Below are 72,089 nucleotides of genomic sequence, written 5' to 3' on the forward strand. Positions count from 1 at the left end.
TTTGAAAGATCAAAAATACTCTGTGAGTATTTATTTCCCCCTTAGGGAACTTCATGTTTATGAGTAATCAATAGTCGATAATCACAGATTTTTAGCATGCTTTTTCAGGTTATTTACACATACATGTTTTGTACATGAAATACTGTGAACACAAACAAGATCGGAGGCTAGTACGTAATAAGGAAATACAGAGGGACTCTTAAATTATGGTATGACTTTAGCTTCCTTTAAAGATTTTGGCATAATGCCCAGATATAATGAAGCAAAACCAAATGTCAACGAGTTGACAAATTAACCGTGCAGCTTTATGCCCTGCACAGTTAATTTGTTTATTACTTAGTCTTTCTGGGTGATGATGGACTGGTAGCACTACAAAAACTCATAAAATTATTATGTGATTCAGTTAATTTATTGTGATGTCATGTATTTTCAAATCTTTCAAGTCAGACTGTGTGTAAGGCATACATAATCTAGCGTCAGTTAGTTTTAGAAACCATAAAGTTAGTTTGTTGCCATATTAAGAATCTTAATTCTGCTGCAGATGTAAGAAAGTTGTGTTGTAATATAACACAAATTTCTGAATTCAACTGCTAATATGCACATGAAAGGAAATGTCTTAAGTTTTCTTTGTGAAACTGATAGCTGCACGTCAAGAATGCAACACTGTGCAAAAGATAGTAAAGTAGTAAAGAACCCCACAAGCAACGACATGATCATGCAGGTTTGGGATAAAGCAACGGGTCAACTGAACTTAAAAGAGAATACTTGATGCAAACATCAATCATTTTGCAGACGCTTTCACTTTTGATTTCAGTAATTATCATCTGTCAGATTTCTACTGATGTCAAAAGCAGACTGGTATTTAAAACGGCATATACCAACGCCACAGGTTATCTCCATGACTTCATATAAGAAACATGAACTGCATTAATACTTGAGGTTTCAGCATTTTTATTTATTTTTCTGCTCTCTGTTTATTTCCAGGTCAACGACTTCCCAGCTTTTAGCTTGTACCACATAATATGTATTAAATGTGTTGAAAGTACATGTAAAACAGCTTTACACTCATTATAATTATCTGTAAGTCTTAATTAGTTTTTTTCTTTTTGGCAATACAAGCTTGGAGCTGTCAGCAGGTTAACCTGTACCACAGGTTTTAATATGTGGTTTTACAGTGGTTGCAATCACTGGTATAAGGAAGTATCTCTGTTATCTATTTATCTCTGCTACAAACATTCTCTTTGCTGTTTCTGCTCTGCTCTGTTTTCGTTGTTTAGTCTGTTATTCCCACCCTCCCTAATAACTACCCTGTGCAAGCCCGAGGGAATGAGGGCCCTTCCCTTTATATTTGAATGTTAAAAGTGGGTGTGTGAGCAGTTTCGCTGTCTCTGTTTGAATGTCAAATAGCCTTGGGATGTACTAGTCATCACTGGGTGGCAATTCTGCCTCTTGAAGAAATGACAAAATACTTTCAGCTATGGCGCTGACTACCTTGGGGCCTGTCCAAACACAATTATGATTTACTGGGTTAGAGAGTTAATATTCAGGACCCTGATAAACAACTGATGTAAGTTTTCCTCTAGTGTTTTATTTATTTATATTTATTTATTTATTTTTTGCCAGTATGTGTTTGCAGTATGCATCTGGATACATGTGCATATAAATAAATTTGTGTGTCAGCAAACGTGTGCATGACTACAAACAAAAAGGGTAATCTGATGGTTCTTTCTTGTCTTACGCTAAACAATAATCTAAAGGAAGGAAATATTTGGTTAACATTGATTGATTCTTTGGTCCAGGCCACCTTAAAACAAGTAAGACAAACTGAGATCATTAGATATAGATATAATTAGATCATTAGATATTATATTTGTAATTTCGCTCAACATAAAGCACACACATCACAACATGCATTTAGTTTGTTTAGTGACAAACAGCGAGAGCAAAGCTCCTGCTGTGAAACGGTTGGTGTATACTGAGATCAGGTGATAAAGTGAACTGAAGTTAGGTTTCTGTTTGCTGTCTGCCTGCTCTTTCCCTGTAGACCTCACTGCTGGAAACACTGAACTAGTTAAAGAAAGCTTGAATTACTTACTTTTTTAAAACATTCTTGCAGTTTTTCCTTGGTTGAGATTTTTTAATCTTTTGTTTTGAAGACAGTTTTTTGACTAAAACATCACATCAGCAGCACTTTTTATTTCTCTTTGTGTGAACACACAAAATAAATGTCTTTTTTTGCAGTAGTAATAAAAAACATGATGAAACAAATGTGATTATTAACACTGCGATATATATTTAATACAGTGAACATTTAATAGATACAATGTGGCTATTGACCAGTGGGTTAAACACAAGGTCCAAAATTCCCTTTTTCTTTAGCATTTTTCAAGAAACAGCAACACTGAGCTTAAAAATGGTTTAACAATTCTCCAAGCAGATTAGGATGCCTACTGCATGCTTGCAGAGGATTGGCCAAACAAGCACAGACTCGAACAATGCAGAAAGACAGATTATCTATCCATAGTGGCACTTGGCTGCCACAGCTACAGATTTTCTTCCTCTTATTTCCACAAGCGTGCAGCCACTCACAAACAACCATGAAGCAACTCCTTTCAGATATGTGGCACAAGCGAACATAAAGACACGCCTATAGCACACACCAATACCCGAGCACTTGAGCCCGATCACCTGGTGTTTCTTTCTTCTGTATGAACAGAGGTCAAATTACATTCAACAATAAAAAATAATTGTATAAGCATGCACAGTTAATTCAATGTTTGTTTTCACATGTGAGATAATTGGCTTCATTCATTCCAAGGGAAATGCAAGTCTTGGGTTTCGACAGTGCTCTCTGGAGAGTCTGTTTTCTTTTTCATTTCATACATTTTCCACAAACACATGTTAGAGCTTTGCAGAGACCCTGTTCCATTCATCTGCACATGCAGAGAACAGGTAAAAGCAACAGCAAATAGGGGTAATATACATCTCAGAGAATGGAGAGCCAGCGGCACTTATTCAAGTCACAACATCTGTGGATCAAATGTATGCTGGTCTATTGCACCTGCACTCACTGGAGAGTTATATACAGCATGAATTCTCTGTTTCACTGTTGAGTACATGGAGAGAAACTGGCAGAACACAAGCAAATGACAAAATGGGCTCAGGAGCGGAAGATAAATTAACTTCAGAATGTTTTAAGGATATTTAACATTTATATTTTCAGTGGATAAACATGTGTCCTTTTACGCTCAACTACTAAATCCTTGTTTTTTGCTTTTAATGCAACAAAAGTGCACACAATACATACAGAAAACCGATGAATGTATTTCTCAGTAACTGCTGTTAGAAGATGACAGGATCACTTTTTGTTTAAGGGATTATGCCACCAATGCTCTTTACTGTTATAAACTACTTACTATAAAAAGAAATATCATAACAAAGGAAACTAAGCAGTGATAAAAAATAAGTCATGAAAATAATAAATGTTTAAAACACAGTCATGGGAGATTTGTATGTACCAAAGCTATAAGAAGTCTCAGTAACAGTTGTGGTGTAGAAACTCTGCATCATGTAATGTAGACAACCTGAATTCAGTGTCCTCTGTGACAATCACTGATACATGACTGATATGGAGGCAAACGCTCCTTTCCTATCTGCAAACGCAGAGCTCATGGTTCCTCTTCATTATACCCAAGAACATTGTGTCCAAACAGAGTTATAATGCAACTGTTTCCTATGAGAATATAAAACTGGAATCTGCTCTTGAATAGATTGTGCAACTAAACATCTATCGATAGCAAAGGGTTTATACAAGTCATACATACATACATACACACACACACACAAAGACTGGTGGTGCTGCGTTGGTAAAACTCTATCTGTATGACCACATTGAGCAGGTCTGATCCAGTCTTAAGGCTTGGAATCCCGCAGGGCCAACGAGGGTCTCAGGGCCCCAGTGGTTGAGAATAGCTAGGTGATCTATATTCATTGGCCAGCTTTGGTGAGGCCTGCTGTCATGGCCTCCCCACCCCCCATGACAAGCCAAACCAGGGACCTGTGTGTGTACGTGCTCCTCATGGTGCTAATGCAGTCTGACAGAGATGAATGGACCTGGACCACACGGTTTTCAGCAACGAGTGTTCCAGAGTGAGGGGAGTTATCTGCATGAAGCAAAAAGTGGGAAGGAATGGAGAACGCGTAGGTGAGGACAGAAGAAAGGGAGAAAAAGGAGAGACTGCAAGGGTGGGAGGAGGGAAGAGAAGAAGAAAGATAACATCAGGTGAATAAAGGACTGAAAGGGGGAGGATGCAGGTGTTGGACTCAGTCTAGACTAGGCTGGTTGCACCCCCACCTTGTGTAACCAGTTCCTAATTGGCACTGCATCTCCACTGGAGGTGAGGATGGAAGAGATCATTTAGGTAAGAGAGTGGTGAATACAAGAGAATGACTAAAGATAGACAGAAATACTTCAGAGGTATAGCAAAAGGAGAATCAATGGACAAGGACCATGAAGGGAGAGTTGATAGTGATGAGCAGGAGAGGGTTTTGCAGAGGAGGAAGAAGGAAAAAAGGGGGAAAGGGCAAGCAGAGAAATGGGGGCTGGTCCTATTAATGTTAATCAAAACAGTTCTGACAGGTCCTAATGAAGGTTTCATAAGAAAGGTTATTCATGATTTCTCCTCATGTGCTCGGTGTCACATATCCATGTCAGAGAGGTAAGAACCAAAGTATTCATCTTTGGTGCCCTCGGTTAATTTTTGCAATTGAAGGATTATTATTTTTTTTTTAAATAAGAAAGCAGGATCAGTTTTGTTGCTAGCTGGGCTGCTGGTAAATGTAGCCTTTACTACCACATGAGATGGAAAAAAATCAAATGTAAGTAATGTTGATAACCTTAAAAAAAAACAAGCAAAAAGGCGTAAAAACACCTTTCCACATGTTCTGAGATCTTTGTCTCTCTGACTAACAGTGCCTGGTTTTTTTTTCATCTATCAATTTAAAGCAATAATTATTGGCATTAGACGTCTCTAAAATGTAGAGTGCTAAAAAAAATGCAATGCCTTGTAATATTACAATTTGGATTCAGGGTTTTGTAACGATAAAAACAGCCGAGCTAAATGCACAAAGTCTGTGTGATGCGCAGATAGTGCAATTAATATCGCAGTGTTTGGAAAACTTGAGTTTTGTGCTGCCTCCTTCGTGCTCTACACGATCTTCCTTACCTTAAACCACATGGAATATTTCCAGTGGTGTGAATGCATTTGAAGTGTGCATTTGAAGTATGCAGTGTATTTTGCAGTACTGAATTAATTACACTTTTCTGTAATTTACACGATCATTGTGCTAAATCCATAAATAAAAACTACATTTGCTGATTTCAGTATGTGTGGCGCAATGAGAAAAAGGTAGTGAAATGAACAGTTTTTGTGGAGCAGGAATATGGAAAATACTTTTAATTTATTTCACAAATCGGCAAAATACAAGAAATGAAGTGCAAACGGTGCCCACGTCAGAAACAACTATTAACTGATGCTAACATAAAAGCAACTGAGAAGGCAGCATGCTAACACAGAGGTGGTAGCAAGGAACCCAGGATGATGTTAAACCTGCTCATCCACACCAAGTTGTGCTTGCAGCCTTTCCTTCTGTTGTTAAAGGGTCTACAGGCTGGTTTTCAGCCAGGCTTTGTGTTAATATTTTAATACTAGAAGCAAGCATTATGAGTTACAGACTGAGGACCCAAATACAAACTCCAAAATAAACCAAATAACAAAAAAGTGAGCCAACAAAAACACCACAGTTCAAAGTCAAATGGTAATAACTAGACCTCATATACAAGAACTAAAAGTTATAAAATACAATTGTGTAGAAAATTCAAAGCCACGAGGGGGAAAAAAAAGAAACAAAGAAAACAGACTCACAATGAAACCAAACGGAAAACATAATCAAAACATCAACTCATGACCCAAAATAATACACACGTATACACATGGACACTTGGGAGGTTAGAATAGTAAATGAAAAAAAAAAAACGTCTCTACATAGAACACAGAAACCAAAGTATTAAAAATAAAAGTAAACCATGAAAACAGGAATATACCAACACATAATCTAAATAAACTTCAAAACAAGATAAAAACCTGAGCATCATGACAGAAAGATCACGTGTGTGTTATTATTTGGAAAGTATTTTGTGTCACTGTGTGAGGCTGTAAAGTGAATTTTATACGTAACAAGTATAAAATATGTAACTAGAATGAACATTGTGTGGCTCTCTGATCACGATCATTTCATTAGCAAAGAAGCAGCCTGTCAGATGTTATTGTATAAGAAACAAGAACACGTTCACTTTTTTATATCAATAACATGATTAACATTTTATGCTTTTTAGAAAAAGGTCTAACTGGATCACAGTTTTCTGTGGAACTGGTGTCATCTTTGGCTTGACGCAGTTCTTACTGTGTTTGCTTTGTAAACACACAAAGCCACTCGTGACATAGTTAGCAAATAACATTTGGTAAAACACTCTAGGAGACAAATTTGTTTAGGAATAGTTGTGTAAAAAAAATAGTTGAGACAGAACGGCAACGGATGAAAGGTTTTTTATACAGAGTGGTAGCACTTCATGATCACAGTGATTTCTAATGTGATTATCCAGCAGGATTTAATAAGTACAGATGGATGAGCTGCAGAATAAAACACAACACTCAATAAAAATACACGTTCACTATAATGCACACTATGGCTGTTTGTCTGTGTGGGCACAGTGCTGATCATTGGTCTTCCTTCTCCGGATATCTGGTGGATCAGCTCTCAGTCATGTGTGTACCCAGTGCCTGTTATAGTCATTATAATGACTATTTTGCACTGGACGTGCACACAAACACTTTCTTGTTCCCTTTCTGTCGATCGTCTGAGGTGGCAGCATTGATGTGTTTATGTAGCATATGTACCACGCTGGTTCCCATTATGGACCTGGGGCTCTCTCATCTCCCTCCTCCGCTCGCCACTATTAACAACACTCTCCTGTCAGGCTAATGAACATGCGAGAAAGCAAAGAAGGAGAAAAGAGTGGGAGGAAAAACAGAGTGGGGGGTGGTCAAGAAAGATACAGAATAAGAGGAAGATTGCCAGATATGTGGATGGATATTAATAAAGGAATGAAAGGGGAAAATCTTGTATGGATCAGGTTTATTCTGACAGCTTGAAAAACAAATATTTACGCTGATAAGGGAGAGTCTTACCTTGATATAATATAGGAGAAAAGTTACATAAAATGAAGCCAAAAAAAGGAGGGGATTTACATTTCTGAAACAGTACAATGAGCAAATATAACTATGATTATACGTAATAAGTATATAACAGGTGGAATAAACCAAAAAACTAAACTACCGTACGTGATCAGGTTTATTCAGATAACAGTAACAGTGTTAAGTTTCTTTTTACAAAACAAAGAAGTTCTTCTGTGTGTCTGAAGCAAATCACTTCAAACTGCTACAAATTATCCACAATGCAATGGTTTTTCAGTAATTTGTTCCTGGTTTAATACGTAAAGGGACCTTGGAGCATTAAGATTAGCCTAATTTATATGCTGATATGGTGGTTTATCTGATGTTACTGGATAAACATAATGAAAATGAGGCATTAGGCTTAATTACTTTTGATCCTTCATGACTGTAACGACTCCAGGAAAAGAAAGAAAGCTGTGGCATAAGCATCACTTAAAAATATAGTACATCAATCACCTGTGTCATTTTCTGAGCAGTGACAAGCTGTTCAGACCTGATGACCAAATTTCCTCTAATCATACCAACAAACCCATAGAAACCCCCCCAAAAAACACTTACTTATATGAATACATAATAAACAGCTGCAGTAGTTGCCTTTTTTCCTCTAAAGCTGACCACGTACCACACAGACTGCACATTGCTGCAGTGAGTCTGGAGCGAGACAGTGATGACAAGATTATTAACTCTGACAACCCTGCAGATGTTCTGCTCCTTGATTCTGCGTGTTAAATGAAAGTGAGCCAAGGTAAGAGGATGATGATGACCTTTGTAAATGCCCAAGATGTAAATGGCTATTTGTACAGCAAATGTTTGCATGCACAGTGTCACATTTGAGGACTTTGAAATGTAACGTCCATGAATGATGATCAAAAATAATTCCATCAGCTTGTTAATAAATCATTTTCTGGCTCTTCCCTGTATCTGAACTAGATTAGAGGGAGAAATTCATAAAATGAGAAAGGGGGGTTGCTGTGGCAACACTAATGACACCCACCCCCACTGTCTTTGTGTGCGGACTCTTTCCTCAACATACATGTAACTGCAGCTATGCTGAGGTTGATAGTACAAAGCCCTATAAAACAAATAACTGGTTTAACCTGTCAAGTATGCGTGCCTATGTTTGATAAGGAATTTCCCCAATAAGACACAGCCACAGGCTTAAGATGACAGTGCCAAGACTTTGATATATTTGATTTAATTAGGTGTAACAACAGCATGGCTATTACAACATAAGCACAAAGAAAACAAAACACCAAAAGCCTTCAGATGGAACATGGTCTCATTATCTGACTGAAAGTATGTGCAGCTATAAAAGCAATTCAACCAGACTGAAATGCTAAAACAAACACACAATAAGGAAGTTTCTTACTTTTATCTAGGTTCCTTTAAAGGTTTGCTTATTTTATACAAACAAAAATGGATAATCAGTTGAAGAAATGTGTATTGTTATTGTTAGCTGTAATTTTCTGAGTACTTTATAAGTTTAAAAAGCGTCTTGTTTCAGGCTGTTTTAATGAGCTAAAAATGTGAAGGCGAAAGGAGCAGAGCGGCAGGGCTGTTTTTTTTCCACTGGTGTGCTTATGCCACGTGTATGCAAGTTTCATATTCAGTATTTACGTGTGCTTCATTTTTGTTTTTCTTTTGCCGAATGTGTGTTTACATTTGCATAAATATGCAGATGCATCTGGTGTCACACTGCAAACACTGTGCTGTCTGTTTTCTATGTTTATCTTGAGGGCAGAAAAGAAAACAACTGTCTTTAGTAGCTTGGAAATAAGTGTTTTTAAACCAGAAGAAAAAATCAGTAACCTGCGTGAAGAAAAGGCAGGTAATAGTTTAGCTTTCACCTTCTGTCTGAGATAAGATGAGTGAAGAGCCCACGCTGATGTGCTAGAGGTGTAGAGAGAGGCTTAAGACTCATAGGCTGATTACTGATTACCACAGTACTGCTGAGTATGCTGAAGCACATAGGCTCAAGGTGGGTTGGGTCACTATGATTAAGGAAAGAGAGGGTGGGTGTTGGGCGCTGTGGATTGTAGAGCGAAAGGGGGACAGGGCCAGTGAGACCCCACCAAGAGGATGAACTGCTGAGGTGGGGCCGAGTGAAGCGGTTACAGGCAACATCCCCATTCTCTCTGCATTTGGTGAATGTTCACATCCAAAGAAAACACAACATGAAATCCTGTCGATGTTATGTAACTTCAGGGTTTGAAGCGCTGCTTGGGAGACTCAGCATTTAAAGTGCCCATCACAGCTTTAGACCTCGACCCCTTTTAAACACTGGGGGGGAGGAGGGCTGAACAGAAAGCCTGGAGCAAATCCTATCAGTTTGTGTACGGCTGTGGAGTCTGGTCTTGAGGGGAGGAGGTTCACCACACTAATGAGGAAATCCAAAAAGAAAATATGGTTTGGCACAATAACCACAAAAGATGCTGAGTTTAGCTTTAATCTAATGTGTGTGTGTGTGTGTGTGTGTGTGTGTGTGTGTGTGTGTGTGAGTACCCAGAGTGAAGATTATTAGATCTATTCGTGCACATGTGTGTGTGTGCTTTCACACAGGGTGTACATGCATGTCTTCATTTGCTCCCTTGAGGTAGCTCATGATTTTATTGCCTTTCGACTTATTGCCACGGTGTAACTGTCCAACTGCTGGAGGTGAGACCATAATGAAGTTGTCTTTTATTAGCTCAATGTTCGAAGTCAAGAGGCCAGGATAGTCACACTGATTTTTGCATAGATGTGTGTGTGCGTGTGGGATAGTAAGAGATGAAATGAGTGCCACTTTTTTACATGCTGGTATATATTTGTTGGGAGATTATAGGCTTGCAGGTGTACCCTTGTGCAAACACACTTAATTACCCCCGACAAGTGTTTAAAGACCACAAGGTTTCCAAACTATCATGTACACTTTTTATGCTGAAAGCCTTTAAATGCTTTAAAATGGCTTCTCTGTTTGTCTGATTTTTATTCAGTACGTTTTCATGCTTTTCCAAAAAAGATTTTATAGGATACTTCCAGTTTATTTCATTTGGAAATATTTTACATTAATGTGGTTATTGAGGCTCTTTCTATCTGGGCCAAATTACTGATGTAATAATCAGATTGTTCATCAGTGCACGCCTGTGCTAAAAACAGCGGATCCTTCTACGGCCACTAAATGGCAGCTTGAAAAATGAATGAGTCAAAATACAGACACAGACAAAACATGTTTACAAACATTTCTGGTATTTATAGTTAATCTTGTCCTGGTGGGAACTCCACAGGGTGGATTTTTTATATAAGCAGTTAAAACCATGGCTTATAACTTACGTGTGATCACTTTGACTTTCAAATGGGTACCAACACATCTGTCTGAACCTGATAGCCATCAGCTATGTCTCACCTCAGCCAGTTCTAGTCACTAAAGTGATCTCTCGGGTGTGTTTGCAATTTTTTTGCATTTTTAAAAGCAGTTAACAGTTGCAGGTAACCAAGCTAGCATTATCTAGCTAACCCTCTACCCAAATATGGTCACTTTACATTTCCCCAAAAAAGTCAAGATTATCCAAATAAAGATATCCAAACAGCAAAAAATGTAAGCTTTAAAACTGGACCTAAATAAGTGCACGATATGATTGTGGCTTCGTCCATCTTTTATATACAGTCTATGCTTTCTCTCAAATTTAGAAACTAACTTACTAGGTGCTAGTTCTGGGTTAGTACAAGTGGCATTTTGGTTAAAAATGCAAACCTTCTAAGAACAACTTTGCCTTTCCAAAAGTTAGAGAACTAACAATGCTAACAAATAGAGCCACAAAACTGCATTAATGCAAATTATAAGACTATGATACTATTATCCCATAACATGAGCATCTTTTTTGTTCTAAGTTATCTAATGATTGGATAGTAATCAAGTGGCAACCGTTAATCCAATCTCAAGGGATGAGAAATGACCCCAGTACTAAACATGCAATTCCACCAACAGTCACCTGAAGCAGGTTTCAAAGGCAGACGAAAACACCCCCATGGTAATATGCAAAAACTCAACCATAAAAATATCATATTTACAGCCTTGTGCAGAAAAAAACAATTGGTAAACTTGGTCTCTGTAGCTGTACGGGGGAGTTCTTTCGTAACTTCATTCATTTTGATACTGGTAGGTGTTAAAAGTAAGGATGTGGCTAATTTAATTTACATGCATTCTGGCACTTTCAGCTAATTTAGACCTCTCAACAGTATTATACTGTGTGCTTTTGCTGCATTTTGGAAGATATTAATAGAATCATGGAGCAAATAAAGTGACTTGCTTCATGGTAAACTGTCCTGAAAGAAAGTTTTCGCTTCACTTTTGGTGATTGAAATTCAAGTATTTAATTAGTCTGTTACTTTGATCCAATTATCAGGTATTTGTATGTAGAAGATAAATTAAGACTACACAATCTGGTCACGTTTAGCTCTAAAAAGAAACAACATAAAACAAAGTCCTGGAAACAGCAAGTCCTTCATAAAGTCAGTCATGTTAATGCACTTCAGAGTGGTGGGCCAGCCAAATTACAAAAGAAATATTGTGCTGCCTACCTTTTTTTTTTCTTTTTACATCCCAGCATGACAGAAATAAACAATAAAACCAAAAGGACCAATATCATCAAAACATCAACAATAACAATACACTCTCAAAAATAAAAACTCAATAGCTGCAGAATTACTGCTGTCAACCATTTTTGTGTTTTTCATTGGTACAATTTTTTTTCAAATCAAACTTTTAACAAAAAGGGAGGTCTGTGAGTTCACCAAAGCAACGGTGACATAATTCTGAAAGAATCCAACTGACGTTTTTGTCTTCTGAGCATAAATCTAATTAATTTACCTGCACTGTTATCAGTTTGCTCTGCTGTATTGTAATTAATCCCTTGTGTAGTGGAGAGTGGTTTGAAATCTTGCTGACTTCACAGCTATATTGTCACGTTATCAAATCCTTTTGCTTCTAGTAACTGACTCATTGTTTCAAGAGTTACGAGAGCCTCTTACTTAATTTTTCAAAAGCTCCCCAAAACAGCTTCTTTAAAAACTGCAGTTCACTGCAAAGAAATGAGAGGCCAGAGAAGCTGATTTTTCTGAGTCATGTGGCACCACTGAAAGAGAACTGACCAATGTCACGACAATGAAGACGTATGACAGCAGAGGGTCTTATGACCAGCAGATTCCCTCCCACGGTAAATCAATAATCATTAACACTGGGGCTATGTAATGTTAACTCCAAACATGGGGTTATACATTATGGAGAAACTGAAATGTTTGCTCTAATCAATTGCATGAAGTCCTTCCTATGACTTATTGTATCATCTGCTCTTTGTGCTCATCTGAGGAAAATTGATATTGCTGCGGAAGCACATATTAGCACAAAACAGATAAGCTCCTCGTCTTTCACTCATGTGAAATCTGAAAACCGCTCACAGGTTGCGAGCCACGGCATATTTACCATCCTGCCACATATACACGCGCTGCCGCCAGGAGGGTGGAATTGCCAGAGATTTGCTTCAACTTGCCCATAGACATTCCCCAGAAACCATGGCAACCTCACAAGGTATAGCAAGAGCGTGTGTGTGGTGTGTTTACTTGCCTTTAAGGGTCTCCAATGCCCATCAGCTTCACATAGTCTGACACAGTCCTGCCCTTGCTCGAGCCACTCCACATCTTTCAGCAGCTGAATAGGGTCAAGCCTGCATGGCAACAATCTCTTCTTCCTTTGTGGATCTCTGGGCTTCTTAAAAGAAACCAGGAGGGCATAAAACTCATTCACTGTCTCACCCACTCACTCTCTCACACACACACAAGGACACAGACACACACTCCCTCTCTGTTTCTTGCACACACACAAACACACATGCACAGAAACCGACATGTACAGCCGCAGAATGTGGTGATCTCGTGGGAATAGAAGAAGTAAGTGCAATGCAACCTCAGACTGACCCTCGGTGAATGAAGGTGCATGCATTTGTGCGCACCCACGCACATATACACACTAACATTATCAAGCGCCATGTTTCCAATGGGAAATCCAGCAACACCATCTTTTCTGTCTTTAACACTTTCCTATAACTACAAGCTATATTCTGTTTTGATTTGTTATGTACATTTGAAGGTGGATTCCTGAGCAGCGCTGGCTGTGGGTGAGGACAGCTAAGGGTCAGTTTACACACATCTCACCTCCTCTCCTGCTCTCCCCCCTCAATTATTCATACACTATAACATCCTTTCCCGCTCCCAGCCAATCATCACACCCCCCTTCGCTTGGGGGAGGGCATGGAGAAACTTGGGAGAGAAGAAAGAGCTGATGAATCCATGGACTCTGCAAGACACTGCCACTCACTCACCCACCGTGGACTCCATTATATCCTGTAAAGTACCAGACATGGGAATATCTAATTCCACAAGCACAAACTGTGGATGGTAAGCACACAGATGTACACATGCACACTTATTCCATGTAGCACCTTTTCTCTCTCCCCACTTCTCTAATGCACTCGCACTCAAGGAAGCCTTCGGTGAACAATGCCGCCACAACTGCTGTGTAAGCATTAGCATAGTAATGGTGTCTTGAATACAGGGCTAGGCACTGCTCTTACATTATTAGACTCATTCCAGGTGCCTTCCATCTAAAAATGACCCTATTCAGCTGTGACTTCAGGCTTTATGTGTCAGTGCAGCATTTTTTTAGGGCTTGCTGATATTAATGAAGTTCATCTAATTGTGTATAAAGAAGGCACAAGAGTGCAGATGTTCTCCAGCGTGAGAGGGTTATTTATGATTCTATGACAGACAGAAAAAAAATGGGAGGCCAACCAAGAGATTTACAGTATTTCTTCATTTGGCAAATGGCTTGAATGCATTGGTAAGTGGAAAATTTGGGCTCCATTTCCTTTAGTATTGTATTCATTCTGTCTGCATTAAAGGTGGAGTTTTGGACAAGAAATACTTTTAGTTACTGCTTGATTTTTATGAGTGGGTGCAATCCCAACTGCGTAATCATGATTATGAGGAATATTTCAAAAGGACAAACACACAGAAACCAGTTGTCATCTGTATGTTTAAAAGGGCCCAGTGAATCATATATCATTGCACTAACCATTGACCATGCTCAAGCTTTAGCCTGGTTAAATTAGGCCCCTTATTACTGTAAATTAAATGTTTTAATTCACGATAAGAGGTTAATTTAACATGTAATGGGAAGACATTGTAATTATACTGTGATAAATAACAAACATAATAAATACATGATAGTTTACATTGGATAAATACATACTCTTGAGTGGTTGATTGAGAACCTGAACAAACAGTGTAACTGAGGCTACCACTGACCTCCTTCTCACTGTGCGCTCTTATTGCTTCAGGGCAAAGGGTGTAGTTCTCTGCAGCCAGAAAGCTTTCCTTCTACCCTATAACACACAGCCTTTAGCTTTATCTTGGTCCCCCTTTCTTCTTTTTTTCCTGCACCTCCTCTGTCTTTGAATGCAAAGTAAAGACACAAAAGGGAGTAGAGTTCAGTGTTCAATGAGATCATCTGAGAAAATTGACAAAGGGTTGAGGGGAAAAAAGCAAAAAACTGAATATACTGCATTCTAGAGAAAAAGAGAGAGAGAGGAATAAAAATAGGAAGAAGCAAAAAAAGGGGAAAGAAATAAAGAGAAAGGGAAGCCGATCAAATCCTGTCCAATTACAGCAGGAGCTGAGGCGTAAAGTGAAATGGTTTGGGGATGGAGGAGGTATTCTCAGTAACCTAATGTTACCAGATAGAGAGGAGAGGAGGACTGAGGCATTTGGACCTAGAAATGTGAGAAAAGAAAAGGTCATTGAAGAATGGAGATAAAGCGGTGACAAAAGTAACAAGACAGACAAGGGACAAAGACTCCCTGTAATGATGAGAAGCCGTGTGGGTGTATGACATCCTTTTGCTATTTAAAAAAACAGAGTGTTGTGCTGCAAAGGAGAAAAATATTTGTTTGGATGACTTTGCAGAAAGCATTAAAGCATACTTGGAAAATTCATAGAAAATAATGTGTTTCTGTGATGGTGAGATATAACGATATTTTGACAGGGGCGAAGCATGAGAAGAGCGAAGAATTAATTGTTGAACTTCTCCAAATGAACGTGCAGTGTGCGATTCCTCTTTTTTAATTTTACAAAGTCTCAATATTATAACAGCTTCGAATAAAGGATTCCTATACTCAACATCCTGTTCGCCTTTAATTAGGGATAAAAAAAAGGACAGAAGAAGAATTCCTCAGAAACTGAAGTGTGTGTCTTGACAGTATCGCTGGTAGATCTTCTGAGGCTCTTTCATGGCTTGGCAGGGTTCATCCTTTCAGCATATTCCCTTTTTTCTTTCTCTGTTTGTACTTTGGCATATCCTCAGAAGTGATTAGAAACTAGAGTGAAAGAGAACTGACGTGCAAGAGATGAATACATACAGCTTCTTATGTAAAATCTTTAGTAAATGCACAGATCTTTTTGTAGTTTCTCTATGTAGTTGTTTTGAGACACAGAAACATAAAAGTCTCATGCTCTCATTAGTAAATGGACATTTATGTTTAACTGTATATAAGCAGCAGGAGGTAATTTAATTGGGGTGTTTTTCAACACTGAAATATCTGTGTGATTGTGGCTGCGCATGTGTGCGATAAGTGTGTTTATGCACACACTTTAATTAAGAATGAAAATCGGGCAGCGAATGACAAATTAGGGGCAAGTTTTAATTCACTGGCCACCAAAGGAAATTACAATCAAATACGCACACACACACACACACACACACACGCACGCACGCACACACACAGAATGAGAAAAATGGAGAGATATAAACAAATTATTACAAAGGGGAGGAGATTAGAGAAGAAATGAGTTTACTCACACACCATGACACTGATTACTCTTTGAGACAAATATGTTCGCCCCCTCGTGACAGCCTTCCAGTGTTCATGACTTGAATATATTGTACATCATATAGTAGAGGTTAAATCACTGAAATACAGTGGGTGGCCTTGTACTTAGGAGGCACTATCATGTGGAGGAGTTGGAGTTGTTTGGAGTTACAATGTAGATCTGATGCAGAATATAATTCCCGTGTATTTCAGACTGCTGGTTTCAAAGTTTTTTCCTCTCCAGACTCTGTATGAGGTCAATGACAGTGAAAGGACTTAGATGGTCACAAGGTTTGGCTGTCAGCACAGAAGCCTCACCCACCTACTGTTCAAACTCTCTGTTTGTCATGATCAGGCAGTCAGACTCAGGTTTGCATAAAGTGAACTGAACTATCTTGGACATTTTCTTTTTCTGTCTATTAGTTTTCAGGAATAGTTTTCAATGCTTCTTGGAGAACATCCAAAACTCTTCTTTGGAGGTTTGCTGCCTTTTATTCTGCTCTTTGCCAAGATGTTGCCACACTGCTTCAGTGATGTTGAGGTCTGGGCCCGGGGGAGGCCAATCCATGACTAATAGTGTTCCAATGTGTGTTTTTCTGTCCAGATATGTTTTTACTGTGTTGGCAGTAAGTAAGTATTACCAGCTTTCCAGATGGTCCTGCATGGTGGACCAAAATCTAATATTTTTATTGTGTTCATAATACCATCACTTCTGACTAGATCTCCAGCACTGTTAGCTAAAATGCAGCCCCAACCATGACTAAGCCTCCACCGTGTTTTACAGATGGCTGTAGTCAGTCACTGCTGTACTTTTGTCAAGTTGCCTGTTATGTGTTGACTTAACACTGGTTCAATCCTTGAATTAGGTGCTTTTTTTGTTTCAATGATTAATGGATCGGTATTAAGTGAATGAACAAAAACAAAAAAGAATATTCCTCTAAAATGGTCAGGTACAAAAGCTGGGCAGAAACTGAATGAAAAATAGAACTTTTCCATTCAATTTCAATTCAGTTTAATTTCATAGTTTTGTTTTTATTATCTTTATTCATATGCCATTGCCCACATTTCTGATTAAATTGCACATAATGGAGTATCTGTTCTTGCATGAATGCATTCAATTGGCTTTGGTTTTGTTCATGAACTAAATTAAAATTAAATTATAATATTTTCGGGGATTATTTAGTCAACACTTGATTGAGTGTGAATGAGGAAATTGAAACGTTTAAGCCAGTTAAGCTACATCCACCGAAGCTACTTTAGAGGACAATAAAGTATTTTGGGAGGGTGCCATTTTTTGGATAGACTGGGGCTGAGAGAGAGTGATTTGGGTTTAAAAGAGCAGACTTGAGTGGACTTGTTTCATCCTATATTTTGAAATTCATTTCCACGTTCTAGGATGTGAGGAAAAAATCTACAGAAAGTCTACTGAAAGACTTGCAACAAATAAAGAGACTCAACAACTGCCACTCTGATAGAACAAAACCCCAAACACAGAATGTACCACGAAGCAGGTCAGCCAGCCTCTAATTCTTATTTAGCTCTGAAAATGGGATAATAATGATAATGAGTATGATTACCAAAATGGACGTCTTGGAGCACAATTATCTAAACTGTCCATCACAAAGAGAAAAAAGGGTTCTGTGCATCTTTTGCACGGGTCTGTGTGTTACAGCTTACAGTACTACACTGTAAATGAACTGGCATTAGCATCAACTGAAAGGGGTAGCACTGGGGTTGAAGGGAGCAGGTGAAAATCTCACTTTGAATCATTTCCCCTCCCGGTCCCTGCCATTGTTCCTGTCCTCACACATGGCAGAGGCAGAAAGAAAGGAGCCTATTATTCAGGCCCAAGCCTGTTCTCCTCATTTATCGTTTAAAGAGGGGGAAGAGAGGGGGAATATTCTGATGGAAAGCAGGGCCTCTGTGGCAGCCTAGCAGTTGTGTGCCAGCTGAAAAGACTCCGCGGGCTGAAGCTGCGGCGGTGCCCACCACCTGCCGAGCTCTTTCTCCTTCATCTCTCCCTGGCTCTCTGCTCTCTTTCTCTGCCTTTCACTGTCAACCGCTTGGTGACTCAGCAGTCCAGGTTCAATTCTCTTGTGAGGCAGAGGCCTCACAAGAGAAGAAAAAAAAGAAGGGCACAAAAAGAGAGAGAGAAGATTAATTTCTTGAGTGGGAGAGTGAAAGCGAGAGAAAAGAGGTAGGCAGATACATAGGTACTGTTTTTTTTTTTTTATGCATTAAAAGGGAGACCTAAGCTGCACCTGGCTCAGGATTTGGGAGTGATTTTCACAACTGTTAGAAGTGGAAAATATTTATCTAACTATGCTGCAAAAATATGCACTTTCAAGAGCGTACTGACCCAACATGCTACTTTAAGTTAGTATATCTTATACAGTTCACTTTTACTGCCCCTGTTTTGGCCTTGTGCTCCTGCCACAGCTGCAACACAGACCTTGGATACACTCCCAGTGCTCTATAAACAGACCCACTGAATTTAAGATCAGGTATTGATGCTCAGAGTGTGCTCAGCTCCCATCAATACTGATGGGTTATTGATGAGGGAGTGAGTGAATCCTTGCAGCGCACCGTCATGAGACCTGTACTGGCAGGGAGACATCTGTGTGTGTGATGAAATAATGAGACAGAGCTACAGCAAGGTGTTGTCATAAATACGTGTGCACACTCATGCTGCAAAAATCAATGAAATCCCACAAAATGGAGATATAGTATACATTGCCTGCAGCCTTGCACTTTTGTGCCAAGACCCCTGTCTTCCCAGTGGGACGTGATCCTCTGCCCAGTTCCCTGAGGAAGAAGGAGGGCATAGTTAACTGCAGGGATGGAGGAAACAGCCCCACAGGCACATGCTGGGAGATGAAAAGATGCATCTATGAAAAAGAGAAGAAGCGATTCAAGCAGGGGATAAACAGGACAGAGCTTTGTATGAGAAAGGAAAGCAGCATTGAATCAACATTTCCCCAGATCTCCCCCCAGCTCTACCAGGAGCATCTTAGAAAGGCTCTTCAGACAACCTGGGGCCGTGGAGCATTAATTCAACATATTATTAATATTTGATGTGCATCAAAACATTGAAGATATATGCACACTTTCAGAATTCATAAATTTTACCTGGGGCGGATTCATACACTTTCATGAGTGAGTTTTATTGGTCTAGTCTCTAGGTAGCTGGTGTATTTATTCATTCATCACATGAACTTTATAGAAAACGCTTTGCACACAGTTTCATAAATCTCGGCACCAACACAAACTTCACCTTTGCTTTAAATTGTACTGCAGAAGTTTACAAAACTGCACAAATTTAAATATATCTTTATACAGGCGATTTTTGAAAGTTTTTTTAAACCCACAAAAGACTAAAATTTATTTCAGTATGATCATAGAGCTTTGATAAAATTTTGTAACAGCAGTTGTGATAACGTAAAAAAGAGATGTGAGGGGAAATCAGTTATAAATACTGATCTAAAATAAGCACCCTGTAGTTTGCTCGGCGCAGAGACGCAGCGGTTCAGCCAGGCACGTTTGTTGCCAGATTGTTGCAGTCATGGCAAAATGTAGCAGTGTCGTCAGTACACAGTTGTTGAGATATGATCTCACTTCCTATGAAGATGATTTCAACTGACAATTTCAAAGACTGAAAATCCACTGGATAATATTTTGACATGTCTGAAGATCATCGGTGCCAATTTTGGCAAAACTCTGGACAAATTGTGACCAACGAAAAATGCTTGAAGTGGAAATCCAATGAGTGGAAATTGGTTTCATGGGGGACTTTGACCTGAGCTTGACTGAATACATCCAACTTTTTGTAAAAAAAAATAATAAAAAAAAAATAATAAAATAAAATAAAATAAAAGTGCAGACATGAAACATGGTGAAAACAAATTGGCAGCGTGTGAAGTTTCTAAACCTTTTACCATTAAGTTCTGGGATCGGCCTCAGACTGCAGCAGGAGGTGAATAAAGTAGATGTAGGAGGAATTCTAAAAACATTTTTACTGCTTTGTAGGGGTTATAACTTGACTTTGCTAACAGGCTTCTCACAATTACCTTATACGTACTCTGTAGATACACTGGTGGTAAAAGCAGCAACCTCTGGGCCCGAAAAAAAAGACGATAAGGTAAAAGTGCAAAGAACACACACACACAAAAACAAACCAAAAAATAAAAAAAAAAACTGGTACAGTTTAGTAAAATAATTAATTACATTTTGGAGACACTGAACTGATTGTTTTAACCATTTTATGGTTGAACATATGAGGTACAGTTAGATTCAACTGTTTAGCCTGTTACTTAGCACTGATTAGCAGGTTTCATATCTATGCGTCACACCCACACAGTTTATGGTTACAGCTTGCTAACCAAGCTCACCAGCCTTAGCTGATAACTGAGCACTGCAGCCTCTCATCTTATTATGGTCACTTTTGGCTCCAGAAAGCAAATATGGCAACAGCCAAAGGTCACGTAACAGTGGCTATGCCTATCTTATATATGCAGTCTATGGTGTTCTCATATGACTTTCAGCAAGATCACCAATATATGATCGAATAAGTTCTCAAAAAAGCCAATCTATTCTGGACATTGAACTTTAAACAAAGCTAGGGACTGGGACAGGACTACAGTCCATTCATCTGCTTAGTATCAGCATTCAGACCAGGTCATCTGGCAGTGGAGATAGAGTTAGGCGTGGGTTTTGTGTGTGGCTTAGTGTGTATACAATATATAACAGACATTGTCCATTTCCCTGGCCCAACATGGGCAAGCCAGGCAACTCATCCACATTCCTCAGATTATAGAAAGCCATCCCAGACAAGCAGAGGCAAGTCTGGACCCACCTGGGCAGACCCTGGTAAATTCCACTCATGCTCACAGACCCACTAGGATAAGAAAAACTGGGGAGAAGTGGGGGGCATTTTTGTGAATGTCTCTCTTTACTGTTCCCCATATTAAACAATAAATAAACAAATTAAAAAAGCATTGTAATCAGCAGAGGTGCCAGACTGTTTTCAAGGAGCCAAAACTGCACTCAACATGAATGACCCCTGGCTGGCAGACAAGCCCTCCATCCAATCTTTTCTGTGGGTAAGGTCCACTCTGTACCCATCAACCCCCCTCTGATCTCACTATTGTGTTAGCTTGGCGCTGATGTTAGTGGAGAGAGGGGCTCTGATGGGGGAGGGCTGGGTAGGGCTATCGACACCAGGGCCATTGTTTCTCAGCGACCCCCATTCAGGGTCATTTAGCATGTGACACCTCGAGGGGCACAGTGCAATACTAATGGCACAGAGGATAAATAAATGTGCCAGCTCCCTACACTCTGACCTGAGCCCAGATCACAAGAAATACTAAAGGCAAAATAGATACGGGGTAGGAAAAGGGAAAGCGAGATTATGGACTTGCTATTGGGAACAGGGGGGAGCAGAACAGAAGGAAGGCAGTGGGAAAAACCACATAGACAAAGTGGTTTGAGGAACTCATCTGCATACCTGAAGAGGGTGGGTCAGTGAGAATGTGTGATCTATCACACGTCCAGTGTAAGTGACTGGCAGGCTAGAAGACCTTTGGTGCCAGGAATGTTCATGGCATGAAAGTAATATGAGAAAGAGAGATTGTTAAAGGGGCTGTAAACAGGCTGAACAAGACTCACCCAGTTTATCAAAGCTGGGTGTGTCCTAAATGCAGGAGCTGGACATGATGGGGAAACACCCCTGAAAGAATGGAGGGGTGGGGTGCCTACAGGTCATAATGAGGTCCTGGCAGGAAATAAAACCCCAAGTCCCCAATACTATGTTTATTTTGTTTATATATTTTTTGCTTACTGATATTAATATTGCATTGTTAGTGTTGCATAGGCATCAAGATCAGTCTTTTCATGTGAAGTAGTGGCAAGAGAGCGAACCTCGACCTAGGGCTTTAGAGAGTACCTGTTAAGTTGTTAACAACTGTTATTTATATCTTTGAGTTGGTGATCAGGAAAGTTTTCCTCTGACCACATGCCGAAACTAGAGTCTTCCTGTGGTTGGCATTTCTCCTCAAGAGACATTTCCTGTTACCACATAACACACTTCTTTCCTCTCAGTGCTCGATCAGAAACAACTGAGGCAGCAGAAAACTACAAAGGCGGATGTATCAGCTACACAAGAGGTCTGACGATCTCTGACACCAGTTCACAGACGCAAGAAAGTAGTGATAAAATGTAGGAATTTCAAAGTGAAAAGATGTCCAACAATTAACGTTGTGAGCTGCAATTAATTAATAATTATAGTGGGGCTTTTTTCACTCCCTTCTCTTCTTCACTTTACGGTTTCTGGGTTTCGAACTATAATCTGAGAGGGAAGATACGAACAGGTTTTTATTTCGAAGGAATAAGCTAGACCTCACATGTCATTCACTGACTTCGACATGTCTGTGGAATATACATAATTTATCTAAGGTAAAGCGAACGGTGTAGGAATACCTGAAGGGAGATGTTAGCCTGGGAGATTATGATCTATGAACAGGATCACTTACGCCAACACGACAGCAGAAACTTCTTAAGAGAGGAAGCCAAAAAAGATGAAGTATAACTCAAACACAGTCTTGGTTTTCAATCAAGCTTTTAATGAAAAGATCATAAAATAACAGTTTATTTTTCCTCACTGCTGTACATTAAGACTGCAAGGTTATGAGTGCTGAGGTCAGCTGTATTACACTTTATGACACTTTGAGTTTGCGAGCCACGCCGCTGCACACGGTTGTGGCTCTGACCTGAATAAGAGCTCTCTGAGGAGTGGAGATAAAGACAGAGAGAAAGAGAGCCCAGCCTGGGTGCTGCCAAAAGCCACAAAAGGTGAGAGAATCTCACGTTAAACACTAGTGTATGAGCATGTTAGGTGGTGTTAGAAGTCCAGACGGTAGAATGTGTGTTTACATTGGTGAAGGTTTATGCACATGCTTGCTGAAGTGTACCTGGGCGTATACACTTTTGCATGTGAAGTGTGTTTGCCAAGGGGGAGGCCTTCTTGGCCTTTAATTATTTATGACCAAAGTCCCTACATGTCCATTCGCGAACCTCTCAGGCCACGGATCCTGATCCATTATTGAGAGGCTGTTCCCGAAGAAAACCTAAGAGAAAAGGTCAATACGCCCGCTTTATGGGCAACTCCACTAATCAACTCTTCAATATTTCTTAGCAGCTAATCATGTCTTTCTATTAATGTAATGCACATGAAGGTGACAACGTGCCTTTCGAAATTAATAAACATAAATTAACAGTTATGGATGAAAATACGCTGCTAGAAACTTTACTTCCAAAACAGGATATTCTTGTTACAGAAGGACGGCAGAAAAAAAAAAAAAAAAGAAGTCTAAAGGTAATGGCAAGAGAGTGCATTTCTGTAAACACAAGCTTTGAGGTAATTTGGTGTGTTCTGTTTATTAGTCACAGAAAGTACAGTAAATACTGAAAATTCAGCAAAGAGCGAGATAAAGTCCACTGTGTGGTAACCGAAATAACACAGGGTCAACAGGCTAAAGCCAGGGTCTCGTGTGCGTGTGAGATAAAGCAAGGGACAATAAAGCTAATAAACAGGGTTTAATGGCACTGGAGGCCATTTTAAAAGTGGCTTTGGTTAAGTCTGTCGAAGTAAGAAGAAGAATCTCCAAAATAACTAGACAGACCAGCCCCTCCACTAGAGAAAATGCCCGGAGAGGAGAAGTTAACAACGACGAAAAATGAGATGGAAACTTGGAAGTTTAAAGCCCAGTACGGTCTCTCTGGTGAGTTTCCCGCTTTGAATATGTCACTTTAAAGCTTTTAAAAAAAAAAAAAAAAAACCAAAAAAAAAAACTGCATATTGATATGGTAGCTCAACAAACACAGCAACATAGATGAGGTAAGAAGAGAAAGAAAGAATAAACCGTCAGTTAAATCGGAACTGATGGGAGAGCATCTGGGTTTTCCCAGAGACCTTGAAATAACATACAAAGTGCACTTAGTAAAGCTATCGCATTCAACGTTTCTAAAAATCCTCTGATGTTAAACTTACAGATACTAAAAACATTATGTAGTTAAATTTTTAAAAAAAAGGAGTAGCGGCAAGTGGTTTAATAGAAGAAATGTAACAACGGTTGAGAGGAAAACAATGGCTCAGAGGAGAGATCTGTGGGTTACGTGCACATTTCTGCTGTGTGTTTGTTTGTTTAGTTAAAATATACATATAATGTCAGCAGGATGGCAACACCCAGGGAGAGCAAGCTCGAAAAGATACAGTAGCCTCTGCGCTGCACAGGCAGGGACAGCGTCCTGTCTGTGTCCACAGAAACACACACGCATGCACACACAGGGTTCACCTCCACTGGTGTGCAGTCATTCAGTGAGACCTCATGAACGAATGGGCAAAAAAAAAATAAAAGTAAAAATAAAAATAAAAACACCCATAGTGACTTACTTGAAATAAAAACCCTACAGACTGTCAGGTATTACCGAGAAGATAATTAATGCCATAGACCATTTTGTTTTTGAGTTTAAAAAATGAAAGAAAGAAAAAAAAAAAAAAAAAAAAATTCGGTTCTCCCACAAATAAGATCAACTTCACAGATTGTGGTTAATGGCTATGTCTTGTGTCTTAGTTTTGATTCTCAGCTTGAAATCCTCAAAACAAAAAAACAAAACAAAAAAAAAGGGGGGTCCTGCCTCCACCTCAGTCTCACACACTGAGCAAATTCTTTGAAAAAGGTGAGGGCAGGCCCAGAAATAAATACATTCATCACTGACAATAGACATTTGATAAAAAAAGAACACTGTCAATAAGTGTTTGCACCAACTTTGTTTGAGGCTCAGCCAGCCAGAGCTTTGTGCTGCTTTTACCCACAGAACACAGGCAGCTTTAAAAAAAAAAAGTTTCAAAACATCATAAAAGCAGAAAACTGACAATAACATTCACAGTTAAGACTACCAGAAAGGCTTGTTTACATGCAGTGAACAAATCAAAGCTACATTCTCCAGATAGGTTTCAAGAACCGCCAGCATAAGAGATGTACCACATCGGACTACGAAAACAACCCAAAATATTCAAGCATCATTCACCCACCCCTACATATTAAGAGACCCAAGCAGCAGAGGTAGTCCTCGAGTGTATTTGGGTAAACAAAGAGACAAACATTGAGCTAAAGACCCTGACTAACAATGCCTTTTGATTAATACGTCAAGGATGCACAGCCCACCCCCCCACACACACTTTCTGTGGTCCCCATCTGAAGACAGGCCAGAGGGCAGGAGGATTGGGGCGCAGGGTCACCCCAAAGCCAGCTGGCAGGGAGGGGAGGGGTGGGGAGTGCCCCTAAAACCACACACCCTCCCCTTAATTGAATATGCAGTAGTTCACTCCATGTTTAACGCTATGCTTTTGTTTTGGCAGCAACCTCTGTGGAAAAGCATCTTTCACAAAACAAAAGAAAGAAAAAAAAAAAAATGATAACGCACACAAAACCACTTCCCTAACTGGCCGAGCCTCGACTGAGGTCTGTAAAACTGTAAAAGTTTATGTAAACAATGAGATAAATACATATGTTTTCTTTTTAGAGCCACACATGGTTCCATAATCATTCAAATGTGCTTTGGTTTAAAAAATAGTTTGTGGATTTGGGTATGAGCTTTTTTTTTTTTCTCCTTTTCTTCTTAGTTCTTTGTACAACGTTGCAACTATTTCTGAACATAGTGTGTCACTAACTAAAATGTAGACTTGTTTTGAGCTGCCTCGCCTTTGTCAAGGCTTTTTGTGTTAGCTGAAAAAAAGTAGCCCCCTGTTTGTCTTAAATATGAAACTAGTGTTTTGCTTTTCCCATGATCAAAATACAGAGAAATTGATACAATGCTATATTTTACAAATGTAGCTGAGAGTCTGCATTCACAGATGCAGAACAATCCCTGAAGTATTTGAATAGTAGTAGTAATATTAGTAATAATAGTAGTAATAGTAGCATGGTCACAGTTTGGAGTTCGTAGTATGTTTTTTTTTCTTTTTCTTTTTTCTTCGTTACGTCGAACAAGCAAGCATTCAAATGCAGCTGCAAAAACCTTTGCAGAGATGGCTAGAGATCGTGTAGTACAAAACACCTTTTGCATTACAGACATTACACTGCACTGCAGTAAGGGCTGCGAGTACAACAACGTTTGAAGGCAATGCATTGTGGACTCCCTCTTCGGCTAGAAGAGGTCACAAGCAACAATGTATCAGGCGATAAATAACACGTTTGTGGATCTAGGAATGGGTGGGTGGGGATTGAGGAGTGTGAAAAATTCAGATGTACCATGCAATCACTAAACAGCAACTGCCTAACAACAAGACACCAACATCCAACATAACCAAGTAACAACTCTGGGAGCCCAGGACGCAGGTACCTTAAAACGGTAGTGATGTTTGTGTAACTGTAGCTGCATCCCTATAATAAATCAAACATTTCACAGACCATAACATGAGGACGAAAAGGAATTACCAAAAAATAATCAAGAGGACAGGTAAACCAACATAACAGAGGAATGCCTATAAAAAAAAAAAAAAAATTAAAAAAAAACTTGTAGTGAGGGTTCATACTCTATAGTGTAACTGTTAAGAGGCGATACACTGGACAGGTTTGAGTGAAACGGAAGAGACAACGGGGGGCCATTCTCAACTTGTCATTGTTTACGATGAGGTAAAGCTTGAAATAGTTTAAAAATAAGTTAAAACTAATTCTGTGATATAATGGAATACAATCAGGAACAAAAGGATGCCGCAAGAGACCGGCGAGTTGTCCAGCTGTCCAGTGCATCTCTGCTTCTCCCTTCTTATTACAAGTTTTCACATGTCTGGCTCACCAAAAAACCAAAACCAAAACAATTAAGTTGAACTTCACATTAAAATTCTGATTATAATTTCTATCTTTTTTTTTTTTCCTTTTTCTTTTTTGGTCTGAACAGAACACATAAAATGTAATCAAGTCCTGTTTTTAAAGTCAGGGAATATAAAGTGATAAGGACTCTGGATATAAATGAAAAGGAAACAGGAAACATGTTCAGGGAACATGTTTTTGTTTGTTTTTTTAAAATAAACTTTACCAATTTTTTTGGGGTGGTAAAGTTTACATCATACCAGCCCACCAATCAGCACAAGCTTTCCTTGCAATCCACAAGAACCTTTGTCAGTCATTGGCCAAAAACTCCATCAAAAGAGTGGATTTCTTTGTCTGGACTTAGAATATAATTCATAATTTGTTTTATACAGCAAAAAGAAATCAAAAGTGAAATAATTTAGTATGCTATATATCTTAAGTACATCTTTTTAAAAACTTTGGTTATGAACTTGTCTAGCAAAGTTTGTTAGTTAGCTCCGTTCTCCTCAACATTCATAAGATCTTTGGAACTCTATATATCTAAACTAACCAACTAAGCACTATTTGCTCCAGGCTGGAAGCTACAGTACACTTTGAAGTGGAGCCACAATGAACAGGGCACCAAAAAGCTATATCTGACAAGTACAAACAACAGCTAAAAACAATATTAATGTGTAAAATCTATAAGCATTAAAAACCTGTGTTGAGAGATGGGCAGGTTAAAGCATTAGATAAAAACTTACCATAATCTACACACTTTTTACAATTAATTACATAGGAACTTTCAACTAATCAACATAGAGTTTGTAAGAGTAATCAGAGGTAGAGAGGTCACAAGCCTACATAAATAGACTTTTCTTTTTTCTGAGGGGAGGAAAGCTATACAGACAGAAAAATAAACATACCCACTGAACGTAACGCTCAGTCTAAAAACACCCTCTTCACCTTATCCCCACGAAACCACCCGCCCCGCCCTGCCCCAACCCAACCCAGATCCCTCCCCTCCACAAGAAAAATCCCAAGACCTTCCAGTTTAAACATTCACTGAAACATGACAACTTGTTTAAGCAAAAAACGAGTACCTCAAGGGTTCATCTGTCCAACCAGGTTTCACTCCTGGGAGCACTAGCAGGCAAAACTGAAAACAATGAAAATCTTCTCTATATTAATGCAAACAGCTGTAGAGAAGACTGAGTGTTTGTCGTCTGTCAAACAAAAACTTAAATCAGTGTCCTCCAACGTGAACCTTCTTTCAAGAACTTCCAGTTAAAGCATGGAGATGGTCCCAAACCCAGTTACCCCTCCTCTTAAGCCCCTTTCAGACATGCTTTCTGAGTGCCTCAATGAGCACACCAAGTTGCTTCTCTGTAAAAGTAGTGACAGAATTCGCATTAGATACCGTTTATGTGTAGCTTTTAACACAGCAGAAGTCTGAATGCATGCAGACATGAGATTGTGACTGAACACCTGCGTAGACGTGAGTTGCTTAGCCCATAAGAGAAACAATAACATGCACATAACTGAATTTTATCCCACCAGATCTGCTTCTTTGTGGTAGTAAGATGAAAACAATTGCTCTCTAATACATTTTGCTGTTCCCAATCCTGAGGAGAGCTCTTTCTGTGTGAAAGCGGTGGCGTACAGTCCATGCAGCAGCACTATTTAGCAGTTACACTTAGTGTCAGTGGCAAAGAGAACCACAAACACAAAATTAGCAAAGATAAGATTTACTTTTCTGTGTTTGTTTCTGTTAATAAGATTTTACATTGTGTTACTGAGTGCGCTGCTTTCCTTCACAGTGGTACAGTTTTGCTCCTTGCCAAAAGTCCAAGCTCTTTATTTCTAATGGCCCACCACCTCAACTCTTTTCAAGCTTTATTTTTTACAATTATATTCAGATTTAAATGAAATCCTCTGTAAAAACTGTGTATAGTTTGATTTATTTTACACAATCGTTTGGAAACAACTGTGCAAAATAAATAAATTTTACAATACTGACCAAAATAATCATGATTGGGATTTTTGGCAAATCTAGCAACTCTCTTCATCACCGCCACATCTATGATGGTATAATTGTGAGAAATATGGATGTAGAAGTCATCATGTCTGTATGCCAGAAGGCCAACACTTTAAGAGATTGGGGTAGCGAGCAATGTTACATATCCCATGTCTGAAAAGGGCTTTATGTACAGATACCCATCACCAACCAACACAACGAAGCATATAAAGCTGTCAGGGTTAAAATAATCTTTTTGCTGAATTATTGCCAGTATTGTTTGCACGTGGTTTTTTTTGGTCAAAGTAGCACTGGAGTACACAGGGGACTCTTGAGTCATCTGAAAACTTCAGAGACTCAAAGGTAGAAGAGAGAAAAGCTGCTGAAGGGTATGAAGTGAGAGGCTTGACATTATATCAGTACCCACATTCACATTTAACAGACCAGACGTTATGCAACTCCACCATTGCTTTGTGACTTTGGAGAGAGACAGCAGTAAACTGTCCCTTTAGAGCTCCTGAGAGGTGAGCAGACGTTGTTTGATATAAACAACAACTTAACCCTTGCATCAGCAAGATCCCACCATCACCAAGAGCACACTGTGGCTAACGGCTACATCATTCACTTAGCCAGGGCATCGTAAACTGGATTAATATGTAGAACTATGTGTATGTGTGCATTTCTTTGCTTTCGCGATGGAGAAAAGGTAGAGAAAAGGTTTGTATTTTCTATTCCCAGAGTTCTTTGGCTTGATGCATTTCTAAGAGGGTGAGGTGTGCATTCTCAGGTGACTGATGAGGTTGCGCTGCTGGGTAAACTTCCCCCCACATAGCTGGCATTCATACGGCTTCTCTCCAGAGTGGACACGCATGTGCTCTGTCAGACGGTACTGGCGTGTAAAGCGCATGCCACACTCTTCACATGCAAATGGCTTCAGGCCGAGGTGGCTGCGCATGTGGCGTGTCATGGTTCCCCTCTGGGTGAACATTTTGCCACAGATGTTGCAGGGGAAGGGCCTGGTCAGCCAGTGGCTCTTTTCATGTTGTCTCAGGGTTGCTGGGTCTTTGTAGCTCTTACTGCACACTGTACACTTGAACGGGCGCGTTTCAGAACCAAAGGTAGAAGGACCTACAGTGGCAGAAAGGTCCTCGGCCTCCTCCTCATCTTCCTCTTTCACAAAGGTTCCTCCCTCCTCTTTGATGTAGAGCTCATCCTCAGTATGCGTCTCCACGTGAGCATTGAGCTGTTCAGAACTGGGGAAACCCTTACCACAGGGAATACACACATAGAGGTTGTCTCCAAATGCTGGCTCAAAACCTTCCTGCCTGTACACATAGTTGGCGCTGTGGTGCCCCCCTGCTGTTCCCCCTCCACCTCCTGCAGTCTCTCCATCACTCTGACCACTTTCCTCACTGTGATCCTGGCCATTCTCTCCTCCTTCTTCCTCGTCCTTACACTGGAAGGACTGGTCAGATGTGAAGCTGTTCCCACTGCCACCTCCAATCCCAGATGAGCGGCTATCTTTAGGACCAACAATTACCCCATTAACCAGGGGCCTGCTGTGATCTTCGGACTTCAACCCTGAAGCCTCTCTCTTAGGCCATTCATTCTTCCGAGCTCCCTGTCGGGACTTTTTCTGTGGTGGAGGACCCTCTGGCTGGTTTTGGATTTCCTCTGAGGTTTTAGAGGAGGAGTTGAGGTCCATGGTCTCTGAGATGCAGGTGTCTGCACCTGGCAAGGTGGTAGACGAATCATCCAGTGAGGCACTGTTGGTTGTGGATACTGAGGCAGATTGAGGGGATCCTTGGGAGTTGCTGTGTGGGCTGAGGGCATCGGTGGCTGTGCCCGCAGAGGGTGGACTCTTCTTGGAGAGGTCTAGTCCAAGGTCCGGTTCCCCCGCACTTCCTCCGCTGCTGAGGTTACCATTACTGCTTCCATTCCCCCCATTCCCGTTCTTCCCAGAGGTGCCAACAAACATCTCGTCATCTGAGAGCTTGTCCCGAAGGCCTTCATCTGGCTGTGGCTGGTCGGCATCGGAAGGGGTTGGAGGATAGTGGTTATTGTGGCCAGTAGGGGTAGAAGAGGAAAGCCGCTGGTTGTTGAGACGTAAGCGGCTAAGGGGACCTGGAGTGGAGGGTTTACCTGGCAGGGGTTTCCCACCATTGCGCTTAAGCTTCTTTCTGCACAGAGCAGCAAGGTCGTGGAGCTGGAGGTAGCTGGCTGCAGTTAAGAGGGCACTGAAGTTCTGCTCATTGCTCTGGTCTGATGAGGACAATAGCTTTCCAGTGTAGATGAAGTCAAGAACTTGTCTGAATACCGAGGGGTTAACCATCTCTGTGTCGAGGTTGATGAGGTTGTCATGGAGGACCAAAGATTTAAAGTAGATGCTGCTTGCCGCCAGGATGTTCTTGTGGGCACGGAAGAGCGCATTCTCCACCACAATGATAACATCACACAGGAAGCCCTTGGCTCTCTGTTGGTTGAGTTGCAGCAGCAGTTGTTTGGCATGATTTGGCAGTTCCATTTCCTCCGTCCTTCTTTCCCCTCTCTCTCGTCTCTCTCTTCCTACACGTACACCACCTCAAGCTGAAAGAAACAAAACAAAGAGGTGATCAGTGTTACGTTAAAAAAAAAAAAAAGTTTTATTACACTGAAACCACATAGAAATGATGGGTTATTGAGAAAAGAAATAAAGAGTTGTGTTTCTTAATAGATAACACAAAAATCAATAGTTACTGGCGTTGGCAGTGGATGAGGGGGAAAAAAGGCTGAATAAGCAATGTGCTGTAAAAGCTTGCTAATGCCGCTCTAATGGCAAAATTGAGCTCACTGGGAAATTAGCAAACTGTTAGCAGTGCGTGCCATATAATCACACAGCTGCTTAGAAACTGGAACTTTCCCCGTGTCTGACTTTTCTTTTTAAACAACTGTAACCCTACATGGATCAAGTTCTGACTGTACACATTACCACTTATCTGGCACAAAGGCCGTAGGGGTGGAGGACAAGAATGGGCAAAGTAACTTCTTTCCTAAGCTACCTCATTTCACTATCTCACCAGAGTAACTCTAGTTTCGGTGGGATGCCCTCTCTGGAAACTCAGCTAACTCTAGTCTCCATTAGGTCATGGTAATGTCAGCCCTGCCCTATTGTCTGGGGGTTGGGGATCTGTGGCACAGCAGGGCTGGGGGGGGAGGATTAGGTGACACCTGAGCAGGAAAAACTACACAGGAGCTTGGAGAGGAGGGGGAGGGTGTGGCCCCAAGGCAAGGACAGCACCACTCGATCCTCCAGAGGGGCCCTTATTTATGGAAATAGGACGAGTGAATCCAATTCACTGCTAAACAACATACTGATGACCTAATGGTACACACCACAGTACTCCATTTCTAGTTTTCTCTGCAAACACAAAATTTGTGTTAATGCAATAGATGCAAAACTGAGGGTAAAAGCTGTGGTATGATTTGGTTGAGGCAGCAGTCTGTCCGTGTTTAACGTTCCCTCAAAGCCACAGGCAAGCTTAGACAACACAAATTTTCAATAACCACAGCAGGGTATGCCATACTACAAGAGATTACAATCTAAGACAAAGAAATGTTTAATTCAAGTCAAACACATGTAGAAATTTGCCAAGTGCCAAGCAAGAGATTTGAAATCACATTTACAAACATCCAGCACCAAGGACTGAAATGGATCTGCATGTTGTTCAGTGATTGCAGTGTGCACATCTCAAACAGCGGACGATTCAACATTTGAATTAAAAAAATAAAAATAAAAAAATGAATATAAGTAAACAATAGCATTTGTGCTCAAAATCCTGACTAACTATGGGCAAAAATACCAGCTGATATCAATACTGTGCACAGATAAACACCAGATTAAAAAACATTCTAGAGTTAAGACACCAGTAAAAGAGAAGACAATATTAATATTCATTCAATAATATGAATGGAAAATGAAAAACTAACTATATTAATGACATACCTAGGTAACTATCGACCGAGGTAGTTACATTAGCTCTATAGTTTAACTCGAACTTATGCTTGGTTAATATATCTTAAGCATGATGCCCTTAGATACCCTTTTAGTAAGATTAGGCACACATTATCAAAAAAACCCCCAAAAAACTCAATTTCTCTCCTTATGTATACCATCTGCTTAACCTAACTTCAACAATCAAACAGCTTCTGTATGATGCTGTAGGTGTGAGATATACACGAGCAGGAAAAACATCAACGAACAGCTGAAAGCAGCAAACTAAATTTCAGGTACCCATAATTATTACTGGTGATTTGACCTGGTCTTAAATCAAAGTAAAGCTTTTAAAGAATATTTCATGTTGTAATAGATGTGAATTATCTTCAATTCCTCTCGAAACCCCATCAAGCCAAAAGCAAAAGTTAAAATTCAAATAACTGTATCTGTTTAAAATAGTTTTAACTGCAGAGTAAGTAAGCACAACTAAGCAGTCCATCACAGCGTTACACAAAGACATACATATCCTGGCCAAGGCCCTCCAGTATCCCTTCAAATACTAAAGAGAAAAACAAAGTACCACTAAAGAAGATGGCACACTAGACGTAAGAGACTTGTTAAGGATGGTGTGCCACCCATGACCACCCATTATTATAGTCAAAATAAACACCATCAAAGAACAAGAAGGTTAAAATTTTAACCTGGTAAAGAGTGCTGAGTGTATCCGGTACGTAGCCAAGCTGACTCTGTCACAGACTAGCTGATACAATCAGCTGAAGTGATCATTACCCCCAGGTCCAGGCCTGGGCTTGCCTCCTCTGCTTTGACACTTCTACTCACGATCTTCTTCCCCTCCCCCGTTTCTCCTCTGTACCTCTCCTTTCTCTTTATCTTCCAGCCCTCACCAGTTTTTCACCGGGCATGCAGACACATCCCAGGAACAGCTCACTGTCCTGTCCCCAATGTAAATCATAATGAGCTATTCTGAAAAGCATAACCCAGATGTGTTAATCGTAGAACAAGCTAGGGGAGTTTACGGCACTCAGCCCTGCAGGCGGTAATGGAGAAGAGGGCTACTAGAGAAAGAAGGGCCTCTACTGTGATGCCAGCCAGGAAGCCATATATCAAGTCTCTCTCTTAACATACACACACACACACACACACACACACCTCTGCAGGCTTTATGGGGGGATTCAAGAGGCTTTTCCAGCGGACCGACATAAAAGGGGGCTGGGCTCACAGTAGAGAAGCCAGTTCAGGAGAGGGGGAAAAAAAAAAAAAAAAAAAAAAAAAAGCCCTCCCCATCACCCTCCACTTCTCATCCCTCGTTCTCTCCCTTTCCTCCCTTCCATCACCCACCCAGCTACCCTCTCCCCCTGGCCCCTCCATTGCTGTGCTGTGCCGGCTGGATTCCAGGGAGCCGCTAATGGATTATGGCTGATCTATATGCAGCTAGGGTAGGACACGTGTAGGCCCGGCTCGCCTTCCAACGATGCTGCCCAGGAAAAGAGGCATGATACCACAAGGGGACAGAGAGGCCTGCACCGTGATTGTAGCTCCAAGTGTGACTGCACGGCACCCTTTCCACCTAGAAACATTTCAGTACTACAAACTAGACTGTTGTTCCTGTTCTACAACCCCGCAGTTAAAGTCAGTGATGATGTATCAACTGACAAGAACAGCAAAAAAAAAAAATTTCCAGCATGCCAAAAGATTAGTTTCTATTGATAATATTAGTAAGTCAGAAAGCAGTAAAGTCTGCAGGGTTTGATCACCATAGTTTTAAGCCCTACGCAAAAAGGCTGGCAGCTCATTGGAGAGAAAGCATGATAGCTGGTTTAGAAGGGCTGTAAGAAACAAGACTTCTCTCTCTGGCTGAACATCCTGCGACATACCAACTAAATTCAGCCCAGGGAGGCTGTTGTCTTCGAGCACACACAGAGGATCAGCTTACCTTCCCTGCAGTGTAACCTCTTCAAAAACTATGACATAATGATAGGGGCAAATTCATCAAAAAACAAACAAACAAAGCGCCCTGCTACTTATCCTCAACCTTGACTTGTGTCAGGAGCCTGATGATCAGGAGATGAGAAGAGATGTTTACACACAACTCACAAACATGGCGAGGCTCGTGCATGCGTGTGCAGATTTGGGAGTGTAAAGTAGAACGAGTCAAAGAGCCCTGGGCACTGAATTAATGTCAACCTTTGAATTAAAACTGGTTACACCTGAAATTTAAATGATCAGGTTTGACTTCATTTGAAGGAATATGAAGTCAGGTTTGACTTCATATAGATGCACTGGAAAATTGCTTACAATTTTCCAGTGCACGTATAGATCCAACAGCAAGTCGGTGTTCATGCAGCAAGGTGACAGAGAGCTGTGAGCTGTGGCACTAATCTCCTGAACACAGAGTAAAAAAGCCAAGAGAAGGCAGAGGTGAGCCAAAGTCCTGTGGTGCAATAACAAAACACACCCTACTGCTGTGAAAGGTCATCTGCTAACAACCTATGGAAATCAGGATTGACCAGGATTTTAAAAAGAAATGCAACTTTGGTCTAATTGGGGCTTCTTTCACAGAGATTCATTTAAGCAATAGATGGTGCTGGGTTTGTAGAACTGCCATCACACAACATCAGAACCTGCATGAAAGGATCGGTGGTAGAGACAGATAGGTAGGAACGACTGAAGTAGACACAGAATGAGAGGCAATCAAGGGCAGGAGCAAAAGGCCTCACTCTGTGTGTGTGTGTTAGGTGTGTGCATGTGTGTGTCTGTGTGTGCGCGCACACACGAACAGAGTATGCTGGTGGGCAGAGAGAGTGGGGGAGGGGTTGGGGGGGATGGTACAAAGCCAGTTTGAAATACAAACACCAAGCAACCACCTATGAGCCATTTCAACATGGCTGACACTGCTGCATGGGTAAGGCTGGTCCGTGCAGGACTCATGGGTACGGCAAGGACCAGCTGTGGAAGGACAGCTCACAATAAAATGAGATTAAAATAAACAGTTAGTTTAAAAAAAATTTAAAAAAAAAAAAATGTAAAAAAAAAAAAAAAAAAAAAGCTAACCACTATATATGCTCTTAACAGTCATTACATGTGAGCTACATAAGAAACACATTAAAGATTTATCAGGTTGCTCTAAATCCATTTCAGAAAATGAATGAAATTCTTTTCTTAGCAGAGCTGTGCAGCAGCTCACAGTATTTTATTACAGGTGACATGTAATGCTAGTTACTTATCGAAATTGACATAATCATTTCTATTTTAGTCTCATTTGATTGGTTACAAAGACGCACGTTTTTTGTTTTTTTCATCCTGCTACACGGCCTTTACACTGCATTACTCTATCACACATACACACACATTTAAAACCTCATTTAGAACATCAGTTAGGCATATACATGCTCCAAAAATCAGGTTTCTCCTGTTTCCATAAAGTTTCAGAAATCCCATCACCACAGAAGTTCCACAAAACTCATCTTGGTTAGATTCAGAAAAAGCTTCAGATTTAACTAAATAAAAAATAACTTTGAATCTAAAACCTTTTTACAGTTTAATTTTTTTTTTAAAATCATCCACTTGTAGCAATATCAAGTCTTTTAGGCAAGTTGACAATGCAGGCATAAGACAGACTATAGAAGATGACACATGAAGTCACTAGCTGCAGTCATTTCTTGAAATAGCCTGCCTATACTTGTAAGCTCAATGGTAAATTTTTGAGTGGATCTAGTGCTGGATCCATTCTGGATGTAATCTTTTCAGAAACGCTGCAGAGGAGATATCCTGCTATTGGAAAAAGCTCAATGGGAGGTCGAAGGGGTTCTGTCCTGTTTTTGGAACATTCGGTTTTACAGAACTGCTGGACTGCTGGGTGAACAGGTGCATGATTATAGTAAGTATGTGAACTACAGTACCCTGCCAGTTTGGGTGAACACTTCCAATTAGGAGTTCAGCAGTTCAGCAAGACAAACAAGTACTGCCCATGGTGCAGTGGCATGACAAGAACCTCATTCTGTTTATCACCGATCAGAAAGCTGTGGCTTACCATGCACCACATGTTGCCACATGTGCATACAATGTTTAGAACTTCCTTTTACATGTGTACATCCTAAAACCTTACAAAGCCACGCTAGCATTCAGACCATAGATTTTTGTGTAACACCAGGGAAAAGAAGGAGGAGAAGTTTGCTGAATTTAAAAAAAACAAAACATGAGATTAAATCCTTTTTCCCTTACCACATACCTTTAAAACAGGAAATGAATCAATTTACTCTGTGGTATGAATGTCATCTGGAGGTAATCTTAGCTAATAAAACAACAGCAACCAGTGCCAGATGGGTTTTTATTTTATAAACTGTCATCAACTCATTTAATGCTCAAGGCAATATTTTTCCAAAATTTCAAAATGGTACAACGTAGCGATAAAAACAACATACTAAATCATCCTGTCTATTCAAGTAACTCTAGTTTTTCAGCTGTTTTGTAAACGTGAGGTGTAGATGCATGTGCAAGACTAAAAATACAGCGCTACAAGAAAAATGTCATCTTGAGTAGTTATACATTTCTCTTATACTTACAGAGACATTCGTTTGTTAATAAACTTGATGTTTCTCTTGTTAGTACAGGTTAAAATGCAAAAACACAGATTAAAATGAGAGATTTAAAGTCTGCATAAAAGTGGTTTCTTTCTTTGTAACTGTAAGGGACTGATTTTTACTAAGGTGATAGTCTTATAAAAAAAATCTCAAACTAGCTGATGTATCTATTGGTTATATCTAAATTTCTTTACATGGAGTATTAATTCATTTCTTTACCAGGAGGTAACGCTTAGTGTCTGCTAATCAGGTCTGTGGGTCGATCCCCAGTTTTGTGAGTGTGCGTGTCTGTATGCATTGGATCAAGTGCCATATGAATCTGTGTGAATGAGAGGCTATAGCTTATAGTGGGAACGCTGCTTTGAGTGGCCAGAAACACCAGAAAAGTACTAGTTCATTTAGTATCTGGCAGTTGGAGGTAATGGAATTTAAGATGAGGCTATACGTAAGAGTTTTTATTGCTGAAAAAGTACTTTGTTAAACTCTCATTTGAAACATGAAACCTGATTCTGCTTCGTGCACTGAAAGAGTTCCAACTACCATTTTCTTCTGCTGCCATGGATTTAATACGAATAACTTTGCATCTCTGCTGTGTCTTGAGTACCGTGTTCATCCAGAATGTCCTCAGGAAAAAACTAAATAAACACTGAGACCTTCACCAGCAATCCTGTTTAGTAACTGGTGCCCACATGCATCACAGTGCGTGCCCTCACTAAGAGCGCAGTAATCAACCACTTCACTGACAACTGAACATATGATTGGTGTGATAAAGTGACCTCTGTCTTGCAAGACTTCCTCACCAACCCCCAACCCACATGACCTGATATCTAATGCTTTGACTGAGGACATCGTGTTGGGCGAGTAAGAGATCGTGTATGGTCCAAGGTTTTACAGACCTGCCAGCCCCCCCTCCTCCTTCAGCCGTTAAACACTGCGCAACCTTCTGGCTATCAGCACTGCATTCCACATTCTTCTTCTTAAAGAACAACAACAACCCTGCCCCGAGGTGCTTTATCCACTGAACAAACCAAACAGCCTCTGAATAGGCAACCACCAAATAGAACAGACAGCTACATATAGATACAACAGCCCAGAACAATCTATAAGTCCCCATGCAACTTGTCAGCACATATAGCCTAAGTAGCCTTCTTACTGTATTGCACTGCCCACACATGCTGCTGTAAGCCTGCATATAAGACACTACGTGTGTGCTGAGAAAGGGAAGGGACAAGACCAACTGGCCGATCATGAGGCGCACACACGGACCTCAAATTACCCTTCAGGCCACACTCTGTAGTCCATAGTAATCAATGAAACTAGTCACACTGATCACTTGACTTGACTTGGTCATTTTTTAATTTGTTTGACCCTTGCTACTTGATCTCTGACCTATAATGTTCATTTGACAAAAGCATCAAAAAGTACAGCGGTTACTGTACAACATTTTACAGTATTTACTGGAGAGGCCGGCCTGCTCACATAATCCATTTTCAGCATAAAACTTGATCAACTCTATAAAAGTAAAGTGATCAATAGTCTCACTCAGTTTCTTCAAGGTTTATGAGATGGACTGTTTTAAACATAAAGGATTAAGCAGTTCGCTCATCAAAGCCCAGTGCTCTTACTGCTTTTACTGTGCTGATATCATCAAGTGCTTCAGGCATAACAGCCAGGAGTCCCATTTCTCCTTTAGAGGCTTTTCCAAATTGGATTATAAAGTGCAATACACATTTGCATGTGTCCTGTTCTTAACAATACAGCTTTTAGGTGTGTTGTTGAAAAACACACCTCAGCTACTCCTCCAGCCAAATTTTGAGGTTGGCAGACAGAGCAGCTGAGCGCTACACCTATAAGTTGGGCTGGGTGTAGTCTGCCAAAATAACATCTCGTAATCTTTTTATTACAGGCTGCAGTCCCCTGCAACTCTAACCAGAAAAAGAAGCCATGAAAACAGTTGAATTTTATCTTATCTTTACTCTACTATCAAAGCAGGAGCTTGAAAAAAAATATAACAATGCCAACTTGAAATGAATTCACACCAACAACCGCAGAAAGAAACAGTTAATGTGCAGCTGAGCTACTGGAAATGTGTGCAAAAATAATTTTATCATGTGTAAAATGAAAGACATCCGTTTCCCTACCAACTGGCAAAATATGAGACAACTGACCATTTTTGTACAGCCATTTTACAAGAGGGCAAGCACATTTCGTCAACTGTTAATTAAAGTGGAAATGTTTCCACAGAACTACACTTTGGTTAACAGCAGCCAGTCGACGAAACGCACATTACTGGCATTCCTGTGCCTTCTTATCGCCATGCCCCTTGGTACTTTAACAGCAGTAATCATGAGGAGCAGAGCCGCCTTCACACCTGAGTACATGCATTGTTTTATTGGCTTACTTTGAGTTAATCATGAAGTAATTAACGTACTGGTGTGATTTTTTTTCCTCCTTTTTAAAAAATGAGGACGCTTATTTACTGACAGAAATCAACGACAGTGCAACAGTGTTTCTATAAAACAGTGCAGTTATAGGTCAGAGTGTAATGTGACACCCACACTGTAGCCGATTACAAAGATGGTAGCTCTATAGCACTAGCGCACCTATAGTGCTTCTAAAACACGTACACGCCACTGCATCGCTAGAATCGACGTTTAAAAAGCAACGTTTCAAACCAGGCTCTGCATGCATCCAACATTTTAATGGTTATATTTGCAAGACAATCCTGTTAAATGATTTTAATGAGCCCCACCTAAGACCAATATGGCTTAACCTACATATAAACAATAAACAAGTGGTACGAACATCTCAAAGACTATCAGCTGATTGCGCAAAAAAAACATGCGTAAAATCCACAGAATCTGCCCCACTCCATTTACCACACAAAGTGCAATTCAATACCAGCTGAAGAGATCTGCTTTGCTTACGCGAAAGCGATTGATTTTAAAGAAAGATTCAACTCATCAGCTTGCAATTTTGTAAACAATTCACTGAACACGTTGGATTGCAAAACTGAGAAAATGAGGTGAAGAGTAGAAACGTTTTAGCGTTCATATACAACGTAGCGACGTGCCGTCCGTGGACCCTTTCTGTCCCCCTGATGTGCTTTGCCAACCTGGTAATTCTTTGGTACACACTCGTCCTGTGGGACATCTCTCGTAAGCTCACGACGCCAAATTAAAAATAAAAAAAAAAGGAGCACACAGTTTGCAAACGGCGCATTGTTACAGGTTTGGGCAGAGACCGCGATATGTTCGAACAAATAATGTGGGAATCCTCGGCTTGCCAAGCAGGCTGGTAGAGCCCCTTTTTGTTGGCACGCCGTGGAAAAAAACACCAGAGTAACAGCGAAAACCTCTGCGATTCTTGCAGTGGGTGGTAGGAAACGATCCGATCAAAAAACGACAGAAATACGGCTCCGACACACATTTACACGCCGCGGCAAAAGGAAAGAATTCATTTTAAATACCTTCTTACATCGGTATGGTCGTTCTCAAGCGGTCTTTACCATCCTCTTGCTCATCTCACAGCCTTCGGGACGCCATGTTGCAAGCTTATGACGTTAGCCTTCCTCACCCCTGACCCACATTTGAATAGAAACCAGCCCCAAAGTGCAGCAGTGAAAACATCCTAATGTGGGAGGGTTTTCACTTTCTTACAGCAGGAATCTTACCAACTTTACCTGCAAGATGGCATAGAGGGAAACAAAGAGTGCTATTTTCTTTCATTGTGTTCAAACAGCTTAAGGCCTTCTCCTCCGAGCAAAACGACCCAGTTATAGTCCTACCATCCTGCTGTGTGCAGGTAAATGCTCCGTGAGATGTCTGACTTTAAAACGAATTTTTGTAATATGTGTAATCTATGAAGGGACTGTGACGGGATAAGAAATAGCAGTAGGGAGTTAAGTGATGTGCATAAGAGACGTGATCAGTAAGAATTTTAGATTCGATTTACTGAGACTTGAGAGGTATTTTTGTATGTAGTATCAGGGATTGTACATGAAAAGCTGTCGTATGTTTTAAAGCGGACTGCTGAGTGTATCCTTTTTATCTGCAAAGGTCTTCATTTGTAAAATATGCCAGTTCAGTGCGCAATCCACTGGTGATAATACATACCACAACCACCACAGAAAACAGCATTGGACTTGATAAATCTCTTTATCAGCTGGACTTAAGACGGCTGCATTGCCTTCAAAACCTCAAGCCTCAGTATCTAAATAATGATAAGGGGAACCCATTGACTTTCTATTTTTCATATTTTTAGGGAAAATAAAGACAACGTAGCTTAAATTTGTGTAAATACCTGTTTTTGCAGTTATCTTAATTCATTTATGTATTGTTTTCTTTAATGGGACTGTGATGCCTGGTGACAGAACTGGCTTAATGGGTTTTTTTTTTAATATATATGATGAAAGCAAGTGAAAAGCAGAAAGAGAGGTTCAGAAACTGGACCAGATGTGCGGAAGTGTTGCGATACACAGGCTCCTCCTCTTAGCAAAGAGAACCAGGCTTCTTATTGCCTCACTGATAGATTTCACTGAAACACGATTTATTCAGAATTGTTGAAGAGTATGCAGATGTTAATAATGAAAATCATAAAAACGTATTAGATGCACGGGGTTGGATCCTCTCGGAATCATTCGCCGTTTTCCAAGTGAAACCTTTTATGGTTTGTACTTACATTGTGTGGTCACATTCCGTGGAAGTCGGCGTTATGGCGGCGTGCCAAAGGCCACTTCTGACACTGTGTGGTTGCCGCGGAAACTGCATACTCAGCGCGAGGGGTTACGTAATCAAGGTGCTCTTAGGTGCTCCACGTAAACACAGGCAGAAGATTCTCAACAAATGTGTGTGTGTGAAAACTGTTTAAAATCTGCTAGAACTTTTCTATCCCAGCCTACGTTCACTGGAAATGTACATAAGAAATCATTTATCAGGCGGACTACAGTTTATCAGGCGGACTACAGTTTGTGTAATGCGGTGTTGGCTCGTTTGCCCAGCTTTCATTCACCAACTATGTTTGTAATTTAAGAAATATAGAAGTTACTAATTATTGTTTGAGAATTAAATTAAAACTTTGTTGATAATTTAAATAAACTTCGACATGTGAGTGAGATAAATTACAAGATTCTGCCACACTTTACTTTCTAATTGTTTATTCAGTTGGGCTATTAAATAAATAAAACACATTACTTTTCACTGGACGTCCATTTTCATTGTGAAGTCCATGATAAAACAACATCTTCCAAGAACGTGTCGCATTTTCCAGTTGATTTCCACTCATAATGGAGAAAATAATACATTTTTAACAGTTTTCCTGTGGTGGCATGTTGACATCCATCCATTTAGAAATGATCCAACTCTAAGCAGGGACTAACAGAAGGACTAAATTTTACTTGTTAATAACAGATAAAGAGATAGAAATGATATTTTTCACTTAATATATAAACACAGCGTGATGAGGACTTTCAATCAAGAGCCAACAAGAAGAAGAAAAACATGTCTAAAACATAAAATGTCACAGTTCATACATTTATACCCGTAAGCCCTGAAAAGTGATAGATAATTAGAGGAGCATTCAAAGTAACGGCTTACATGTTGACAGCAAACAAAACAATTGGAATAAAACTGGTTTTCTGTGCATTGAATGGCACTGTGTAATTCTTAATGAGCTGGCTCGTGAAACACAACCGGCCTCTCACCTTTTCCCACGGCAGGGTCTCCACACTTTGGCGAGCAGCGTTGCCCTGAGCGCAGAGCACCCTCTAATGTACAGAATGGGGGTCAGGGCAGCATTAACTCGGGGCAAAATGCGAATAGGGTCAGTGCCCTCATTTTTAAAGGTATAACAGGTCGTGCCAATGAAATTACAAATGATAATATGACAAAATATAGGAAGCCAAGTCCCCAAGAAGAACACCACAACCACCAGTATGAGATACACCGACGAACGCTTGCTGTCTCTTTCCTCAGAGGGCTGCTCTCTCTCCAGCTGAAACCTGGCAATGATGAACAATCGGATATTGAGCACTATCATTATGATAACTAGGAATATGTTCGCGACAAAAGTGCCAAAGCTCGTGACCTGTTTGGCAACACCGACAGTGACCAGGTTCTGCACAGCGACGATTAAGAAAGCGTAGGCCCAGTAGGCAACGATGACCATCACGGTCCTGTTTCGGGTCATGCGCTGGGAGTATTTAAAGGGGGACAAGATGGCGTGGTATCTGTCCGCCTGCGCGGCCAGGATAGCCATGAAAGACAGTCCTAGAAATGTGGGAGCAATGTAAAAGGTTCTCGTGGGGGAGTCATAGACATCCCTCACATCAAAAACACCAACATAATAATAAGACACTCCCGTACAAATGTCACTGAGGCAAGTGCTCAGCATGTACATGAAGCGGTTCTCGCTGCGCAAAGCTGTGTTCAGCAGGATGGAAAGAAACACAGACACGTTGAGGAAAATGATGGTTGCAGCCAGGAAAACGCTGAAAAGGAACATCAACACGTTGCCAAAGCTCGTGAGGGGCAGCGCAAGAGACAAAGGGCGGCTGGTGTTTCTCATCAGGGCGGAGAAGACGTGGGTGCAATAATAATAATAACAATCAGGCTTTCATCGCATGACAAATACTGGCAGCATTGCAGCTGTGCCCGAACAGCACAGTGGGGTTACTTCAAGCCCGATTTATGTAGCAAGCACAGTCAGTCTAAGAGGAAGACGTCAACCTGAGTGACTTCAACTCCCAAGGAGAGCAAGTCCACAAGGCCTTCATGAAAACACACGGATCTCAACGAGCAAATTAAAACTGCACCTAATAGGCCCAAATAGTGTTAACTTCTACACTTTTATATACATATATATACAGCACAGCTGATGTAAGGCCTTTTTGCATTTCCTGAGTGCAACTTTAAGATCAGAGAGGTTTAAAAACAAACTAGTAGTATGTCTACTAAATATTTAGTGATATATCTCCAAAAGTTGAATCTGTTCATCTGGACGTAGCGTTTTGTGGGAGAAACGTTTCGTCACTCATCCAAGTGACTTCTTCAGTCTCAGCTGACTGCAGGTTTCCCCAAACCTTATAAACAGTCATAACAATCATAAATTATGATTAAGGAACTGACCTCACAGCCCATTGTTCCTTCAGTGGCTGGTTTCAGTCATTATGCAAATGTACTGTTTATAAGGTTTGGGGAAACCTGCAGTCAGCTGAGACTGAAGAAGTCACTTGGATGAGTGACGAAACGTTTCTCCCACAAAACGCTACGTCCAGATGAACAGATTCAACTTTTGGAGATTTACTTACCTGGATGATTGAGAATGCATCAAGACATTTAGTGATATAATTCTTCTTTTTACGTCGTTTTTGTAGTTTTAAATTTATCTGTAAATCTACGTCTGTTTCTTTAGGTTTATATTCCAGGGCACAGAACAGAAACTAGAAAGCAACAGAGTGAACCCTTCCAATGTTAAATCTTCTGCTTTGCAACCATGGGACAAACGAAAAAACAAGATTTTTCGTTTGTCCCGTTAGAGAGGTGATTTTAGGACCTCTCTAACGAAAGGTCCTAAAAGCACATTCCTACTTACTTATCAGTACATCTGAAACAAAGACACTGATAAGAACACAAACTGATTTTTTAAAGATTACCTTACCAGCTGAAGGTTTCAAAGAAAAGTGTCGTGGTTCAAAGGTGAATACAGCAACATGTTTATTGCTCCCTCTTGTGGCTAAAAGTCCGATATTACAGGCTGGTGTTTCTTGGTCGGATGATGCAGCTGCAGACGACAGACGTCATAGGCCTATACCTACATAAAGACTAAAAGCTAGCAAATAAATAAAAATAGAAAAATAAAAACAAATAAAAACAGATTTTATGTAAACTCCAACTTTTAAAAGTCTGGATTAAAAGCTATAACAAAGTTTCTTCCAGTCTTTTTGTCCATGTTGTACTCTATAAACTCTATAAACTAGGAGTATTGTTTTCTCACTAGTCAAAACGTCTGGGTTAATTCCAGTAAAAAGCACATAACAAATCTCCAGGGGCTCCCAACAGGTGACCGTTGGAGGCCCCTGTAGTGTGCCAGCATGGAGTAGGCAAATATAAGAATAACATACAGTATTTATGACAGATTAAACAAAATTTAACAGGCCACATTTGAACACCAGGTAGTGCATTTTTTTATTGTCGAAGCCACAGACTACAAACTATAAGTCCCTGCTAGTGTGTTATTAAGACGGCGATAACTGCGGGAGCTATCCAGGGTACTCAAGATTTCATTATCATTATAAGCACCGGAGTTTTACGTGTTTCTTTCGGGAGCTGAGTTTATTGAACACTGGCAGCATGTGGATCGAAGTCGTGGGCAAGAGAAGTGTGCCCCTGTTCTTTAACAACTGCATATAATTAGTAGATATCAGAGAGAAGGATGTATCTTTTTTGTCGCACAAACTCTTCCTAACCTGAAACTGAAGCTGTGAGGCTTCCTTTATTCCTTCTAAGCCCACACTACTGTGGCGGCTCATTCTCCATCTATAACTTATCTTGTGAAAGTGGAGGCATTATCAGGATATGCGTCTATGTAACTGTACTGTACTTAAGTCTACTTTTTATAGTGCTTGAAGCTGCTGGCAGGTGGAAATGAGCTCAGTTTGGACTGCGGGGAACCACCACTTTGCGGGGGTTTCCGGTTACGTGCCAAAAAAGTGATGTGTAATGTTTCTTTTTGCTGGTACACAAGCTGTAGTAAGCAAGATTTACGAAGGTGTGCACCTAAATGACCTGATTTTAAGTATCTTTATGAGTCCGCGTCGTTGTACCCACTCAGTGTTCTACATTATAATCAGATTAGCCACTTAAAAGATTTTTGCAGAACAGACTCTGAAACTGATCTTGCAAAGGATATTTTAATGTAAATGAGACTTGCTCAAAAGTGCAGCTTCCATACTTTATAACAGGAATGTTCTTTCTGCTTCAAGATGACTTTATATCATAATTGTTTGACCAATTATATGCCAACAAGAAATTTACAACAACTTAAATACCGGAAACCACTTTTTGGCATACCGAATACTTTAGGTTTAAACGTAATCATTGTCCACAGTGAGTACTAACTAAAAAAGTGCTGCAGAATGCTAAAAGTGCAGGCAAAGTTAATATAAATACTAATAAATACAAATTTTTCAGAAATATTAAGAACAAACATAGTTGAGTATTGTGAATTGTTAAGTTGGCCTTTTGAACAAAGGTGATAAAATATTTTATTTATGGCTCACCGAGATGAAAGGTTATGGCAGCAAGTCCCAAACAGCAAAAGCTACAAACTTGACCAAAAGCTAAGGATCCATCTCTATTTTTTAACACTAAATATAAAATTCTTCGTGTGATTAGGCCTATCTTATTGATTCCACAAAGTAAGTTGTAAACGTCACTTAACCCATGTCAGAGCCACCAAGCCTCCAGAGATCAGAAAGTTTGAGTAGCATCGTTTGTCAGACCTATAAATATAATGAGTGCTCGACTTCTTGTGGAGCTCCAGGATGCTCTATAACGCCACCGTCATCCTGTCTGTGAATTTCAACAGTCCGGAGGACTTCCTCATCTTCACCTTCCACATTGTATTCGCCACGTGTGCCGTGCTTGTAGCCGGCTCGGTGATCATCGGGATCACCTCCACTCGATCTCTTCGAGCGCAGAACCGCTTCGTGTTCATGCTGAACACGAGCATCAGCGACACTCTGACCGGCTTCTCCGTCTACTATCTGGGGCTCTTTGACGTCCAAGAGGGCTATCCCTCGAGGAATGGGACATACTACATTTTGCCATCATTTTTAGGTGTCAATGTGTTAACCTTCCTCTTTGCTCAGTTTGACCGCTACTTTGCCGTTTGCCATCCGTTCTTTTACAGTCGCTACATAACGAGATCTGTTGTCATTGGAATCTGTGCTTTCTGCTGGATTTACACATACTGTATTCTCACTGTGCAGAACCTGGTGCCCATCTCAAAGGCGGCTCAAATAAACGCGTTTGGTGTGATGACTCTACAGGTTATAGTGCTCATTAAAGTGCTCATGACAATTAAACTGTACATCATAGCCAGGAGTCACGTAGTGAGAGAGGCGCCTAGTGCCGAGAGAGACAACAAGAAGGAATCACTGCGCATCATTGTGTTTGTGGTTATCTGCTTCTTGGCGCTGTGGTGTCCCTCGTTTGTCAATATCATTGTGAGGCAGTTGACTAGAGAAGGTCTCAGGTTTAGGAATGAAGCCACTAACGTGTTCGCCACGATGGCACGCTTAAACGCGCTGGTCACCCCTGCGGTGTACATCTGGGGCAGCCCGGCGCTTCGGAGGGCCGTGTGGAGAACAGTGTGGTGGAGGGTCTGCCCCAGGCGCTGTGCAAGGTAAGACGCGGTCCAAGTTGCAAGTGTTAGGTAGAATTTCTGTTCTATGTCAAATAATATGCTGTTTGTGAATAAAAAGACATTTTATCCCTTATCTCCCCTTCTTCGCCGGCACCCTACCTCTCTCCCGCTCTCTCTTCCTCTCTCTCTCTCTCTTCCAGGATTGACTTTAACTGTGATGGGATGACAAGCAAAATAAGGCAGCCAACATCAGCATCAATATAAGTTATACTCTATAACTTATGATGATGGATAAAATACTAAGAGCCCATCTGATGGGCCACATGTTGCGGTCACTTTCGAGTTTATGCGTTTTCTCAGTCTCAGTGTTTTGCTTTTTCAGACAAAACATAACGTCGCTGGGCTCCTGTTCTCTTGTTCTGATTCAAGTATGTCATAAAAATGAAACTGCTGTGATTCAAATAGATATCCTAAACTAGACAGACTGCCACAGAGAAGTCTATCAAGTTTAGGATAAAGAGTTTTATTTTGAATAATTAAAATCTTTGTATTCTTTTGTTTTTTATACTTATTACTAGCACATTATTTTTTCTGTGTTGATCGGCATTTGGGATCAGACTGCAAAGCTCTTTGGTCAGTTGTAGGCTACACATCGAATAAACCTTGTCTTTTATCCACAGCCAAAAAGATGGACTCCACTAAAACCTCTGTAGCAAACAAATAACATTCACAGTATAACCGGTTAAACTAGAGGCTATAACAGCAGAAAATGTACAACAGGATCCGAATAATCTTTAGGTTTAGTTCATTGATATTTGGATGGAATTTAGCATTTCCGACTGGATCCAGCTTCCTGTTCATTGCTGCAGCACATTCAGCACCACGCTCAGCATCTTGGCGCTGACACCCGTAGGTTCAGGACCAAGGATAGCCCCATAGCCTCTAGTTTTGTTAATAACTTTCAGTTCAACAACCGGAGTCATGGCAGTGATCCCGATGCTAAACTTTAACTATATTTAGACACAATAAATGAATATTACAAACGCATATTTCGTGGTCAGTTGACCACGAAAGGAAAGGGAAGTCTTTATTACACATGACAATAAGTTTCATCGGACACGTTTCCGTGGTTGTTTTTTATCAACACATGACAACTTATATGTATCAAAGCTGGCGGGCCGAGAGAAATAGAGTGAAAAAGAAGAAAACTACATGTTTACTAAAAGGAAACTCAAAGTGAATTATTTTATTATATTGTTTTAAAAATGATGAATATAATGTTTGCATTAAATATATCAAAAACTGAATTTTAAGTTTAAAAATGTGCACTCAATATGAACTTATTAAAAATAATAGCAGTTTTAACAGTTTGGATACACGTTTTGTATTTGAAATAAATGATTTCAAGGCAGATATTTGAAGTATCTGTATCCTGATATTTTCACTTTAATATCCAACATTTTCTCCTAGATAATCCTTAAATGCTTGTTAATAGCGGCGTAGCGCAACGATCATGGTGAACATGTTTCTCATTATAGTGTAAATTGAAAAAACTGTGATATAAACACAGTTTTAGAAGCGGCTGGGTTGCCTCCGCTCACCTAAACATACAACAAAGCTTTCTTTACATATAGTAGCAGTAATCTTCTCAGGAATAAATAGCAACAGTAAGTTTTTCAGTGAAACTGATACAGTTTATTATATGATAGTGGCCATTTTGGAGTCTTTTTGGTTTGTTTATTGATTTTGTTTAAAGTGTATTGAAGAGACACTTGTCCCATCTGTCAGGCTTTCTGAATAATACGATAATAATAAGAAGAATTCATTTCATTGACATTTTGTCTTGTTGAATTTCTGCTTTCCAAGATTTCACTGTGTAGAAGACCTCAGAAAAGTGTATAGCACCAAATAGCTGTGGATAATTCAAATTTACCGAGCCCCTCTCGTTCATACACAGTATGCATTTACCAACTAATTTACTTTACAAGATATGAACTGACTTTACTGCCTTGATTCTTTACGAATAAAGGCCGTTTGGCTGTTAGTCTGTAGGACTAACCACAGACTATCCACTGCTGGATTTTTCATTTTACTGATTATTTCGGTAACACAAAATGTTTAAAAACTTAAACACTTTGCAAGCCAATATTTATGTCTTCTTAAAAGCCAAACGAGTGGCATGGATGTCAAATATAAATAAATGAATCACATATTTCTCTGTTCCGTGCTTGCATTATTTATTTGCTCTTTGCCAGACATCTTGGCGACCCTATAGTTCGTTTATTCTTCCTTCTTCTGCTCACTTCTGTTGTGTGCCAACAACTGCTGACATAGGACTGACTAAATGCTTTTTTAAAAATTCAAAGTCTCTTACATCCATGCTTTCTGTCAACTTAAACAAATAGCAAAATGCAGTTTATAAAGGGACGTTAATTGGGTGTAATTGAGAAAACTGAACAAGATAGATCAATACGATGTTTGCCGTGTCAGTTAAAATAAACAAATATGATTTAACGGGATTGAAACGTGAGATCAGGTCATGGCTCCTGGGAGATACAGTTTGGCTTTAGCAGGGCAGTGTCTTATTGAGCAGCTCTATAAAAATGTTGTTCTCGGTGTGCGTCGCTGACACAATGCTGCTCACCAACATCACTGATTCTCTGACTGCAGGAGTGCCTCTGTCGGTGGACTTCAGCCATCCTGCGGATTATCTCGTTTTCATTTTTCAGATTTTATTTGCCACAACTGTTGTTTTCGTTGCAGGACCTATAGTCATTACCATTTTTGCCAACAGAGAGCTCCGCCGACAGAACAGGTTTATTTTCATGCTGAACACCAGCATCTGTGACACTCTCATCGGGTTTTCAGTGTACTATGTCGGTTTGTTTGATGTTCAAGAGGGATATCCATCCAGAAATGGAACTTATAACATGTTAAACTATCTCCTTGGGGTAAATTTAATGACATTTTTATTTGCGCAATTTGACCGCTATATTGCTGTTTGTCATCCTTTCACGTACTCTCGCTTCATAACGAGGGGTGTGGTGATTTCTGCAAACATCTATTGCTGGTTTTATGTCTATTCTCAGGCGGTTATTTCGATTTTCTTGCCCCTTTCCAAAGCAACACAGCTGTACGTGTTTGGTATCATCACCTTTCAAATCATAGTGTTCACCAAAGTGGTCATGACTATTAAACTGTATGTTATTGCCAGGTACCAGCTGGAAAGAGACCCCCCTAGTGCAGAGAAAGAAAGCACCAAGGAATCATTAAGAATAATCATTTTTGTTGTCATAACCTTCTTATTGTTGTGGTGTCCCTCCTTCGTTAACATCGTCCTCAGACTGGTTGTAGGGAGAGGGCTGATATTTAGGAATGACGCTACCAATCTTTTCGCCATCATGGCTCGATTTAATGCCGTGTGCACACCGGCCGTGTACCTGTGGGGGAGTCCCACTTTAAGGAAGGCCACGCTGAGGACGGTGTGGGGCAGACTGTGCCCAAAATGCAACAGCAGATAGAGAAACTGCAGTCTCTGTAACAGTGCGTAATGACCTGCCGTCAACTCGCCTCTTTCTCAGTTTCCTCCTGTGCCATAAAGAGGAATGGCACAAGAAGGCCGATGAAGACTGACTGCTACATCTCTCAGTTCAGTTCATTCTTTTCTCAGAGTGAAAAGTTTCAATGACAAGTAAAAACTACACCTCATCTCATTCATAATGCTTGAACCAGAGTAGGCTATTAAGTAAAAACAAAAGGTTGGAATACCTCACTCCTAAAACTCCTTTGAAAAATCGTTTAAATTAATGATTTTGTATTTTATTTCTATGCAGGTCACCTTTGTCCTTTTTGAAATCCAGTGAACGGTTTAGCTTTTATTATTTTGCTCAGCTGACACAGTTGACTGAGATAGTTCGATTCATCATCACATGAACCAAACCTAAAGCTTTTTCTTTTAACGCACCTGAAAGTCTCAGCTCAGAAACGCTTCTATTGTAGAATCAGTATTGTTGTGAATATTCCCATTTCCGATTAACTTTCTGTATTTTCTAACATGTTTCTGTATTTAATACCTTCTCATTTTAAATAGTCTTAGATATTTTCGTATGTATAAACTCTGATGTTCGCATTAAACATCTCAAAAGCTGAATTTGAATTAAAAAAGTGCACTCAATGTGAACTTATTAATATTAATAGTAGTTTTAATAGTTTTTTATGCAAGTTTTATATTTGAAACAAATGATTTCAAGGCAGATATTTTAAGTATCTGTGTCCTGATATTTTCACTTTAATATCCAACGTTTTCTCCTGGATAATCCTTAAATGCTTGTTAATATCGGAGTGGCACAAGGTTCCACTCCGATATGTTTCTCATTATAGTGTAAATTGAAAAAACTGTGATATAAATACAGTGGCATGGATGTTAAATACAAATAAATGAATCAAATTTTCTCTGTTCCGTGCTTGCATTAGAATTTATTTGCTCTTTGTTAGACATCTCGGCGACCCTATAGTTCTTTTCTTCTTCCTTCTTCTGATCACTTCTGTTGTGTGTCCATCACTGCAGGTAAAGGACTGATTTGACTTTTTTAATAGTCTCTTACATCCATGCTTTCTGTCAAATCGAACAAAATAGGAAAAGTTAGAATAAATTTTTAAAAAGGACGTTAATTGGGTGTAATTGAGAAAACGAGCAAGATAGAGCAAGATGTTTGTCTTATTAGTAAAAATAAACAAATATGACTTCATGCATTGAAACGTGAGATCAGGTCATGGCTCCTGGGAGATACAGTTGGGTTTAGCAGGGCAGTGTCTTATTGAGCAGCTCTATAAAAATGTTGTTCTCGGTGTGCGTCGCTGACACAATGCTGCTCGCCAACATCACTGATTCTCTGACTGCAGGAGTGCCTCTGTCGGTGGACTTCAGCCATCCTGCGGATTATCTCATTTTCATTTTTCAGATTTTATTTGCCACAACTGTTGTTTTCGTTGCAGGACCTATAGTCATTACCATTTTTGCCAACAGAGAGCTCCGCCGACAGAACAGGTTTATTTTCATGCTGAACACCAGCATCTGTGACACTCTCATCGGGTTTTCAGTGTACTATGTCGGTTTGTTTGATGTTCAAGAGGGATATCCATCCAGAAATGGAACTTATAACATGTTAAACTATCTCCTTGGGGTAAATTTAATAACATTTTTATTCGCGCAATTTGACCGCTATATTGCTGTTTGTCATCCTTTCACATACTCTCGCTTCATAACGAAGGGCGTGGTGATTTCTGCAAACATCTATTGCTGGTTTCATGTCTATTCTCAGGCGGTTATTTCGATTTTCTTGCCCTTTTCCAAAGCAACACAGCTGTACGTGTTTGGTACCATCACCCTTCAAATCATAGTGTTCACCAAAGTGGTCATGACTATTAAACTGTATGTTATTGCCAGGTACCAGCTGGAAAGAGACCCCCCTAGTGCAGAGAAAGAAAGCACCAAGGAATCATTAAGAATAATCATTTTTGTTGTCATAACCTTCTTATTGTTGTGGTGTCCCTCCTTCCTTAACATCGTCCTCAGACTGGTTGTAGGGAGAGGGCTGACATTTAGGAATGACGCTACCAATCTTTTCGCCATCATGGCTCGATTTAATGCCGTGTGCACACCGGCCGTGTACCTGTGGGGGAGTCCCACTTTAAGGAAGGCCACGCTGAGGACGGTGTGGGGCAGACTGTGCCCAAAATGCAACAGCAGATAGAGAAACTGCAGTCTCTGTAACAGTGCGTAATGACCTGCCGTCAACTCGCCTCTTTCTCAGTTTCCTCCTGTGCCATAAAGAGGAATGGCACAAGAAGGCCGATGAAGACTGACTGCTACATCTCTCAGTTCAGTTCATTCTTTTCTCAGAGTGAAAAGTTTCAATGACAAGTAAAAACTACACCTCATCTCATTCATAATGCTTGAACCAGAGTAGGCTATTAAGTAAAAACAAAAGGTTGGAATACCTCACTCCTAAAACTCCTTTGAAAAATCGTTTAAATTAATGATTTTGTATTTTATTTCTATGCAGGTCACCTTTGTCCTTTTTGAAATCCAGTGAACGGTTTAGCTTTTATTATTTTGCTCAGCTGACACAGTTGACTGAGATAGTTCGATTCATCATCACATGAACCAAACCTAAAGCTTTTTCTTTTAACGCACCTGAAAGTCTCAGCTCAGAAACGCTTCTATTGTAGAATCAGTATTGTTGTGAATATTCCCATTTCCGATTAACTTTCTGTATTTTCTAACATGTTTCTGTATTTAATACCTTCTCATTTTAAACAGTCTTAGATATTTTCGTATGTATAAACTCTGATGTTCGCATTAAACATCTCAAAAGCTGAATTTGAATTAAAAAAGTGCACTCAATGTGAACTTATTAATATTAATAGTAGTTTTAATAGTTTTTTATGCAAGTTTTATATTTGAAATAAATGATTTCAAGGCAGATATTTTAAGTATCTGTGTCCTGATATTTTCACTTTAATATCCAACGTTTTCTCCTGGATAATCCTTAAATGCTTGTTAATATCGGAGTGGCACAAGGTTCCACTCCGATATGTTTCTCATTATAGTGTAAATTGAAAAAACTGTGATATAAATACAGTGGCATGGATGTTAAATACAAATAAATGAATCAAATATTCTCTGTTCCGTGCTTGCATTAGAATTTATTTGCTCTTTGTTAGACATCTCGGCGACCCTCGTTTTTTCTTCCTTCTTCTGATCACTTCTGTTGTGTGTCCATCACTGCAGGTAAAGGACTGATTTGACTTTTTTAATAGTCTCTTACATCCATGCTTTCTGTCAAATCGAACAAAATAGGAAAAGTTAGAATAAATTTTTAAAAAGGACGTTAATTGGGTGTAATTGAGAAAACGAGCAAGATAGAGCAAGATGTTTGTCTTATTAGTAAAAATAAACAAATATGACTTCATGCATTGAAACGTGAGATCAGGTCATGGCTCCTGGGAGATACAGTTGGGTTTAGCAGGGCAGTGTCTTATTGAGCAGCTCTATAAAAATGTTGTTCTCGGTGTGCGTCGCTGACACAATGCTGCTCACCAACATCACTGATTCTCTGACTGCAGGAGTGCCTCTGTCGGTGGACTTCAGCCATCCTGCGGATTATCTCATTTTCATTTTTCAGATTTTATTTGCCACAACTGTTGTTTTCGTTGCAGGACCTATAGTCATTACCATTTTTGCCAACAGAGAGCTCCGCCGACAGAACAGGTTTATTTTCATGCTGAACACCAGCATCTGTGACACTCTCATCGGGTTTTCAGTGTACTATGTCGGTTTGTTTGATGTTCAAGAGGGATATCCATCCAGAAATGGAACTTATAACATGTTAAACTATCTCCTTGGGGTAAATTTAATAACATTTTTATTCGCGCAATTTGACCGCTATATTGCTGTTTGTCATCCTTTCACGTACTCTCGCTTCATAACGAGGGGTGTGGTGATTTCTGCAAACATCTATTGCTGGTTTTATGTCTATTCTCAGGCGGTTATTTCGATTTTCTTGCCCCTTTCCAAAGCAACACAGCTGTACGTGTTAGGTACCATCACCCTTCAAATCATAGTGTTCACCAAAGTGGTCATGACTATTAAACTGTATGTTATTGCCAGGTACCAGCTGGAAAGAGACCCCCCTAGTGCAGAGAAAGAAAGCACCAAGGAATCATTAAGAATAATCATTTTTGTTGTCATAACCTTCTTATTGTTGTGGTGTCCCTCCTTCGTTAACATCGTCCTCAGACTGGTTGTAGGGAGAGGGCTGACATTTAGGAATGATGCTACCAATCTTTTCGCCATCATGGCTCGATTTAATGCCGTGTGCACACCGGCCGTGTACCTGTGGGGGAGTCCCACTTTAAGGAAGGCCACGCTGAGGACGGTGTGGGGCAGAATGTGCCCAAAATGCAACAGCAGAAAAATCTTGTTTCAGTGAGACAAGTAAAAACACACCTCATCTCATTCATAATGTTTGAGCCAGCCTATTGAACCAAAATGTTTAAATACATCGCTCCTGTTCTTTTAAATTTTCATTTAGATTAAAGATTTTATTTTTATGAAGGTCAACTTTTGTACTTTCTTATTTTGTTCAGGTGACACAGTTGACTGAGATGGCCCCATTCATCATCACATGATCCAAAGCTAAAGCTTTTTCTTTTAACGCACTTTAAAGTCTCAGCTAAGAAACACTTCTATTGTAGAATCAGTATTGTTGTGAATATTCGCATTTTCTTCGTTTATGATTAACTTTCTGTGTTTTCTAACATGTTTAATACTTTCTCATTATAAACAGTCTTAGATATTTTGAAATGTATAAACTCTGATTATTTTTATCTTCTCATTGGAAGCACGGGACTCCATACCAGTCGTCTGAAATAAATAATTACACTAACTTGAGCTAACTTGTAGCAGGATTTGCCTCGTTTGTTTCGAATCCTTAGTTTGGTTTGTTTGGTCAACTCTTGGGCTCCGAGTACTGCATGAATGAATAATGAAAGGCAATACTGTCATTACTGTCGCCATTTCTTCTTTTCTCTTTCTTTCAGATTAGATCTAAACTGAAATAAACATGTGAGTCTTTCATGCTGCGGTTGGCTCTTTTGCTATGGAGGAAAGACAATTAAATATAATAATCAAAGTCTTTGTTACGAACGGCTAGAGCGGGATTTTTTTGTGTAACTGAAAGTTAATAACCTTGCGGCCCACATTCTTGAAGTAAAACTAAAATAAAAAACTAAAACGAAATCTAAAAAACGCATTTTGTTCACTAAAATAAAGTTAAAAACCACACCTTTGATAAAAACAAAAAACAAAAAACATTTTGTGAACTCGAAAACGACCTAAAATAAATTATATATCTTAGAAAATATATAGAGGAAATCCTAAATTTTTACTTTTAATATTTTTTTAGATTGGTAAAAATGTTAATACGTATTGCATGATTACCTGAGGCACTGATGGACGTGTTTATTTGGCCTCTGGAAGTCCAGAAGACTGCGAATAAGCTGCTTTCAGTTGTAGTGGCGATTCCATTGTTTGTCCAAATAAACATCCAACAATTTAAAATCAACAAGCCACTGCTGCACTGTGTTAATATTTTTAACTCAGGAAAAAGAAGTCCAATGTCCAAAACTTGAAAGTTGCGTTTTGCAGTTTATTTATCCAGTTTGGCTAGCAATAAACAAAAGATCAAAAACCAGTGCATGCTGGTCCTATACCAGTCCCTTTACTTATAGAAAATGGCCCAACAGTTCTTCCTGACTTAACAAGATAAACAACAAAACAAAACAAAAATGAAGTGGTTCTCCTCTTATCTCCATCACCGATCCTTTTCTGTGGCAGTCTCCGATTTTAGGTCATCCTCTACCTCCCTTACTTATGGTGTCCCTCAAGGGTCAGTTTTGGGGCCTTTATTGTTTTTAATCTATCTTCTTCCCCTCCAGCATATAATGGGCTCTTTTGAGGACATTTCTTATCATTGTTATGCTGATGATATTCAGTTGTACATTTCTTTTATGCCCGAGGATTTATCTAAGCTTCAGCGTCTCAATGATTGCTTAGATTTGATCAAACGTTGGATGGCTGCAAATTTCCTCCAACTCAACGAGGGGAAAACCGAAGTCCTCGTATGCGCCCCTGATAGATTTCTATCGCAGATAGTGAAAGCCCTTGGTCCTCTCTCACTCTATGTTAAATCCTCTGTCAGGAATTTAGGTGTCACCTTTGACTCCAGTTTCACATTGGATAGGCATGTGAAATCTCTGGTTCGGTCTTGTTTTTATCATTTAAGAAATGTGGCTAGGCTAAGCCCGATTTTATCTCGATCTGAACTGGAGATTGCTATACATGCATTTATCTCGTCACGCTTGGATTATTGTAATTCGCTGTTTATGTGTCTTAGCAAAGGTTCTCTGGATCGTCTGCAGGTTGTGCAAAACGCTGCAGCTAGGCTTTTGACAAAATCCTCCAAGTACTCACATGTGACACCGTTGTTATCTCAGTTACACTGGCTTCCTGTTAAATTTAGAGTCGATTTTAAGATCCTGGTCTTGACCTACAGAGCTGTGCATGGACTGGCACCTGCCTACATCTTTGATCTGCTACAGCCTTATGTCCCTAGCAGGTCTTTGAGGTCATCTGATCTGGGCTTACTTGTTATAAAAAATACTAAGAGGAGGACTAAGGGTGATAGAGCTTTTGCCACTGTGGCCCCTAGACTGTGGAACTCTCTCCCCCAAGCATTAAGAACTGTGGACTCAGTAGCTGTTTTTAAAAAACAACTCAAAACTCACCTTTTTAAAACTGCTTTTGGTTAATTTTTTGCCTGTTTTATTTAGTCTTTTTAAATCTTTTTATGACTTGTAATTTTATGTGCAGCACTTTGTGATTCTGTCTTGAAAGGTGCTATATAAATAAAAATTTATTTATTATTTATTATTAACCTACAAAAACCTCTATATAAACCCAAAAATATAAGTAAACAAACAACAAACTTTAAAAATTTGAAAATAACAAAAATAAAGAATAATTAGCTCCAACACTAGTAATAAAGTTTACATTAAATTCTGGGCTGACAAAGAAGGTGCAGGGTTACAAAATGAAAAACATAAAACCTTTTGTTTTTAAAAACTTTCCTTTACTTGATCCCAGCGAAACAAATACAGAAGCATACTAAATGCAAAAGAAAAAAGAAAAAAAATGTAAAAGGAAAAAAAGAGAATAACGACAAAGCGAAAAATCTTAAATGAGCAATGCTTTCTGACTTTGCTGCAGCTGATGCTATAAGTGCACATCCCGTCAGTGCTAGTGGCAGCTGGCCCACAGTATAAGTCACACACGAAAGGACGAAGTAGCCGCCATGATGTCACCGGTAATTAGTTTAGTCCTATTTTCATAACATAACTGTAAAATCAGACTGCAGGCCGATTCATTAACAACTTGTTACTGACACTTCATACGCCCTGATTAACCCTGACTCAAGTTTACGAAATTAACTTCATGTCGTAATTATAACCCGAGTTTAAGTATTTTCGAAATAAAAGCATGAGGCAAGATGTTCTCTTGAACTTCTGGATAAAGTCTATTTGCAATCTGGAGATCTGCCCCCTGCTGGCGATTTAGAGGAATACATGTTTCAATACTTAGATGGATTAAACAAGAAACGAAGTGAATCTAGAGGCCACAGAGAGATGAACTTCTTCTACTCTTATTCCAGTAATATTTTTGATGAATACACATATAATTTTTAAGTAGATTGCAATAGGTCAAGGCCACAGTCAATATAAAACAGCAGCTAAAGTTTAAGTCGTGGTATTGCATTTACATCTATATGCAAAGGTCAACAAAGTTCAATATGTAAATGAACCAGAACGGTAGCAATATTTAAATGTACTGACTTTTCTATAGTATTTTTTCTCTCTCTTATTTTTTCTTTTCTTTTCTAAATGTACCTGTATATTGTTTACATGTTTGAAATAAATTAATAATCAATCAATCAAAGGTCTGACTACAAAAATGGAAGGATTTTGTTTATGCAACCAGTGTGTCTGCATGCAATCCTTTAAGAAACCTGCAGTGCGTAGCCTGGCAAAGATGCTGATTGATTAAAAATCTTGCGTGAATAGGATTGTGAGAAACATCAAAACTTAAAAAGAGCTCACGAGGAGCACAGACAGTGCTTATTCAAGTCAGTCTTACCCATGAGGTATGAAAGTATAAGCAGACGTCAGAGAAATATAACAGAAATGACTGCTCGCCATTCAGATCACAGCAGTGATATAATCTAGGCCTAATTACCTCAGACACAACTGGCCCCTAGCTTGGGTCTGAATATGAAAACAACCAGTCTGCGGCCTACTCTTCTTCGTGTTTGTGCAGTTAGCAGTCCTTTAGCTGTGGGTTATTGCTACCCTAGGTTTATACTGAAACCAGCGTGAGACCTTACCTCACCCTCTCATGTGATCTATTACGGAAGATGTGAGTGGGGGTTGAGGTGCCCGAGAAAGGATCTCAAGACTGCATTGTAAGTGGGTCACTTCTGATTAAATCTATAGCCTGTGATGTGCTGGTGTGTAAAAGCACAATATCAAAGGTTCCAGTCAGGGCCAACGTAGGCTGCTCTGACTTTTAGAGTTTCAGACGAATTTGCATCTACACATACCTACAAGTGTAGATTTAAGGAGATAATTTAAAGGTCTGTTATGTGGGATTTATACTATGCTCAACAACCATAACAGCGGCTTAATGCTTCCCCCTCTTAAACAGATAATGGAGGTCACAAAATGCTCACTGATAAAATTCTGTTACATTATACGGACTATGAATGCAGGGATTTGTCCACTCACTATAGCTGGACACTCATTCCAAAATGAATGCCCATCACTGCACTTAGGCTCATTAAGGAAGCCTGCATACATTATCAATTACTTTATCTGCTTGTTCTTTTACAACAGTTCCATTAGGTTGAGGACCAAAACTCGCCAAATCGCTATAAAACCATTATATTCTTCTAATAAATAACTATTATAATTAACTGATAAATGGTTTAGCTATAATATCTGAGGGTTTCCGCATGAGGCAGTTTTTAGGGGCCAAAAAACAAACAAAACACATGAGTAGAGTTCCTTTGTCATCTCATGAGATTAATTCTGGTGACTTCATTGCGCACATAAGAGTGTTCTCAAAAGCCACTTGTGCATAAACAATGCGCCTCTCCAACATGACAGAATCTTTGGGCAGGGCTGTGCCTCTGTCGGTGGACTTCAGTAAACTCGAGGATTATTTCATCTTCATTTTCCAGATTTTATTTGCCACAACCACTGTTACGACAGCTGGAACAGTAGTCATCGGCATCTTGTCCACCAGAGCTCTGCGCATTCAAAACAGATTTATTTTCATGTTAAACACTAGTATTGCTGACACGCTCATCGGGTTTTCAGTGTATTATCTCGGTCTGTTCGATGTCGACGAGGGATATTTGTCTAGAAACGGAACCTACTCTGTTTTACCTTCCCTTTTAGGCGTTAATGTATTAACGTTTATGTTCGCGCAATTTGACCGCTATTTTGCTGTGTGCCACCCATTTATCTACAGCCGCTTCGTAACGAGACCCCGTGTGATATGCATTAATATTTACTGCTGGGTTTACACTTATGGCCACTTGATCATCGGGAATATGCTACCCCTTTATCAAGCTTTACAAATGTATTTAGCCACCATTCTCGTGTTTCAAATCATAGTGCTTGTCAAAGTGGCCATGACATTGAAATTGTATCTCATTGTCAGGTACCAGCTTGAAAGAGATCCTCCCAGCGCCGAGAAAGAAAGCAAGAAGGAATCTGTGAGAATAATCATTTTTGTTGTCATAAGCTTCTTGGTATTGTGGTCTCCATCTTTTGTGAATATTACAATTAAATTAATGAGAGGAGGAGGGTTGAATTTTAGAAATGAGGCCACCAATTTTTTCGCCATCATGGCTCGTTTTAATGCCTTGTTCACACCATCTGTGTACATCTGGGGGAGTCCGGCTCTAAGAGATGCCGCGATAAAGACTGTGTGGGGTAAAGTGTGCCCTAAATGCAGCAGGAGGTAACTGACACAATGTGCAGCTCATTTATCATTTTGCCTCTGTTGTTTTTTTAATCCAGATGATGCAGTCAGTACTCATTTAAATTCTCTTTCCTTCAGAGTCGGTCTTTTCCTGTGAAGTCGTGTGTCAACAGGTGTTGCCGGGACCTACTGATGCGACTTCCTGACACTTCTTTTTTTTCTCCTCAAACAGAGGAAATAAAGTCTGCACATTTAGCTTAATCGCTTGAATTTCATTTGCCACTTTAATAGTATTTAATGCAATAACATTAATAAAGACAAACTGTTTTACAGTTGTTATCATAATATTAAGGGTCTGATATAGCAAAGGTCTGCGCCAACCCCAAACCCTCTTTTGGCATCAAGTGAGCTCCTGCTGGAGTTTAAGAAGAGGAATAGTCAATTTTGCGACTGAAAGCTTCAGGGCAAAATTAGCCTGATGATACTTTTTTTTAAGGTGGAGCAAAAAGGTCTTTGTGTGCTCTACTAACAGTTAATTTCAATAATTTCTTTACGTCTTTCTCTCTAAAAACGATGTAGCAGTTAAGATAAATAAGAAGAGGCAGAAGAAAATCAATATGGTTTTCTGCAGGGGATGAACTCGTCTGGTAGAGACTCTGGATTTATCCAGAGGAGAGCTGCATTATTACAAACTACTCCATCGAATTAACCCAAAATTTGTATTTAACAGCTGGTTTGTACAATGTGTAGAAAAACACAAAACGTCTGACCTTGAGTGCTATCTAAGGTAGGGAAGACACCGTTTCTGTGCCATATGCGTAAATGTGCACATTGCCCTTGTGCTTTCTGTAGGCTTATTAAAGACACTTATATTAAAGTCGACTTGTGCGGACGGTTTTTTGTTTGTTTGTTTTTTAAGTTGACCTCATTAAATACGTATTTAAATTCCAATTTGAGAGCCTGCAGGAGAGCCGCAATACAAACCTCACGCAAACAAACAAGATACTTTTTTTAAGGAGTCGATGGATTTGTAGTGTCTCAGATTTTTAGTCCATAATAGACAGAAGTGTCTTCATACAGCTCTCCAACGCAACACATCACTTTCATGTAGCTTGTCGTTCTTCTGCTCACTAACCTGTAATATACTACACCGAAATCACTGTCAAAATGCAACAATTAACAGGGGCTAAAGTTCAGACCACGGTGGTTAGCACTGTTGCCTCACAGCAAGAGTTCAAATTCACCACCTGGCCGGGGGCTTCCTCTGCGGAGTTTGCATGTTCTTTCCGGGTACTCCGGGGTCTTCCAGTTCAAAGACATGCAGTTAGTGAGGTTAGGTTAATTGGTAATTCTAAATTGCCGTGAATGTGAGTAGGAATGGTTGTCTGCCCTGTGATAGCTGGAATAGGCTTCCAGCCCCCCCATCCCGAAAAGGATAAACTGAAGACAATGGATGAATAGTCAGATCATTTTAATACCCAGAATTACGTGTAAAAAGTGTTGTGCGCAATTTACGCAGATAGGAATAACCTTAATACACAGGCGGTAACAAATGTCTGTGTTCAGCTGCACATCTTAAGGTCAACTAAAACTTAGGCTTTAACGCTGTGAATACCATAAAAAAAAACTGTAACATTTAGAAACAAATAACAGTTCAAACGTGTATGTGCAGGCGAGTACGTGCGACCGATTTGCTTAACCAAATAGCGCCAAATTTAACAAAGACAACGTTGACTGAAAGGGAAAAGGGGATTTTGTTCGAGGGGAAACTTAAAAGAAACTTTATTTGGGCGACAAATAAAACAAAAAAGTACCTTCCACATCAAATGTGAGAAGATTTTAGAGAAAAATTCTGGCCAAACCGAGTTCCAGAATCTCAATGAAGTTATTCTAGTGGCACATTTATAGTGTCACTAGAATAACTGTATAAATAACTAGCATAGCAGTCTATACTGAAGGTATATACTACCCCTTTACCGAGCTATACAAATGCACATGAAACACTGTGCCGCTCATTTATTAGTGTGCCTTAAAAATACTGATGCGGTCAACGCTTATTTAAATGGTCTACAATACTCCCCTATATAGTCTGCTCTTTTCCTGTAAAGGTGAGTACCATTAAGTAATAAATATAACAAGGCCAACAACGACTCCACTCAGCATGTACGGTCTTGGCGGTGGCTGCACAAGTCAAAATGAACAGGAACATATCAGTCATCGGATATACGAACTTTGGGAGGAGAGGATTTCAATTAATCATGCGTCACACAGTTTGATGCCAAATTTAACACTGAAAAAAAAGCATGACCTAATTTGGGTTGTTGGTTGTGATAGCTGGAGCATTCATTTATTTGAAATAAGACGGGGCGATGTTATCAGAGTGCGTAACTGTGACGCGTGGATGAATCAAAGCTGAGTCCAATGCCAAAATCTTTGGCTGAACCGAACTGAAGGGAACGTGAGGAACGAGGGGAATCCTGACACAAGCCTTCTTGTTTTACATGCAGGCAAGCTGCTGTTTACAGTGAGCCGAGTAGTTTGCAGCGTTTACAGTCTATACAGAGATCAGCGCATAATCGGTAACACAATCGCTACCATTTCATATACCACAGATACCATACGTCAATAAAAATGCAGGTAGGGCCTAGTTAGTGATTTAGATTCATGTGTGAATGTCTCAACATGTAACACACAAGTGTCTACAGTTTCACACACCCTGCAGAAATAGCACTGCTGGTATTTATGCATTTCTTCCTAAACACAGCCTGATCTGATGGATTTTTTAAATCATTATTATTTCCATCATTTATTTATAGTACAGGTCAGGCGTTACACACCAATTTCTGCTTCATATGGCCGGGATAGTTTATAATAAAGCAGTTCTCCTTCAGATAAATGTACTCCATCTGAGTCTGTCCATCAGGACCTCACAAAGCCCCCAGCAACTTCTAGTAGAGGAGTTTTTGGTAGAATGCTGACTATTATTGAAATGAATCAACTGCGTCTTTGTTTCTAAACTAGCGTATTGTTTAGTACACCAGCCGCAAAACTGTCGCCAGCTTATCCCATTTAATAAACATGGGGCGTCAGTGGCTGATGGAGTGGCGCCTGTGCGGATTCTTTGCGGCCTGTAAACTCATCAGGGCGGGCCAAAACAGGCCTTGGGCCTGTCATCAGTGTGAGTCTGAGTCATTATGTGTTCATACATCCAGTCCATTACACAGACTTTTTTTCCACATGGGTGTCAGTCGTACAGCTCACACATCCTTACCATCATCTCTGGTTTGACAAAATACTCTTTTCCTCCTGAGTGCTGAATTTTGGTGGTCCAAGGATTTTTATTTTTGTCACCATGGCCACTGACACTGTGGTTGTATGTGGTATTCTAATTTCATTAGATACACAACAAGGGAGTATTATTTCTTAACTGACCTGGAGTGCTGCTTTGCTACATTGCGCTGTAACTATTTGCTGAACTAGAGCACCTTTACTTTAAGCTGACTAGGCAAAACTTTTCATCCCAAATTACTGTTGGTATTTAGCTTCTGGCCAACAAATAAAATCTTTACAACCTTAAACATACAACTTTATTTACAAAGACTATTCAAATCAGGACATTCTCAAAAATAAAATACAGGATAATGTAGTGGCAATTATTTTCACTAGGGTGAACTCTGACATGGTGTTTCCAGAACAGTCAAAGCTCTCTTTAGAGCTTTATAATAGCTGCCTTCCAGTTAACTCTGTGCAGATTAAAATGTCTTTGCAATATCATCACAATGTCTATTATTATTTTCAGCAAGGCTATCCGTGGCATCTCATGCTTTTTATTAATTTTCATTAGTCCTGTTTACCGAAACGACAAACAAATGTGTCAGTGAACTAACTAAAATGCACAGACAAAAGGCACTAAAATATCAAACAAGTCAGTTTTTCCTTTTTAAATTCAAGTTTCTACTTATCCATGATGAGAAAAAAAACATTTCCATTCACACGAGACAACCACGCTGTTACAAGCTGATGCACATAAACAGGAATGTCATGGCCTGGTTTTTCCCCCCCGCAGTTTCGACTATTTGATAAAACAGAAGGAAGGTCATTCCTGTTTCTCAGCATTTTCTCACAGTTTCGTAACCAAAATGACAGAAAAATCATCTGAACACACGTTCCTGGAGACTGCTTTCCTGGACACACAAGTTTAGCTGAGCACTGAGAATGAGCATGCAGGTTTCGTTTGTTTTTTGATGATTTGTTCCAGGTTCAGCGGCTAAAGAAGTGTCTCTCATACTCTACAGGCTCTGAGTGCAATCATTCTATATGTTAGACTTAGTGACTTAGCGCAGGTGCACGTGCCAACAGAATCAGAAATGTCCTTGTGAGGCTTCAGATTTAGTTGCAATTTACATGATATGCACCAGTGATAGAAACTGTTTATTGGATGAATTTGTGAGTGAGTCATTTCTACCAAAGTGTCCAAGGAGGCTGCTTGAATGGAAACGAGGCCAAAGCAGAAACATTGACAGGAATTGAAATGACAGCCCAAGGCAGTGCTTGTCTCTGAAGAGATCTTCTGATCATCATCCTAAAAATACAGAAAGAGTAAACTGTGTCCCCGCATTTCATAGAATAATTGCTCAAATGCAACAGAATGTGTGTGTGTGTGTCTGTCTGCATCTCTCACCCATCCCGTCCTAGCAAGAAAAGAGCAGGTATGCTTGGTTTGGCAGTGCTTCCATCAGTGACCATGTCAAGGTACTGACTGTCGTTGTCCTCTGCGTTATCAGCAATAAGAACTGCTTTTCCTCCCGCTTCCTCTACATTTCGGGCTTTTTGTACAAAGGAGCAACCTCTGAAGTTAAAAAAACAAACAAAAAAAAAAAACAGTTTAAGATTTTTAAGCTGTCAAAGCTTGTTATAGCACTATGTTATAGCAAAAAACTTTAGAAGTGGACAAATCTACAAATTGGTAAACAATTTGCTAAAAAGCAGGAATGCACTGGCCAGCTCAGCAATGCCAAAATGCCTGAAAGAATGCAGAAGAAAACTAAAGTGAATTATCACAGATTCTTTTATCGGTTAAGAATAATCCCTTCACAACATCCATCCAAGAACAACAACACTCCTTGTCAAGGTCTAATCTAATTAACAGAAACATTCATGAACCAAAATACAGAAAGTTTACGACAAGCTGCTAAACACTGGTTAAACTCAAGAACAAGGAGGCCAGATTAAACTGGTTGACTGATAAAAATGACTTGATTTGATTTAAAATCCACTGCACTGATGTATGGAGGCAAGATTACAAATAATGTCTCACTGTCCAAAAACACATGGACCTAACCTAAGTAGAAGTGACAATAGTTCTTGAAATACCATCCTCAAGGTAAGCACCGGTCAAGCTTTCTTTGAAACGCTGCTGACTGTATCATTGTTGGTAATCTTGGGTAAATAGCTTTTAGGCACTGTTCACACAAAACCCACACCAGCCAATGTGTGCCTACAGTGTATAATTTAAAAACAACACCAGGGTTTTTCATTTATTTTAAAATCATTATTAAGTTGCTCCTAAATATAGTTTTTGAACGAACATTCAACATGATAGAACCAGAATGACAGCTCACTGAAGTTACTCTTGGTATCATGGACTCGATTACAAGACTAAGGAGTTATAAAGTTAATGTCCTGTGTTTGCCAAGAACTCCCCAGCTATGTATGAATCACTTTGCGATTGCACAATCATGACTTTTAGACTGTGTCAGCATATTAAAAATTAAACAATTGCTTTCAGTTATGTTCTTTAAGTAAGAAATAGGAGTCCAACAACAGGGCTGGGCTGTCCACTACTCAATGGGAAATTATCAGTCTCAGAAAAGTTACAAAAAGGGTCCCTCTCCCACCCCCTTTTTTCTCTTGGGTGTATGCATCAGCTCAATAAATTGAAATACACATAAATAACATAAATACGTCCCTCACGTGAACAGATGAAAACACTGAGAATAATCTTTAATTTATCCTTTATTTGCACCTGTCTGTGGATTTCTCTGCCTGTTATTGTTACTGTTATTCTTGTTTCCTCAAGTGCTGTACTGCCGGAGGTTGAAAGGGATTTTTGAGTATTTTCTCACAGGTAATTGTTGCATTTAGCTCCACTATACAATGCAAGGTGTTTAAATTACAGTCCTGGGTCTGGTTATAGCCCTATAGAACTGGATCAGCTGCTAAGTGTAGACAGCAACATGTGATTTTCACTGATATCACAGTTAATGGCTGTATTATCAGAAACAGACTGTATGTAATTGCCAGCTTGACCCCATACAGACAGACTGATTCAGGCTTATGGTGACATTTATGGCAGGTTTGAGTGAGACACTAGACGACCTCATTTTGCAACAAAAAACAAATAACTGAAGTAATAATTTTTGTCTTATTGGATAAAACAAATATTGACAAAGATTAACTTTGAAGACAAAATCTGCAGTTGAAAAAGGGGATAAATTAAAATACACGCTATTGAAATACTCACAATAATAATAAGAAAAATTAAAATAAAAAAAAAAAAATCTTATCATGAGTGAGTGAACTATTGTGATAATATCGCATCGTGGGGCAACTGCTGATTCCCACCTCTTTTGCAACATATGTCCAAATTTTAAATCATAAAGTTTTTAAGCCAATCAGACGTGGCTGAGCAGAAAATCTTCTAAAATTTTGAATATTTGAGATGGGATAGCCCGCTAAAAAAATAAATAAATAAATTGGCTGACTTCCCTTTGCTGCTAAATGCCCAAGGTTATATTCTCAGTTCCTAACCCCTGGTTTGTGTTCACATAGTTTACGGTTCCCAATGGTACAGAGGCGTGTATGCGTACCCCCTTTCCACCAGGATCACTTGTCCTTGAAGGATCTCTCTGTCCGTCAACTCTGAGCATCCATCTGCAGGGTCTGCTGGCACGAGAAAAATCTCATCGTAAAATGATGTCTGAGGGTCAAAGGAGAAAGAAAGAGTATGATTAGAGGTAAGGTGTAAATGTTCACCTGAGACTTTAAAACATTTGATTAGCAAATTATTTAACAGAAGACTGAGGCCTCACAAAAGTGCCTCCAAAGTCTTTAGCAGGTGCAGCACTGAAGAGGTAGCCTATCTCCTCTGGACTGATGACCCGGAAATACAGCAGTTCATTGACCCCAAGAGCTGAAGGAGGCCCGAAAAGAAGCACTTATCATGCATGACTTGTTTATATCAGAAATATTAATTAACCACAAAACTGCATGGAGATGCGAGACAAAAACCATCAATAAATGTCACAATAAGTCCCTTAACCCAAGTCGCTGTTGTGCAAAAAGAAATGCTTAAAAAACCCAACTCTTGCAGATAATACGAACAGTTAGCTGTTCATTTCAAACGTTCCCATTTCTGTTTTGAGTCTCACCTGACAGACGACTGAAGTGCATAAAGACACTCCAGAGGCATAAAGCTATCGCTGCTGTTCGGCAAACGTTCCCCATGTTCAAGGCATTAGTAAATCTCACTCGCGTTACAGAGATGAGACTGTAGTGTCTCTTTGTGTCTTAAGGCAGTGCAGCGTCCATTGTCGCTGTGCTTCTGTCAGATCACCATTTCCGCCTTTCTCTTTCTGCGCATGCGTATGTCCCAGTTGTAGCTTCTGCTATGAGGCGACTGGGTAAGAAGTTGTGGTGCTCTTTTTGCACCAGCTTTTCAAACTACTGGTAAATGTGTCTCTGTGTTTTATTATAATTATTATTATTATTAACATGCCTGCAAGATGTATATGAATATATATATAATGTATATGAAGCTGGTAGTTACTTATTTAGTTTATCACAGTGACCTAAAAGTCATTAGTTGCTCTCCCTATCATGTACAATCATCAGAGGCTTTGTTAGGTGCACTTTGCTTGTACTGATTCACCTTTTACTTTAAAATCTCCCTTCATTCTTCATCCTCAGAGATTTAGGTTCATTTTGAACTCCACCAGGTTGTCTTGAATATGTCTGCATACATAAATGAGCTGGCTTGCTGTCATGTGACCAAGTGATTAGATATTTGCATTAACAAGCAATTATGCAAGTGCACCTAATAAAGCAGGTGTTTTTTTCTCTCTTTCTAACTTCCTGACCCAAAAAACTCTTGTGTCCTTCCTGAAGGAGGCAACTTAATTGCTGTAAGAAATTCAATACCACAAAAAAACTCAGGTAGAGTGTTAAACTAGAAACTAAGGACTTGAAGGTCCTTAGTTTCTAGTTTAGGGGGAAAGACAAGGGAAATCTATAGAACCACACAGCTTGAGGGGACAGCACAACAGAGGGAGATACACAGGAGGAGAAGCGGGCAGACAGAGCACCCCTGGGGAACACAGCTGAACCGAAGTCAGACTGATGAGACAGGAGAAGCAAAAATAAACATAATACACATGAGACCATCAAAATAGAACAGGAAGAAACACACACTGGGATAAACAGACATAGAAACGTGACAGACTGGAGAGACAAAGGAGCAAAACACAGAACAGACAGACGGGTACATGAGACTGAAGTAATAACAAAACACGGATATGAGACTAGGACAGATATGAACAGAAATCAAGAACTATAAATACAAAGTTAGAGGCATTGGAAAGTAGCCAGCTCAGGAACTAGAACACAATGAACTTACGCTTTCAAAGAAATAAATAACAAGTCCAAAACAGAAAGTTCCAAACAAAAATTGGGTCAAAGACCAAGAACCATTACAGGTTGTCCCATTTTACTGTATTGATTTAAACTATTTTCCAAAATGACAGAACTCAAATCCCAGTCAAATGAAAAAACAAAAAATGTAATGCCCTAATAAAGGTTATTAAAGGTCATTTACATGTGAACTATCCACAAGCCTGCATGACAAAACACAAACAGTTATATCTATAACAGACAAGTCAAATACCTCATTAAAGTAAAGTTATTTACATAACGTAAAAAAAATTTGAAAAATATAAACCAACTAAAACAGGCAGCACGGTGGCACGGTGGTTAGCACTGTTGCCGCACAGCAAGAAGGTCCTGAGTTCAATTCCAACATCAGGCCAGGGTCTTTCTGTGTGGAGTTTGCATGTTCTCCCCGTGTTTGCGTGGGTTCCCTCCGGGTACTCCGGCTTCCTCCCACCGTCCAAAGACATGCAGCTTGTGGGGATAGGTTAATTGGATAATCCAAATTGCCACTAGGTGTGAATGTGCGAGTGAATGTGAGTGTGAATGGTTGTCTGTCCCTGTGTGTTGGCCCTGCGACAGACTGGCGACCTGTCCAGGGTGTACCCCGCCTCTCGCCCTATGACAGCTGGGATAGGCTCCAGCGCCCCCCGCGACCCTGAAAAGGATAAGCGGAAGCGAATGGATGGATGGATGGATAAAACCTTTCTATCATGCTGAATTCATCTGACAAAGATGTAAAGTTTGTCAGTGTCTCTTTGAAGCCCATTTCCAAATGCATTTATAAAATCTTTTAACCAAAATATTCTACATTTTATTTGACAAAACAAGCAAATTAATATTTATAAATTATTTCAACTGAAGACATACAAAAATCATAAACAGACAATAGAAAAAAGCTAAAATCTTGGATCAGTCATAACAACTTATATGATCCCAAATCATGTATTCAGTAAAGTCTGGTTTGAAATTTCTTCTTATTACAAACTTTAGTGTGAATAAAATTCCTGCATTATTCATTTATCTACCAATTCACAATCAACCAAAAATATCACATAAACATTTGCAAATTTTGTTATTTATAAAGTTTTCCGTATTTATAAATATAATAATAAATATAATAATAAATATAATATAATAATTTAATATCACATATGTACTATTAGGATTAAAAAAAATTATTTCAAAGTCGGACATGGAGGTTTTTGTTTTTTCTGAAGACAACTAAATCCCACAAACCACCCCTTCATGCTAATAATTATAATTATATAAAATAACAATAAGAATAAACTTAAATACAGAAAAGGTTTTTCAAAAAAAGTGTTAGCAAATCTTTAAGGGTTTAATATCTCCATAACTGGTAAATGAAGGATATTTGGTTTGTGAAGGAATTCTTTGATGATGTCATGTAATTTATACATTTAAAAAATCAAGTATAAAATCCTTACAATCTGCAGTATGATTTAGTAATTACATTTCATATATAAATCTACTCTCACCAAATGTATACACTACAACACTGTCAATCACAGTCCATGTTTTATTGTGGATATTTCCCACTTGAGTTAGCGTGCTTCTTGCATTTTCTCTTCTCTTTCTTGCATCCATTGAAAACCTCAAGCGACAACTCTGGACAACAATATTTTTCCGTGTTTTTGCATCGACATAGTCGATCTGTTCCAGTTTTCACCTGCAATGAATCAATGACATATTATTATGAAATGATAATGTGAACATTTAAAATGCAATGCTTTAAGTCTAAAAACACTTACATGCTTATCATTCACA

At 39.6% G+C, this 72,089-nt stretch overlaps 3 protein-coding genes across 5 annotated transcripts in view; all 3 read right to left on the reverse strand.

Moving 5' to 3' along the window:
• Positions 1-22,785: 22,785 nt before the first annotated feature.
• On the reverse strand, positions 22,786-41,224 carry hic2 (hypermethylated in cancer 2). Of its 2 annotated transcripts, none has more exons than XM_005473536.4 (2): positions 41,105-41,224; positions 22,786-31,639 (listed from the first exon to the last, which is right to left on the reverse strand). In XM_005473536.4, exon 2 carries the CDS (start codon positions 31,575-31,577, stop codon positions 29,814-29,816), a length of 1,764 nt encoding a protein of 587 aa, XP_005473593.1. In that variant the 5' UTR covers positions 31,578-31,639; positions 41,105-41,224; the 3' UTR covers positions 22,786-29,813. The 2 variants fall into 2 exon arrangements, with proteins under 2 accessions (XP_005473593.1, XP_013130348.1); XM_013274894.3 differs by having other exon boundaries at positions 41,097-41,222.
• A 23,943-nt stretch (positions 41,225-65,167) lies between these two features.
• LOC100691119 (protease-associated domain-containing protein 1) lies at positions 65,168-69,247 on the reverse strand. 2 transcript variants are annotated; one of them, XM_003451087.5, is made up of 5 exons: positions 69,029-69,246; positions 68,690-68,790; positions 68,468-68,577; positions 66,280-66,447; positions 65,168-66,180 (listed from the first exon to the last, which is right to left on the reverse strand). In XM_003451087.5, exons 1-5 carry the CDS (start codon positions 69,102-69,104, stop codon positions 66,060-66,062), a joined length of 576 nt encoding a protein of 191 aa, XP_003451135.1. In that variant the 5' UTR covers positions 69,105-69,246; the 3' UTR covers positions 65,168-66,059. The 2 variants fall into 2 exon arrangements, with proteins under 2 accessions (XP_003451135.1, XP_013130351.1); XM_013274897.3 differs by having other exon boundaries at positions 66,061-66,202; positions 69,029-69,247.
• A 2,211-nt stretch (positions 69,248-71,458) lies between these two features.
• il12b2 (interleukin 12B 2) overlaps positions 71,459-72,089 on the reverse strand; it is a 7,838-nt gene continuing 7,207 nt past the window's right edge. The window contains exon 7 of the mRNA XM_025896926.1: positions 71,459-71,991. Within this exon, the coding sequence (XP_025752711.1) occupies positions 71,842-71,991 (150 nt within the window). The 3' untranslated portion in view covers positions 71,459-71,841. The remainder of the gene's footprint in view (positions 71,992-72,089) is intronic.

The sequence above is a fragment of the Oreochromis niloticus genome, linkage group LG12 (genome assembly GCF_001858045.2).
Source record: "Oreochromis niloticus isolate F11D_XX linkage group LG12, O_niloticus_UMD_NMBU, whole genome shotgun sequence".
In the NCBI taxonomy this organism is placed as follows: Eukaryota; Metazoa; Chordata; class Actinopteri; order Cichliformes; family Cichlidae; genus Oreochromis; species Oreochromis niloticus.

What these genes read in the sequence shown, in the direction of transcription:
- hic2 (XM_005473536.4), bottom strand. Translation starts at nt 31,577, where the DNA reads ATGGAACTGCCAAATCATGCCAAACAACTGCTGCTGCAACTCAACCAA.
- LOC100691119 (XM_003451087.5), bottom strand. Translation starts at nt 69,104, where the DNA reads ATGGGGAACGTTTGCCGAACAGCAGCGATAGCTTTATGCCTCTGGAGT. An exon ending in AAGACTTTGGAGGCACTTTT is followed by an intron (nt 68,578 to 68,689) that starts GTGAGGCCTCAG and finishes TTTGACCCTCAG; the next exon opens with ACATCATTTTACGATGAGAT. An exon ending in TTCTTGCTAGGACGGGATGG is followed by an intron (nt 66,181 to 66,279) that starts GTGAGAGATGCA and finishes CTGTATTTTTAG; the next exon opens with GATGATGATCAGAAGATCTC.